The 69,093-nt window shown below is 34.4% G+C and overlaps 5 protein-coding genes, 1 non-coding gene and 1 pseudogene across 6 annotated transcripts; 2 read left to right on the top strand and 5 right to left on the bottom strand.

Annotated features, from left to right (window-relative positions):
• Positions 1 to 13,703: 13,703 nt before the first annotated feature.
• LOC130980425 (uncharacterized) lies at positions 13,704 to 14,750 on the bottom strand. Its single transcript, XM_057904109.1, has one exon. The coding sequence runs from the start codon at positions 14,748 to 14,750 to the stop codon at positions 13,704 to 13,706; it is 1,047 nt and encodes a 348-aa protein (XP_057760092.1).
• Positions 14,751 to 21,304: 6,554 nt separating this feature from the next.
• On the top strand, positions 21,305 to 21,412 carry LOC130983520 (small nucleolar RNA R71). The gene has a single exon (XR_009087505.1). It is a non-coding gene; the product is annotated as a small nucleolar RNA R71 (small nucleolar RNA).
• A 12,437-nt stretch (positions 21,413 to 33,849) lies between these two features.
• Positions 33,850 to 35,130, bottom strand: LOC130980424 (uncharacterized). Its single transcript, XM_057904108.1, has 2 exons — positions 34,336 to 35,130; positions 33,850 to 34,032 (listed from the first exon to the last, which is right to left on the bottom strand). Exons 1-2 carry the CDS (start codon positions 35,128 to 35,130, stop codon positions 33,850 to 33,852), a joined length of 978 nt encoding a protein of 325 aa, XP_057760091.1.
• Positions 35,131 to 35,685: 555 nt separating this feature from the next.
• On the bottom strand, positions 35,686 to 36,450 carry LOC130980423 (uncharacterized). Its single transcript, XM_057904106.1, has one exon. The coding sequence runs from the start codon at positions 36,448 to 36,450 to the stop codon at positions 35,686 to 35,688; it is 765 nt and encodes a 254-aa protein (XP_057760089.1).
• A 3,433-nt stretch (positions 36,451 to 39,883) lies between these two features.
• Positions 39,884 to 40,936, bottom strand: LOC130982516 (alkylbase DNA glycosidase-like protein mag2). Its single transcript, XM_057906554.1, has one exon. The coding sequence runs from the start codon at positions 40,877 to 40,879 to the stop codon at positions 40,031 to 40,033; it is 849 nt and encodes a 282-aa protein (XP_057762537.1). The 5' UTR covers positions 40,880 to 40,936; the 3' UTR covers positions 39,884 to 40,030.
• A 2,513-nt stretch (positions 40,937 to 43,449) lies between these two features.
• Positions 43,450 to 48,151, top strand: LOC130982218 (sugar transporter ERD6-like 4). Its single transcript, XM_057906117.1, has 18 exons — positions 43,450 to 43,902; positions 43,993 to 44,055; positions 44,135 to 44,224; positions 44,299 to 44,358; positions 44,435 to 44,500; positions 44,597 to 44,662; positions 44,776 to 44,851; positions 45,715 to 45,779; positions 45,909 to 46,001; positions 46,143 to 46,223; positions 46,297 to 46,381; positions 46,479 to 46,525; positions 46,614 to 46,676; positions 46,814 to 46,873; positions 46,969 to 47,034; positions 47,135 to 47,194; positions 47,540 to 47,654; positions 47,850 to 48,151. The coding sequence occupies exons 1-18, from the start codon at positions 43,690 to 43,692 to the stop codon at positions 47,960 to 47,962; spliced, it is 1,482 nt and encodes a 493-aa protein (XP_057762100.1). The 5' UTR covers positions 43,450 to 43,689; the 3' UTR covers positions 47,963 to 48,151.
• Positions 48,152 to 59,008: 10,857 nt separating this feature from the next.
• On the bottom strand, positions 59,009 to 60,214 carry LOC130980422 (probable L-type lectin-domain containing receptor kinase VII.2; annotated as a pseudogene).
• Positions 60,215 to 69,093: the final 8,879 nt, after the last annotated feature.

Below are 69,093 nucleotides of genomic sequence, written 5' to 3'. Positions count from 1 at the left end.
CCCCTGACCCGCCCCTCCTTCAGTTTTTAATTATTGCCCTTCTCTTCTCTTCTCTTCTCACACCCCATCACCCTTTCTAGCTTAATGTCAATGTGTGTCCTTAACCGGCATATTTAATTATGGACATACAAAAACGGAATAGACTCTTGTATGTCTCTTGCTTATTAGAATCTTTTAAATACAAAAAAGATTATGATAATATGAGCTGTTAGGACATGCAAGGCATAGTGGGAATCTATGTTTAAGAAGCTCTTAAAAAGGAATGTTTGATTAGCCTTGAGATAATTAATCATCATCAATCACTATTAGCATATATATAATACAAGAATGACAAGAGTAAAAGGGCTAATAAGTTTCTTTTCTAAGCAAGGATGTGAGGAAATTAAAGCCAAACTGAATGCTTACTGGGCCACTACATATCACTTGTCTTTCTTATGGTCTGTCAGATCTCTCTCTCTCTCTCTCTCTCTCTCTCTCTCTCTCTCTCTCTCTATTCAGATTATATGTACTCATATTTTCACAAAAAATCTATTTGATTCCAAGATATGTTATATGTATTAGCGGTGTTATTTTTTTTTCCCTTAGAAATTATGTATAAAAAATTGTTTATAATGTAATAATTCATGTTCCATTGATTTAAGCTTTTAGAATGATTAATATCATAATGAGTTTTTATAATAAAAAATTCTAGAACATAAGATCAACAAGTAATATATATATATATATATATATATATATATAAATTCACAATAAAAAAAAATCTTACTTCAAAAGTGGTGAAAAAAAATGAATTATTGATGTGTCTTTTTATTTTTGAGATGAGTGATAAAAGAAAAATAATTGGGTGTATTAGTAGTGATTTGTGTTTGTGCGCCTGCAGCAGGCAGCAATATCTGAAGCGCACTGTTGGGTTGGACCAATGAGTTAACTTTTAGTAGCTTCCTTGCTTTAATTTGGCGATGCAATTGATGATGCTATTTGCTACCATTATAGTTGATAGCATCTCTCCCTTCACATTTCTCTTTCAGGCATCAATTTGTGTTTATGTTTGTGCTTGTACTTGTACTCTTCTCTCTTTTACTTTCTATGGACTATATACTACACGCCACGGTCCTGGTGGCCACTATATAAAGGACAAACTCTACCATTTAACCTTGAAACTATCATGCTTTCATGTGATCTCATAATGCTATTGCTTAATTCATTTATCTTCACTCAAGCTATGCACAATTCCTTCTAATTCAACAAAATAAAACAATTATCTCTTGTATGTGCTGACTTCTCAGTGCATTCATGAAGAATCGCCAATTAAACAAGTTATCAAAATGTTACTAGATTGTGAATTCTAATATGCTTATGATTTTTGTGGCTACGGCAGTTAGAAATATTGTTAAAATTCAAGTTGTACTTTTGATTTTATATTTTAATAACATTTTTTTAGTAATATTTGTTAAAAAATATTATTTTAATTTTAACAATATTTTTTAAAACACCGTAGCGATGGTAGCATATGCGTATAAGAATGATATAAATATATATTATTTTTTAAGCAAAAAACAGTAGTATTATTATTTTTTAACCTTAAACCCTAACTGTTGCATGTGATTTTGTTTTCACTTTATATATATATATATATATATATATATATATATAGGGCAATTTACCAATTTAAAACAATTGGTTAAAAGCTTTACTAAATTACAACATTTGGAATTTGGTTACCATTTTGTGCAAAATCAATTTATATAGAAACCGTGGTAGGCAACCACGGATTCCAAATGTACATAAACCGTGGGAGGTAGGAAGGGTTAATGATCAAATCATGTTGTATGTAAACCGTGGTAGGCAGCCACGGTTTACGTGAAGAGAATGTAAAGCATAAACCGTGGTAGGCAGCCACGGTTTACGTGAGGAGAGAGCTATACATAAACCGTGGTAGGCAGCCACGGTTTATGAAGTGTATAATTCGTGCATAAAACCCACGGTTTATAAATAATTAGAATTTAAATTATAAAATTTGTATTAGTTTGTAATTTGAAATTTAAATAGACATAATTTAAATTAATAATTTATAAAATTGTATGTATTCGTATTATTGTACTCATATGATTTATTTTTACTATTGTATTCATATGAATATTTGTAACTAACTATAGCTAACTATAAGTTTACAAATATGATACTATAAATTTACAAATATGATACTATATAAATCAATGATATGTGTAAACTTATAGTTAGTTATTGTAATTGTGTAAAGTAAAGTACTTTATAAGGATATTTATTGAAACTAATATGTTAATTATTTATATACTTAATCTGGACACTATAATTTTGCATTAAGATAAAAAAAACTATTAAAATTATAATGGCTTATTATAATCAACTACTATTAATATTATTGCACATCATTCAGCCACTATATTTATAATTCAATGATTATAATGTAATTTGAAGTATTCCAAAGTCAAAATACATGATATAAGACATCCAACATAATTACATTGTGAACTTTACATATATATGTACTAATATCTCAAAAACTCAGTCAAAGATCAATAGGCATATTTAATGATTGTCACTGAAGTTATTAAATATAATTCAAAAATTAAATTATACCACTCAATGGTATTATCATATGATAATTTAAAATGTTGAGGATAAATAAAAATAAAAGATGAAATTAGATGATAATTAAATACATTCATATTATTTTCAAATTAAAAGAATATACTTATTTAAAATAATATAATTACGTTTATTTAAATTTAAAAAATTTTAATAAGAATATGTTTATTTAAAATATTAAAATTTTAAATTTTAAATAAACCTGCTTATATTAATTTTAAATTTTATTTAAAATAATACAAATATATTTATTTAAATTTAAAATTTAAAATAATAAGAGTACATTTATTTAAAAAATTTTAATTTAAAAATAATATAAGTGTATTTATTTATTAGTTAAAAATTAGCAACTGTTATTTTTTTAAATAGAATAAATATAATTAATCATATGAATACAATAGTAAAATAAATCATATGAGTACAATAATACGAATACATACAATTTTATAAATTATTAATTTAAATTATGTCTATTTAAATTTCAAATTACAAACTAATACAAATTTTATAATTTAAATTCTAATTATTTATAAACCGTGGGTTTTATGCACGAATTATACACTTCATAAACCGTGGCTGCCTACCACGGTTTATGTATAGCTCTCTCCTCACGTAAACCGTGGCTGCCTACCACGGTTTATGCTTTACATTCTCTTCACGTAAACCGTGGCTGCCTACCACGGTTTACATACAACATGATTTGATCATAAACCCTTCCTACCTCCCACGGTTTATGTACATTTGGAATCCGTAGTTACCTCCCACGGTTTCTATATAAATTGATTTTGCACAAAATGGTAACCAAATTCCAAATGTTGTAATTTGGTAAAGCTTTCAACCAATTGTTTTAAATTGGTAAATTGCCCTATATATATATATATGTATTTTAATATGTTTATATTTATAGTGGCTACGATCATTATGAAATGTTAAATTAAAATTATATTTTATATATTTTAATAATATTATATAAGAGTATGCATAAGTCGGGTAAAATTGAATTTGTCCTAACTCAGACTCGACTCTTATTTCTTTAACCCTAATCCGGTCCTGAACCTTATAAAACCTAAATATTTTCAGACCACAATTATACTCGGTCTAAACCAGGTGAAAACTGGATCTTTAAAGATTTAACAATAATTTATAAAAAAATTTATTTATAAAAAAATTTAGGACAATTTACCTAATTAAATAAATTGTGTGAATCGTTTACCTATATACACAAAACAAAAACTTTTTACGTGCATGTGCAATTTCATTTTTATATAAACCGTGAGAGCTAACCACGGTTTCTAGTTTTAACGTAAACCGTTGGAAGCTAGGAGGGTTTATGGTTGAAAGAGATCGGGCATAATCCGTGGCTACCTACCACGGATTAGGAAGAAAAAAAACTTAGGCATAAAATCGTAGTTGCATCCCACGTAAACCATTATTCCGACTCTCATTTTTGTTTATCACTTTGATCCATAACTACCATTGTGTTAACTTTTGAGTTATTAAAAATTTCCTAAGTAATTTTTTTTTCTTCTTTGATTTAGATATCTAGATGTATAATAGATCCTTATTATTTTTCAAACTTACTTATTAAGTCATATTTTATTGCTTTCAGACAAAATTTAAGATATCAAATATTCAGATTTTTTGTTAATCAAATTATAAAATTTGCCAACAATTATAAAAAAATAATATCAAATATTTTATATCTTTTTAAAAGAGTAATATTATATGAACACTACTATTTTAGCTACTATTAACATATACAATTGAATATAAAAATATTATATTATTGTTGAATATCTTCCCTATTCTTAACACTTATTTGTAATAATTCTTAATATTTCTCTAGATCTAATATGTTAACTTCTATGTCTCTAACTAATAAAATTATTAAGATTTTCTTAAAATTTTATTTAATTTCAAAACAAAATTATAATTTTTTATTTTTTATTTTTTTCTAATATTTTTAGGAAATTAATTTTTATATTTTTTTAAATTATAAATTTGAGATAAAAAATAAAAATTTTAATAAATAATAAATTATTAATAAATAAAAATAAAAATAAAAATAAAAATTTTATAACTTATTTATTTTTTAATGTATAGAATAATAAAATTTATTTAAGTATGATACTAAAATTATTATGTTGTTATTATATGTAATAATTAAGATAAAAATTTATAAATATTTATAAATTTATTTATTTTTTTAATCTTATTTAATTTGAAGCAGATATAAAAATTTAAATTTAAAGAACTATTTTTCTTGCATAATTTTAATTGCTAATTTTTTTAATTTTATATTTAATATGTTAAATCATATTTTGTTTCATTATTTTTTAAAAACTTTTCATTTTCATTTTTATTATTTTTTATTATTCTCCATACACATATTTTTATTATTTTTACTATTCTCCTGTTCACTTTATATATTGTTATAGATTGTTATTGTTAGTAGAATTATTCCTGTTGGTATTGTTGTTATTTCTATTGTGACAATAATCTCTTCATCAGCTTGAATCTCACTCACATATATAGAATTTCTCTTCTCATAAACCCTTGCAGCTAACAAAGGTTTATACCTACTTAAACTCGTTGCTGCTTACCATGTTTTATGTGCATTTGCCTTCCTTAATAAACCGTGATAGCTTGCCACGGTTTATGATACATTCCATTCACAAGTAAACCGTGCCTAGTAGCCACGGTTTACGTATTAAATTGAAACCGTGGTTGGCTTCCACGGTTTACATAAACATAAAAATGCACATGCACGTAAGAAGTTTCTGTTTTGTGTATATAGATAAATGATTCACTCAATTTATTTAATTAGGTAAATTGCCCAAAAATTTATTTATAATGCACTTATCTAGAAGAAACTTGTTACCAAGAAGTTGATATCTATATTTGAACTTGAATTTGTCTATAAATTCTAATTTGATACTTCTTTGATCTATTTTCTAATTCAATAAGTATGATTAAAAATAAAACAATAAGCTTATAATTAATATAACATAATATTGGAATTAATTTAAAATATATATACATTTTTTAGTTCTCGTACATGAGTCGGGTGAAATCGAGTTCGTCTTGATCCAGACTCAATCCTAAATAATGACCGGGTCTATTTTTAAAATTTAGACCCAATTATATACATGATGAAATTATACCAAATTAATCTCTAAAATATTTGAATCCAAACTAGAATGGACCATATACACCTCTAATATTATATAAAAAACATTATTAAATAATAAAAAATATTATTATAATTTTGATAATATTTTAAAAAATATCATAATTACCGTACCAAGGACCATATATAAGTATCAAGACGTAATAAACTATACAAGTATGCATGCAAAATGTGAACCACTATTTGAGTTTTAGATTATGGAAATATTATTTCATTGGATTGTTCATGCTATGTGATTCGTGAATCATTAACACTATGTTTGGTTTAAAGAAAAATAAAAAAAAATAAGTAGAAAATTTTATTTTTTTTGTTTGAATGCTAAAAAAAATTCAGTATGGGTCTGATTAAAAAAATTTATCTCCATTACAAGTAAGAAAATAAAAAAAAATATTGTCTTTTATGTATTTACAATATTATTCATAATTTTATTATTATTAATAATTATTAATATAAATTTAATTTTAATAGTTTTAATATATTATTATAATAGAGATTTATATTTAAATATTATATATATATTAGATAAATAATTTAACACAAATATATAAAATTATAATATTTTTTTATATTTATAAAATATAATAAAATATAAATAAATAAAAATATTTATATTTTACTTTATTATAAGAGTATTAATATAATTTTATATCATTATAATTTTTTTTTCATTTTTTTATTTAAACAAAAGAATATTTTTTTCTATTTATTTTTTTTATTTAAACAACACACAAATAATTTTATTTTTTTCTCTTTTTTTTTTCTTCTGATTTTATTTTTTATTTTTTATTTTTTATTTTTATTTCTAAACAAAACCTAAGTGTCTTCTTTTACCCTTTCATTTATTTGTTAGTTACTGTATGTGGTTTTGTCACTACTCGTGGGTTTTTCCGTGTTTTTGAGTTTGTATCTTAGATTTTTAGTAAAACTTTCGTTATTTTGTTCTGATCAATCTTGTTAGTTACTGTATGTGGTTTGATATACACTGGTTCAAATCAATCTTTTTTTTCCCCCTTTATATTACACGTGTTTACGTAACGAATCGTTTCAACTTTCAAATTTCATTATCGCTGTAAAGTAACGCAGTCAATTTAAATTGTAAAACTACGGTATGAAACATCATTGTCAATATTCAAAGAATAGGTAAGTAAAGTTAGAGCTGTCGGTTTAATTTATTGATTTTTCATAGTAGGTTAGATTTTTCTTTATATTTTAAATGGTTTTGATTCTAGTTTATAATACAAATTAAATGCATTTACTATGTATATATATGTACGGTAATATTTTGAAAAAAAAAACAAAATTTATTTTATTTAATATTTATTAATTATAAATAAAATAAATTTTAACTTTTTTTTATTATTTTTTTATTATTAAATATTTTTTATACACGTATAGCAATGTAATTCCCATATACGTTACTAAGTTACAATAAAATTTGATTAAGCTTAAAATGGAGAGTGAAACTTGTGAATTTCCAATGATTAGATTGGATACCTCTTATGAAAAGGAAGAAAGAACAAAAAAGTGGTCAATATCACAAATAGTCAAGTCCTTGTCACCTCAAATACATATGTAGAATAACGACACTATGTTATAACTTTTTTTTCTGGGAAAACTTGGTACTTATATTTCTTTTTATTTTTTTTTTTCTCTCTTAATCATCGATTCGATCATAAGTCACTATGATATCAGTGGTAGGGAAATAAAGTTGAGGATTTTATTCTTAAAAAAGAAATATATTATAGATATTTATAACGAATGTATATCTCTAACATTACTAGTCATTAACACTAACACAAACACAAAATAGTAAAATCAACTCAAACGTATAAGAATCATATCTGGCTATGTTCGTAAAATTTTATCCGGAGGAAAAAAATGAAAATAATATAAACGTCATTTCCGGAAAAGGGTATCCAACCACTTATTGTCTTATTGTGCAATTAATTCAAAAATAAAATTAGCAATGGGAAAGATTATAAAAATAAAAGGTCATCACTACTCCATGAGATAATCATGTATGTTAATTTACTGTAAGAAGATAACTTTTTACTCCATGTGCGATGCTGTCGTATTAAATACCTAACCATTGAATACCGTTCGATTATTGTTATGGTCAAACTTTCAAATTTCAACTCTTCGGGAGGAGTGGAGGACCAAAACCAAAGTCCAGAAAAAAGAGTCAAACACTGAGTTTATATATATAGCTACAGATTATGTTTGTATTTATATTCTACGCCTGCCCAACTAACATTCACAAATTTTTGCTTTTTATTTGTTACTACAATAAAACGGTCAATTTTATGAAAAATATTCTTATGATCAACTTGATTAGAAGTGGCAACATGTACTCTATCAAGATATTCAATTTGATCCTATTCAATTGAGTAGGATTGTCAATTTGTTTCGCAACGAATAGGATAGATTTTCGTGCGGGTCGAATAGGATGCGGGTTGAGTCTCAATCCTATCCGACTAAGTTGCACTACATGTTATACTTATATAAAAATATTGTTTTGTCAATTTTTAGTAAATCGATGGTGGTTCGATTCTAATGGTCTGGAAGCGAAACCAACTCATCTTTTACAGGTACCAGTTTTCTATAAGTGCATCAAAGCGTATTCGATTAGACGGTCATCAAAATGAAATATAAATCGAAGTTTGTAAAAGAATAAAAAAATAAAAAATAAAGTTTTCGAAAAGTAAATTAACTGAAATAGGAAAGATTGCATTAAAATTTAAAGAAAGCAGTAAAGTGCCTTCAACTGGGTCAAAGGCCTTTGACATGGAACTTAAAGGTGCTGAAATATAAATTCGCTTGAAAAATAAACTTGCTTGAAAGATAAAGTTTACTGAAAGATAAAGTTTACAGAAAATGTAAATGAAAAATAAAGACTTGTGAAAGGAACCCTACAGATAATTGACTCGACGCAAACTCAAAAAGTCTCTGGGATGAGAGAGTGCGTGAGTAATTTCTGAAGCAAAGTTCCAACCCCTATTCCCTAAGACTTTCTAGTATTTATAGTCTACTTCTATAACTGATAATTAATTACATGGTGCAGTCTTGTATGCGCTCCCTGGTAACCGTTCCCGCTCTTTGGCTAATAAACGTTTACTCATTAATTCTTCACGTGGTGAAAGCCCTCAACTTCTCCACTTATGTAACTATTCCATTCACTTACTCCGAGCGCCCATTCAATTTCTCCTTTGAATATCCATTCGACTAGGCCCACTCTATTTATTAATGTATCCGAAATCGAGATTGTGTCGAGTAACTCTCGACCTATACCTGCACATGCACTTTTAAACATTTCGATCTGATTCATTCCAGTCGAAATATTTTTCGACCAACAAATTGCCCCCCTTGAATTAATGTGTTTGTTTTCAAAATCACCTTGGAAAAACGAAACACTTTATCCAAATTCAATTTCAAATTCCAATCTCCCGAGTCAGTAATAATTACCATTTAACTTCCCATTAGTACTAACCCGTTCGACACGTCTCCCAGATTCATGCTTTCTCTCTCCACCACTTCGCCTTCTCCGCAAAGTTACCTCTTTTCACATTGAATTCCATCTGTGATAACAGCTACAGTAAAATCCCTTTAAATTTGACACTTTCTGTCTTCATTGAACTTTCTTGATCCTTTATTCTCTCGATTTCTCTTGATTCATCCTCTACACGACCACTATTCTTCAATCCCTAAACTTCACTCTTCTCTGTTCTGCAATGGCCGCTTCATCATCTCATGCTGCTGTTCAGGACAAAGGCAAAGGCCCTATGGTAACACCACCATCTTCTCCAGCCCTCCATGTGTTGAATCAAGTCAATGACGATGTCATTGACGATCTAGAACTCCAAATCAATGATACCAGAATCTTAATCCCATTCACAGTAGGTGGAGATGTTCATTGCTTCATTGGACCTGTTGAAACTCTAGAAGGGGCGAACAAAAAACTACCCTTCTTCCCTAGTGCTCAAGGAGAATATTTGTTGATCAATCAAACCCTCGATATCTCTTTCTTCGTCAATCAGAAACCCTTCAGAAATAACCCAAAGATTAACTCTCGGGGGGTTGACTTTACAGCCTGGCATCAACGCCTTGCCCCTACAAAGAGCGTTGCTTGGGGGGCTCTGGGGATTCAGGAACTCCTGAGACTTTCCCAATTTTCACCTTCAACGCTCCCTTGGATGATTGGAGCTGTAACTTATTTTTGGAATAGGACAACCAACAACTTCCTCCTCCCTTGTGGAATGATTGGTATGTCTCTTTTGGATGTAGCCACTATTACAGGACTTCTGATAAATCCTCCAGACTGTACCTCTGACATGCAACCCAGGCACCAATACAATATTATCTCCACCAATTTCTATAGTGATTTCATTGCTCATAACATGGGTGCAGAGGGCACTGCTGTTACAGATGACAAGCATGTAGCCTTTTTGTTTTATTGGCTAAATGTGATCGTTTTCTGTTCCCGAAGTGTTTAGATGTTGAAGTTTTTCCTTCCCTTGGCTGCTTTGCTTCATGAAAGAAATACTCTTAACTTGGCCATGCTTCTTCTAGAGCACATTTTCGAAGAGCTTGGTCAATTTGTACATTGTCTCCGAGACAATTGTATGATCAGTACAGGTGGCCCTCTTTGACTTCTCCAACTATGGCTTAATACCATTTTTGAAAAGTTTATGACAAAGCCTGAAGGTGGTGCTACTGACAAACAGCACATCGAAGGCTTCCGATTGGCTGATTATAAGCCAAATTTTCCAAATACACAATCAGATGAGGACCGATTTTGGACTGTTTTTTCTCTCTTCCATTTTTGTAAAGATTTTATAATGAAAACCTCAATTTCGCCCCCTTTTTGCGTTGAAATTGTGGTCCTGCATGGTTTGATCGCTTACTCTTTCCACATGACACTGAGAAAAATGAACTTGCGAATCGGAACTGGTCGAACTTGCTGGCTGTCCAAATAATTTCTACAGGGCTGCCCCAACACAAAAAGGAAAGGTTCAAAGTGACCCTGTACGCCCCTCATTTTATAGCCAAGCAACTGGTCTTTTCTCAAGCCATCCCAACTCCGCTGCCTCGAAACAATAACCCATTCTGTCACATCACTCTGACTTCACCAGAAGAACTCGATGCTTGCCTCTAAAAAAATCAACAACACAGGGAGCGTTTCAATTTCCTTGTTTATGATTATAGCTCATATATCACCAAGTCCTGCTTCGAATGGTGGACTGCTTACTACTCTAGGTACAGTCGTACTTTAGAGAAAATTCAGCAATCTGCTATTCGAATAGCCCCTGCTACTGAAGGTTTCCCCAAAAAATCCCAAAAAAGAAAAGTTGACACCTAGCCTCCTCTCGACAACCACAACACAAAAGTCGAAGGACTCCCACCAGGACTTCCAAAAGGGTAACTATTTCTACATATACTCATGAACTTTAAACTGAAATACTTCAAAAATCACATTTACTTAACAACTTTTGATTTTGATCTTTCCATCAGTTACGGTTGCAACCATCGAGTGAGAGCTCCGATGGAAGTGAGCAATCCATCCAGAACATCCTTGTTGCTTCCTCCCAATCAGATGATACAGCAGATCCTGGTCCCCAACTAATTCGAAGGCTAAGACTCATTCTGGTAACATTATCATTTCTACATATATTTTATTCGAGTTAGAATAAATCTTAACTTATCACTGTGTACCTTATATATCAACCCACTACTGCTGCTCAATCAATCACCTCACCCCCAGTACTGAATCAACCACTTCAACAACAACAACATGACCAGGGACAAACCACATCCCATAATTCAATCCAGGCCACAGAGTTTGTTCAGCCACTGCAGCGTGCTTTTCCACCTCCTCCTGGAACATAGGTGGTTAATTTAACAAAAGACCTTCCACAGCATTCTCCAACACAGAATCAAATTCTTGGACCAACCTCACCAAACAACCAGGCTACACTTTCTGCTGAAAATCAAGTGGCCCCAAACTCTGACTCTGTCTCTCGAGTTGCTGAGACTACCAATTTAGATTCGCCTCGATCCAGATTCTTAGAAACTCCCCAAGGACTCTCCAGTCCTCCCGAACAGGCTGAATTTCAAACTCTTTCTGGTCAAGGATCTGGAAATCTGGGTGTTTCTGCTGAACCTACCAGTGATACATTGGCCAACCTGATCTCCATCTTAAATCAAGCTATCCAAGAGGACAAAGTGCATGTACCTGCCCAGTGCTCCCCAGGCCTTCTACATCTAGTCCTTCATTCGAGTTGAGTGTTAACACTCGAGAGCAACTTCGGTCACTTTTTAAACTCTTGGATCATTCACCTGCTAATGGATCAATGATGCCGTTCTCAACCAGCTTTTATCTGATCTTTTGAACTCTGCCTTTGAATTTCCGGCTTCTACTCCGTATTCTGCCATAATCCAACATTCAAACAGCTTGCCAACAACAGCGTAGCTTTCCAAAATAAACTTCAAGAGATCGAAAATGAGGAAGCTAAGATCAAAACTGAAGTAGAAGGTTATGCTGCGGCCCTTCAACCGAAAAAAGCTTCCCGTGAAGAATTCGATCTGAGAATATGTCAGGCTATTTCTATTCAAACTTTTTATGACAAGGAAGAGATAAAATTTGAAACAAAATTGGTCCAGATCAATAAAAAGCTTGCCAAAATATGCAAGAGACGAGCTGATATAGCCATACCTCTGACTACTACTCAGCAAGAACAACAACAAATCATCCAAGAAATTGTTTCTATTGAGACCAAGCAAGAAGAATATGGAAAACAACATGACAAGGTCCAATACGAAAAGTTCAAGCATGCTGAGGCACTTTCAATTTTGGACAACAAAGTGGCAAAGCTACGCTCAGACTTGGCAAAACTCCTGGCACCTCATATCTCTTAAATTTCAGTATTTGTAATAATTTTATTTCCTTTCGGACTTATGCACCTTAACTTCAATTTGGCAAACAAAAATTTGCTTTAAGTATTTTCCATTATTTGAGTCAATTATATTTCCCAATTCGATATCTTTAATCTGATATGCATTTTCCGAATACAATCCTATCACTGGGAAAGGACCTTCCCAAATATGGGACCATTTGCCAAGAAATCTTGATTTCTTTTTCATTGGCAAAATAACCTTTAAAACCAACTCATCTATACTGAAATATTTTTCTCTTATTCGATGATTATAACTTCGAGCAACACTTTCTTTTTGTCAAATCATACTCTCAAGTGCCAGGATTCGCTCTGAATTTAATTCATTCAACTCATCAAACATTGCATTCCAATAATCATCGACTGGCAAATCATTTTATTTTGATACTCTCAAAGTATTCAAATTAATTTCTAGTGGTAGCACTACATCATGGCCATAAACCAATTTATAAGGTGTAGTACTTAAATGACCTTCTTGGTGAATTTTGATAAGCCCATAATACTTGGCTTAAAGTTTCATGCCACGTTCGGGGTCTACTCCCGATATGCTTCTTGATCAGACTTATCAGGATTTTATTTGCTGTCTCCACTTACCCATTAGCCTGTGCATAATAAGGAGTTGAGGTAACCATATTGATATTCCTTGAAGTTGCAAAATTTTTAATTCGCTGACCAGTAAACATAGTCCATTGATCAGTGCTCAATGTTTAAGGAATTTCGAATCGATGAATTATATGTTCCTCAATAAAGTCTATTATTTCATTTTGACCAACTTCTATCAGAGGAACCGCTTCAACCCGCTTTGTGAAGTAATCGATTGCTACCAAGATAAATTTATGCTATTTCGATGAAGGAGGGTAGATCAACCAAATCAAATCTAAAGCCCAACCTCTAAATGGCCATGGCTTTATTATCGAATGTAACTCAGGTGCTGGAATCTACTGTATCGGACCATGTTTCTGGCATTCCTGACATGCCTTTGCATAATTGATACTATCTTTTATCATAGACGGCCAATACACGTGATTGCGATATAAAACCCATTTCATCTTCTTCCCAGCCCGATGGGCACCACATATCTCTTTCTGGACTTTGCCCAAAGCAATAATTTGATCATCTTGACCTAAACATCTCAATAAACTTCCATCAATTCCTTTCTTATACAATTCATCAGCCATTATAACAAAACTCATCGCCTGCAAGTTTATCTTTCTTTCAACTGAGGTGCTGAGATTTTTTAAATACTCAGCAATAGGCTTTCTCCAATAATCATTTTTCCATTTATCTATGCATAAAGCCTCTCTTTCATTCACAGGCACTAATATTTGATGGATACTAGCCAATTTTTTAAGAGTTTCTGGACCGATTCTATATCTCGAAGTAATTTGGGCTAATTTATTAGCAATTTCATTATGGATTCTGGGGATGTGAACCAAAGAAACTTTTCGAAAGGAGGTTAAAAACTCCCAAGCAGTTGTTAAATACTTTTGCAACTTCTCATTATTGTATTTAAAGTCCTTCAATAAATGCTTTAAAACCAACTGAGAATCCCCTAGTATTTGAACTTCCAAAGCCCTTTTACTAATTAATATTTCGAGACCCAAAATCAAAGTTTCGTACTCTGCCACATTATTCGAGTAAGGATATTTTAATTCAAACAAGAATTCTGATAGAATTCCCTCTGGTAAGATAATAAGAATTCCAACCCTTGCACCATCTTTATGCTTCGATCCATCAAAATATAACTTCCAATAATCGACTTCAATGTCGATTACATTTACCCTCTGGTCATTCAGATCTTTCGAATTATCTACAAGAAAATCTGCAATGACCTGACCTTTCACAGCTTTGGCCGGGATATATTGTAAATCAAACTCTGTCAAAGTTAGCATCCATTTTCCTAAACGTCCTCGTAACATTGGGAAACTTAACATATATTTGATGAGATCAGCTTGTGCTATAACTTTCACCGATTTAGCCACCATATAACATTTTAGTTTCATAGAGGCATAATATAAAGACAAACACAATTTTTCTATCGGGAAATACCTTGTCTCGATATCAGTTAGCACCCGACTAAGGTAATAAACTGCCCATTCACGCCCATTCTCATCATCTTGGGCTAACATACACCCAATTGTGTTTATATATGTGGTGCACGAAATTGTGATCAATACTTTTTAATACACGAAATAATCCCTAGTAATGGCTCCAAAGACTTGGTGCTCAATACCATGGCATAAACACAACTTCGCACAACTAACCAGCAAGTGCACTGGGTCATCCAAGTAATAAACCTTACGCGAGTAAGGGTCGATCCCACGGAGATTGTTGCTATGAAGCAAGCTATGGTCACCTTGTAAATCTCAGTCAGGCAGACTCAAATGGGTATAGTGATAAACGAATAAGGCATAAAGATAAAGATAGAGATACTTATGTATATCATTGGTGAGAGCTTCAGATAAGTGTATGAAGATGCCTTCCCTTCCGTCTCTCTGCTTTCCTACAGTCTTCATCCAATCCTTCTTACTCCTTTCCATGGCAAGCTCATGTAGGGTTTCACCGTTGTCAGTGGCTACCTCCCATCCTCTCAGTGAAAATGTTCCCATGCTCTGTCACAGCATATGGCTAATCAGCTGTCGGTTCTCGGTCAGGCCGGAATAAAATCCATCGATCCTTTTGCGTCTGTCACTAACGCCCCGCCTGCTAGGAGTTTGAAGCACGTCACAGTCATTCAATCATTAAATCCTACTCAGAATACCACAGACAAGGTTAGACCTTCCGGATTCTCTTGAATGCCGCCATCAGTTCTCGCCTATACCACGAAGACTCTGATCTCACGGAATGGCTGGCTCGTTTGTCAGGCGAGCACTCGTTTGTCAGGCGATCAACCATGCATCGTGTATCAGGAATCCAAGAGATATTCACTAAGCCTCGGATGCTTGTAGAACAAGAGTGGTTGTCAGTCACCTTGTTCATGAGTGAGAATGATGATGAGTGTCACGGATCATCACATTTATCATGTTGAAGAACAAGTGATATCTTGGACAAAGAACAAGCGGAATTGAATAGAAGAACAATAGTAATTGCATTAATACTCGAGGTACAGCAGAGCTCCACACCTTAATCTATGGTGTGTAGAAACTCCACCGTTGAAAATACATAAGAACAAGGTCTAGGCATGGCCGTGAGGCCAGCCTCCCAATGATCTAAGAACTAGATGTCCAAAGATGATCAAAGGATCTAAAAATAATCCAAAGATGAAAATACAATAGTAAAAGGTCCTACTTATAGAAAACTAGTAGCCTAGGGTGTACAGAGATGAGTAAATGACATAAAAATCCACTTCCGGGCCCACTTGGTGTGTGCTTGGGCTGAGCAATGAAGCATTTTCGTGTAGAGACTCTTCTTGGAGTTAAACGCCAGCTTTTATGCCAGTTTGGGCGTTTAACTCCCATTTAGGTGCCAGTTCCGGCGTTTAACGCTGGAATTTCTTGAGGTGACTTTGAACGCCGGTTTGGGCCATCAAATCTTGGGCAAAGTATGGACTATCATATATTGCTGGAAAGCCCAGGATGTCTACTTTCCAACGCCGTTGAGAGCGCGCCAATTGGGCTTCTGTAGCTCCAGAAAATCCACTTCGAGTGCAGGGAGGTCAGAATCCAACAGCATCTGCAGTCCTTTTGAGTCTCTGGATCAGATTTTTGCTTAGATCCCTCAATTTCAGCCAGAAAATACCTGAAATCACAGAAAAACACACAAACTCATAGTAAAGTCCAGAAAAGTGAATTTTAGCTAAAAACTAATAAAAATATACTAAGAACTCAACTAAAACTACTAAAAACATACTAAAAATAATGCCAAAAAGCGTACAAATTATCCGCTCATCACAACACCAAACTTAAATTGTTGCTTGTCCTCAAGCAACTGAAGATCAAATAAGATAAAAAGAAGAGAATATGCAATGAACTCCAAAAACATCTATGAAGATCAGTATTAATTAGATGAGCGGGGCTTTTAGCTTTTTGCCTCTGAATAGTTTTGGCATCTCACTTTATCCTTTGGAACTCAGAATGATTGGCTTCTTTAGGAACTCAGAATCCAGATAGTGTTATTGATTCTCCTAGTTAAGTATGATGATTCTTGAACACAGCTACTTATTGAGTCTTGGCTGTGGCCCAAAGCACTCTGTCTTCCAGTATTACCACCGGATACATACATGCCACAGACACATAATTGGGTGAACCTTTTCAGATTGTGACTCAGCTTTGCTAAAGTCCCCAATTAGAGGTGTCCAGGGTTCTTAAGCACACTCTTATTGCCTTGGATCACAACTTTATTTCTTTCTTTTTCTTCCTTTTTCTCTTTCTTTTTCGTTTTTTTTTTTTGCTTGCTTTTTTTCTTCTCTTTTTTTTTGTATTCACTGCTTTTTCTTGCTTCAAGAATCATTTTTTTTATGATTTTTCAGATCCTCAGTAACATGTCTCCTTTTTCATCATTCTTTCAAGAGCCAACATTCATGAACCACAAATTCAAAAGACATATGCACTGTTCAAGCATACATTCAGAGAACAAAGGTGTTGCCACCACATCAAGATAATTAAACTGTTATAAAATTCAAAATTCATGCAATTCTTTTCTTTTTCAATTAAGAACAATCTCTAAGAAAGGTGAAGGATTCATAGGACATTCATAACTTTAAGGCATAGACACTAAGACACTAATGATCATAAGACACAAACATGGATAATATAAAGCACTAAAATTCGAAAAACAGAAAATTAAAGAACAAGGAGATTAAAGAACGGGTCCACCTCAGTGATGGCGGCTTGTTCTTCCTCTTGAAGGTCTTATGGAGTGCTTGAGCTCCTCAATGTCTCTTCCTTGTCTTTGTTGCTCCTCTCTCATGATTCTTTGATCTTCTCTAATTTCATGGAGGAGGATGGAATGCTCTTGGTGCTCCACCCTTAGTTGTCCCATGTTGGAACTCAATTCTCCTAGGGAGGTGTTCAGTTGCTCCCAATAGTTTTGTGGAGGAAAGTGCATCCCTTGAGGTATCTCAGGGGTCTCATGATGAGAGGGGTCTCTTGTTTGCTCCATCCTTTTCTTGGTGATGGGCTTGTCCTCATCAATGGGGATATCTCCTTCTATGTCAACTCCAACTGAATAACAGAGGTGACAAATGAGATGAGGAAAGGCTAGCCTTGCCAAGGTGGAAGACTTGTCCGCCACTTTATAGAGTTCTTGGGCTATAACCTCATGAACTTCCACTTCTTCTCCAATCATGATGCTATGAATCATGATGGCCCGGTCTAGAGTAACTTCAGACCGGTTGCTAGTAGGAATGATTGAGCGTTGGATGAACTCCAACCATCCTCTAGCCATGGGCTTGAGGTCATGCCTTCTCAATTGAACCGGCTTGCCTCTTGAATCTCTCTTCCATTGTGCGCCCTCTTCACATATGACTGTGAGGACTTGGTCCAACCTTTGATCAAAGTTGACCCTTCTAGTGTAAGGATGTTCATCTCCTTGCATCATGGGCAAGTTGAATGCTAACCTTACATTTTCCGGACTAAAATCCAAGTATTTCCCCCGAACCATAGTAAGATAATTCTTTGGATCCGGGTTCATACTTTGATCATGGTTCTTGGTGATCCATGCATTGGCATAGAACTCTTGAACCATCAAGATTTCGACTTGTTGAATGGGGTTGGTAAGCACTTCCCAACCTCTTCTTCGGATCTCATGGCGGATCTCCGGATATTCACCCTTTTTGAGTGAAAATGGGACCTCGGGGATCACCTTCTTTAAGGCCACAACTTCATAGAAGTGGTCTTGATGCACCCTTGAGATGAATCTATCCATCTCCCATGACTCGGAGGTGGAAGCTTTTGCCTTCCCTTTCCTCTTTCTAGAGGTTTCTCCGGCCTTGGATGCCATAAATGGTTATGAAAAACGAAAAAGCAACGCTTTTACCACACCAAACTTAAAAGGTTTGCTCGTCCTCGAGCAAAAGAAGAAAGAAGAGAGTAGAAGAAGAAGAAATGAGGGAGAAGGAGATGGCTTATGTATTCGGCCAAGGAGGGGGGAAGTGGTGTTTAGGTTTTGTGAAAATGAAGGAGTGAAGAAGGGTATTTATAGGAGAGAGGGGAGATGGGGTTCGGCCATATTGGGTGGGTTTGGGAGGGAAAGTGGTTTGAATTTGAAGGGTGAGGTTGGTGGGGTTTTATGAAGGATGGATGTGAGTGGTGAAGAGAAAGATGGGATTTGATAGGTGAAGGGATTTTGGGGAAGAGGTAATGAGGTGATTGGTGAATGGGTGAAGAAGAGAGAGAGAGTGGTGGGGTTGGTGGGGATCCTGTGGGGTCCACAGATCCTGTGGTGTCAAGGAAAAGTCATCCCTGCACCAATTGGCATCAAAAATCACGTTTTGAGCCATTTCTGGCGTTAAACGCCGGGCTAGTGCCCATTCCTGGCGTTTAACGCCAGGTTCTTGCCCTTTTCTGGCGTTTAACGCCAGTCTGGTGCCCCTTTCTGGCGTTAAACGCCCAGAATGGTGCCAGACTGGGCGTTAAACGCCCAGAATGGTGCCAGACTGGGCGTTAAACGCCCAACTGCTAGCCTCACTGGCGTTTAAACGCCAGTGAATTCTTCCTCCAGGGTGTGCTGTTTTTCTTCCTGTTTTTCATTCTGTTTTTGCTTTTTCAATGGATTTTGTGACTTCTTATGATCATCAACCTACAAAAAACATAAAATAACAAAAGAAAATATATAAAATATAATCATTGGGTTGCCTCCCAACAAGCGCTTCTTTAATGTCAATAGCTTGACAGAGGGCTCTCATGGAGCCTCACAGATACTCAGAGCAATGTTGGAACCTCCCAACACCAAACTTAGAGTTTGAATGTGGGGGTTCAACACCAATCTTAGAGTTTGGTTGTGGCCTCCCAACACCAAACTTAGAGTTTGACTGTGGGGGCTCTGTTTGTCTCTGATTTGAGAGAAGCTCTTCATGCTTCCTCTCCATGATGACAGAGGGATATCCTTGAGCCTTAAACACATAGGATTTTTCATTCACTTGAATGATCAGTTCACCTCCATCAACATCAATCACAGCCTTTGCTGTGGCTAGGAAGGGTCTGCCAAGGATGATGTTTTCATCCATGCACTTCCCAGTCTCTAGGACTATGAAATCAGTAGGGATGTAATGGTCTTCAACTTTTACCAAAACATTCTCTACAAGTCCATGAGCTTGTTTCTTTGAATTGTCTGCCATCTCTAGTGAGATTCTTGCAGCTTGTACCTCAAAGATCCCTAGCTTCTCCATTACAGAGAGAGGCATGAGGTTTACACTTGACCCTAAGTCACACAGAGCCTTCTTGAAGGTCATGGTGCCTATGGTACAAGGTATTGAAAACTTCCCAGGATCTTGTCTCTTTTGAGGTAATTTCTGCCTAGACAAGTCATCCAGTTCTTTGGTGAGCAAAGGAGGTTCATCCTCCCAAGTCTCATTTCCAAATAACTTGTCATTTAGCTTCATGATTGCTCCAAGGTATTTAGCAACTTGCTCTTCAGTGACATACTCATCCTCTTCAGAGGAAGAATACTCATCAGAGCTCATGAAGGGCAGAAGTAAGTCCAATGGAATCTCTATGGTCTCATTTTGAGCCTCAGATTCCCATGGTTCCTCATTGGGGAACTCAGAGGAGGTTGGTGCACGCCCATTGAGGTCTTCCTCAGTGGCGTCCACTTCCTCTCCCTCCTCTCCAGATTCGGCCATGGTTATGGCTTTGCACTCTCCTTTTGGATTTTCTTCTGTGTTGCTTGGGAGAGTAATAGGAGGGAGTTCAGTAATTCTCTTGCTCAGCTGTCCCACTTGTGCCTCCAAATTCCTAATGGAGGACCTTGTTTCAGTCATGAAACTTTGAGTGGTTTTGATTAGATCAGAGACCATGGTTGCTAAGTCAGAGGGGTTCTGCTTAGAATTCTCTGTCTGTTGCTGGGAAGATGATGGAAAAGGCTTGCCATTGCTAAACCTGTTTCTTCCACCATTATTGTTGTTGAAACCTTGTTGAGGTCTCTCTTGATTCTTCCATGAGAAATTTGGGTGATTTCTCCATGAAGAATTATAGGTGTTTCCATAGGGTTCTCCTAGGTAATTCACCTCTTCCATTGAAGGATTCTCAGGATCATAAGCTTCTTCCTCAGATGAAGCATCCTTAGTACTGCTTGGTGCATTTTGCATTCCAGACAGACTTTGAGAAATCAAATTGACTTGTTGAGTCAATATCTTGTTCTGAGCCAGAATGGCATTCAGAGTATCAATCTCAAGAACTCCTTTCTTCTGATTTGTCCCATTGTTCACAGGATTCCTTTCAGAAGTGTACATGAATTGGTTATTTGCAACCATTTCAATTAGCTCTTGAGCTTCTGTAGGCGTCTTCTTCAGATGAAGAGATCCTCCAGCAGAGCTATCCAAAGACATCTTGGATAGTTCAGAGAGACCATCATAGAAAATACCTATGATGCTCCATTCAGAAAGCATGTCAGAAGGACACTTTCTGATTAATTGTTTGTATCTTTCCCAAGCTTCATAGAGGGATTCTCCATCCTTCTGTCTGAAGGTTTGGACTTCCACTCTAAGCTTACTCAATTTTTGAGGTGGAAAGAACTTTGCCAAGAAGGCATTGACTAGCTTTTCCCAAGAGTCCAGGCTTTCTTTAGGTTGTGAGTCCAACCATGTCCTAGCTCTGTCTCTTACAGCAAAAGGGAATAGCATAAGTCTATAGACCTCAGGGTCTACCCCATTAGTCTTGACAGTGTCACAGATTTGCAAGAACTCAGCTAAGAACTGATAAGGATCTTCCAATGGAAGTCCATGGAACTTGCAATTCTGTTGCATTAGAGAAACTAATTGAGGCTTAAGCTCAAAGTTGTTTGCTCCAATGGCAGGGATAGAGATGCTTCTCCCATAGAAGTCGGGAGTAGGTGCAGTAAAGTCACCAAGCACCTTCCTTGCATTGTTGGCATTGTTGTTATTTTCGGCTGCCATGTGTTCTTCCTCTTTGAAGAATTCGGTTAGGTCCTCTACAGAGAGTTGTGCCTTAGCTTCTCTTAGCTTTTGCTTCAAGGTCCTTTCAGGTTCAGGGTCAGCTTCAACAAGAATGCCTTTGTCTCTGCTTCTGCTCATATGAAAAAGAAGAGAACAAGAAAATGTGGAATCCTCTATGTCACAGTATAGAGATTCCTTGAGGTGTCAGAGAAAAAAAAATAGAAGAAAGAAGAAGGAGAAAAATTCGAACTTTAATTAGATGGAGTTCGAATTGTGCATTAAGAAGGAGTGATACTCCATAAATAGAAGGATGTGAGAAGGAGGGAAGAGAATTTTCGAAAATTAAGTTAAAAAGTTTGAAAACATTTTGAAAAACACTAATTGATTTTCGAAAATAAGAGTGGGAAAGAAATCAAGTGATTTTTGAAAAAGATTTTGAAATTAGAAATTAAAAATATTTAATTGAAAACTAATTTGAAAAAGATGTGGTTAAGAAGATATGATTGGTTTAAAAAATGTGATTGAGAAGATATGATTTGAAAAACATTTTTTTAAAAAGATTTGATTTGAAAACAATTTTAAAAGATATGATTTTAAAAATTAATGACTTGCCTAACAAGAAAAGATATGATTCAAACATTAAACCTTTCTCAACAGAAAATGCAACATACTTGAAATGTTCAATCAAATCATTAATTGTTAGCAAGTATCTTAAAAAAAGAAAGAAATTGATTTTGAAAACATTTGATTGAAAAGATTTGATTTGAAAAAGATTTGATTTTGAAAAACTTTGAAAACTTGAAAAAAAAATTGATTTGAAAACAAAATCTTCCCCCTGGTGCCATCCTGGCGTTAAACGCCCAGAATGGTATCCATTCTGGCGTTTAACGCCCAAAATGCTACCTTTTTGGGCGTTAAACGCCCAACCAGGTACCCTGGCTGGCGTTTAAACGCCAGTCTGTCCTTCTTCACTGGGCGTTTTGAACGCCCAGCTTTTTCTGTGTAATTCCTCTGCTGCATGTTCTGAATCTTCAGTCCCCTGTACTATTGACTTGAAAATAGAACCAAGATCAAATAAACAAGGCATGCAAGACACCAAACTTAAGATTAGACACTAGACTCAAACAAGAAATATAAAGTATTTTTGGTTTTTATGATTTTGTAAATTTTTTTGTGCTTTTTTTCGAAAATTATATGGAAGAAGAAAATAAAGGTATCAAAATTCTTAATGAGAATTCCAGGAATCATGCAATATTAGTCTAAAGCTTTAGTCTAAAGGAATTAGACATAGCTAGCTAAGCTTCAGCAGGACATTGCATTCAAGAGCTAAATTGATGATGATCAATCAGCTTTGGTGATGATAAGAACATCACCTTGAAACACTAGAATTCATTCTTAAGAACTCTGAAGAAAAATAATACCTAATCTAAGCAACAAGATGAACCGTCAGTTGTCCATACACAAGAACAATCCCCGGCAACGGCGCCAAAAACTTGGTGCACGAAATTGTGATCAATACTTTTTAATACACGAAATAATCCCTAGTAATGGCTCCAAAGACTTGGTGCTCAATACCATGGCATAAACACAACTTCGCACAACTAACCAGCAAGTGCACTGGGTCGTCCAAGTAATAAACCTTACGCGAGTAAGGGTCGATCCCACGGAGATTGTTGCTATGAAGCAAGCTATGGTCACCTTGTAAATCTCAGTCAGGCAGACTCAAATGGGTATAGTGATAAACGAATAAGGCATAAAGATAAAGATAGAGATACTTATGTATATCATTGGTGAGAGCTTCAGATAAGTGTATGAAGATGCCTTCCCGTCCGTCTCTCTGCTTTCCTACAGTCTTCATCCAATCCTTCTTACTCCTTTCCATGGCAAGCTCATGTAGGGTTTCACCGTTGTCAGTGGCTACCTCCCATCCTCTCAGTGAAAATGTTCCCATGCTCTGTCACAGCATATGGCTAATCAGCTGTCGGTTCTCGGTCAGGCCGGAATAAAATCCATCGATCCTTTTGCGTCTGTCACTAACGCCCCGCCTGCTAGGAGTTTGAAGCACGTCACAGTCATTCAATCATTAAATCCTACTCAGAATACCACAGACAAGGTTAGACCTTCCGGATTCTCTTGAATGCCGCCATCAGTTCTCGCCTATACCACGAAGACTCTGATCTCACGGAATGGCTGGCTCGTTTGTCAGGCGAGCACTCGTTTGTCAGGCGATCAACCATGCATCGTGTATCAGGAATCCAAGAGATATTCACTAAACCTCGGATGCTTGTAGAACAAGAGTGGTTGTCAGTCACCTTGTTCATGAGTGAGAATGATGATGAGTGTCACGGATCATCACATTCATCATGTTGAAGAACAAGTGATATCTTGGACAAAGAACAAGCGGAATTGAATAGAAGAACAATAGTAATTGCATTAATACTCGAGGTACAGCAGAGCTCCACACCTTAATCTATGGTGTGTAGAAACTCCACCGTTGAAAATACATAAGAACAAGGTCTAGGCATGGCCGTGAGGCCAGCCTCCCAATGATCTAAGAACTAGATGTCCAAAGATGATCAAAGGATCCAAAATAATCCAAAGATGAAAATACAATAGTAAAAGGTCCTACTTATAGAAAACTAGTAGCCTAGGGTGTACAGAGATGAGTAAAAGACATAAAAATCCACTTCCGGGCCCACTTGGTGTGTGCTTGGGCTGAGCAATGAAGCATTTTCGTGTAGAGACTCTTCTTGGAGTTAAACGCCAGCTTTTATGCCAGTTTGGGCGTTTAACTCCCATTTAGGTGCCAGTTCCGGCGTTTAACGCTGGAATTTCTTGAGGTGACTTTGAACGCCGGTTTGGGCCATCAAATCTTGGGCAAAGTATGGACTATCATATATTGCTGGAAAGCCCAGGATGTCTACTTTCCAACGCCATTGAGAGCGCGCCAATTGGGCTTCTGTAGCTCCAGAAAATCCACTTCGAGTGCAGGGAGGTCAGAATCCAACAGCATCTGCAGTCCTTTTGAGTCTCTGGATCAGATTTTTGCTCAGATCCCTCAATTTCAGCCAGAAAATACCTGAAATCACAGAAAAACACACAAACTCATTGTAAAGTCCAGAAAAGTGAATTTTAGCTAAAAACTAATAAAAATATACTAAGAACTCAACTAAAACTACTAAAAACATACTAAAAACAATGCCAAAAAGCGTACAAATTATCCGCTCATCAATATGCTACAATGTATAACTTCAAAGGTTCATGTGGACGAACATTCGTCATAATTGGAGTCTTAGATAAATAAGCCTTAATCGAATCAAATGCTAGTTGATGCTCATTCGTCTATTCGAACTGTGAGTCATTCTTTAATTTCACTAAAGGTGCAAACACTCAAGTTTGATCAGAAAGATTCGAAATGAACCTTCAGAGGTAATTCACCTTTCCTAGGAAGGATTGCACTTCTTTTTTTGATTTGGGCGTAGATAATGCCAATATTGCATCTGCCTTATTTTTATTGACTGCAATTCCTTTTTTATGAACAACCAAACCTAGGAAGTTTCCAGCGACACCCCAAAAGCACATTTTAAAGGGTTCATTTTTAATCCATTCTTCCTCATGGTGACAAATTTTTTTCTTAAGTGATCAATGTGTTGACTCACTGAAATCGATTTGACCATAATGTCATCGATATATACCTCCATAAATTTTTCAATAAACTCATAGAATATAGCATTCATTGCTCATTGATAAGTTGCACTAGCATTTTTCAAACCAAAGGGCATAACTACCCATTCATAAGTACCTAACGCCCCAAGATAACGAAAGGCAGTTTTGGACACTTCATCTTCTACAATAAAGATTTGGTTATATCCTGAATAACCATCTATAAAACTTAAAATTTTGTTTTCCGCCGCAGAGTCGGTTAACATATCTGCAATCGGCATAAAGTACTCATCTTTTGGAGTAGCATTATTCAAATCTCGAAAATCAATGCATACTCTCAACTTTCCATTTTTCTTCATCACAAGAACAATATTCGAAACCCATTCCACATATCGTGCAGTTCGAATAAATTTCGCTTTAATCAAGCATTCTATTTCTTCTTTAATCTTTTGATTGATTTCTGGAGCAAAACAACGAGGGGTTTGCTTTACAAGTCAAGCATTTGGTTTCAATGCTAATCAGTGCTCTACAAGAGAATAATCGAAACCAGACATCTCATGATAGTTTCAAGCAAAACAATCTTTAAATTTATGTAAAAGATGAAAAAGATTAGTTCGAAAAGGATCGACAAGATCTTTACAATATATGTAATTCGAACAACATCAAGAGTCCCAAGATTAATTTCTTCCAAGGGATCTTGAGATTCAAACCCTTTGAAATGGTCATCATCTTTTACTGAATATTTTTCGAAACCCAAAGGTTCTAGGTCATAGATGCAATCAAAAGAAAAATCAACAGATTCATTGGGAATTGAATGCACTTGATCATTTACTAAATTAACATCAATTTGATTTTCAACACCATATATCTCTGCTACTACATCAGCAGTTCGGTTTGAAACATCATTTGGACTACATAAAGAAGAAATACTTATACTATGACTGAACTCGATTGAAGATATCGAGCTATTACAACTAATAGAAGAATTCGAATTCCTACATGATTTCACTTCATCAGAAGAACCACTTTTATTTTCTACATTAAGAGAATTACTTAAATAACTCTTTAAAATTACCTGGTAGTCTGAAACATCCTGGTCCTGATCCATTGAGCAATCCTTTATCCAGCCCTTAAGAGAGACAATCCCAGCCAGTTGGGCTCACATTCAATTGTGGGTAGCGTAGCTTCACCGTTAAACCCTCCGAAGACAAGTAATAGCCTTCACAATTGTAAGAGTTCAGCGTCCTATCAACGTCCAAAGGTTTCAATTTAGGACCATACATTTTGAAGTCAGCGTACAACTGTTCGACATACAGGTTAGAATATGCTTTAATGACTTCAAGTTTGCCATCTTCCATCCAAAGAAGGACATTTTGATGTACAGTCGAAGGTACAGCTCGACACCATGGATCCAATCTCGCCCTAATAAAGCATTATAGCTTGCTTTTGACGGTACTACCACGAACACAGTATTTTGTTCGAAGGACCTAACTTTTACACTCAAAGTAACTAGACCCTTTGTTGGGGTTGAAGCCCCACTAAAGTTCGTTACAGTAATATTTGTGGGGACCAAATCATCAGGATGCTTTCCCACCTTCATCAACATCCTTTATGGTAGGAGACTTATTGCTGCTCCCCCATCAATCAAAACTTTACTCACTTTGATCCCACTCAGAGTAGTGGTGATATGGAGTGGGCGAAGATGGGATTTTTTCCTCTCAGTAGGCCTCAGAAAGTAACCCAGTTCATCCTCATATCGGATGAAGGAAAAAGCCTCTTCGGCTTCCATATCATAGTCTTCCTCTGGGTCACCTTCATATTCCCCCAGAAACTTGGTCGGAATAATCGAAATCGTTCCAACCATATCATCATCCCCTTCTTCGAAGTACTCTTCATCAACATCAACTTCCTTACCTTTGTTGACTCCCGAAGATTGAGCTATTGCTTTGCCTTTCTCCATCTTCGCAGGAGATGGAATTTCCTTCGAGCACGTCTCTCCATCAGAAGGAAAGACAATTCGAGAATGACCGGAAGGCGTTGCCCCCTTGCTTACATCTGCTTGAGGCTTCTTGTTTTGATTAGGGTTCCTTCTTTCTCTCCCTCTTGGATACCCTCTGGCTCGACCACGGTAGTGAGAATATTGGTTTCGAGGAGGTCCACGATGTCCCCACTGTGGGTTACGATGATAAAGAGTATCCCGCTTCTGAAACTCCTAGTTCTGAATCCATTGAACACCTATAGCCTGGGAACGGCTCAAAGGTATAACTACATTTTGTTGAGGGGTCTTAGAATTCTGACCCTCTATATGCCGAATTGACTGTCTTTGGTACGCCTGCTCCTGTCTATGAGCCAATTCTTTCTTCATTCTTTCTTTCTCAAAAATTGCCGCTGCTTCAGCATCAAACACAGTATTACATCGTGGGTATAAAGACACATCACGATCTTTGATCTTCTGCTGTACCAAGAAATTGAGCAAGCCATCTTCTGCTCGAGGATACACAGATCGAACTTGTGACTCAAAATCATCAAGAGGCACATCAAAGTTGTAGGACATGCCAACCATGTTCACACTGAAACATGGTTCAACGAAGCTAACATCAGTATCAAAGGGACCAACATTAACCTTCATCTCCTTTTTTCCATCATCGAACTTCAACTGTCCCTCTATTATAGTTTCTTGAATTAAGTCCCTGAAACGAACACAACTGTTAATCAAATGATTGGTTGCTTGGTGAAATTTGCAATAAGGTTTCCTTTTTAAATCTTTCACCGAAAGTAAAGTTCTACCCTCAGGCAGAATTAACTGTTTATCTTTAAGTAACACATAAAAAATCTGATAAGATTTTGAAATATCAAAACTATACCTTTTTCCACTTTTCAACTTTGATTCATTTGACTTTTCATTACTAGGAAGCTTTTTAAGTAAGGAATAGACATATGGAGGGCCCCTCTTAAGTTCAGCCAAATCGATTTCTGTTTCAAAATCGAGTTCCTCCTTTGAGGACTCCATAGTCACATAATCAACTTTCTCTTTTCGAGTAAAAGGTTTACTCTTTGATCTTTGCTCACTCCTATATTTCTCCTTCTCTTTTTTCATAAGTTCAGTCTGACGGACCTTTTCAGCCAGATGTGCTAAATCAGGGATATGCACATTAAGCAATTTTCAGCGCATATAAAATCTTAGCCCCATAAATTCTATTTTCACCACTTTGCTCTCAGGTAATGAAACATAGCATCTACTTCTAGCGTTCTTGAAACGTATTATATAATCGTCAATGGTTTCACCATCTTCACGTTTCAAAGTCACTAGATCAGTAACTGCCACATTCATTTTTCCTCGATAGAATTGAGCATGAAAAGCAGTTTTCAACTGATTCTATGTCGTTATCGAATTTGGTCTAAGATTTGAAAACCAAGTAAACGCATTCTTCGTTAACGAAGAAGGAAAAAACTTCATTTTCAAATTTTCATCATTGGATACATTTCCAATCTCAACCAAATATTGAGCAACATGTTCAGTGGTTAATTCTCTAACTTTACCAACAAATTTTGTGATTATCTTTAGATTTTTTACCCCTCTTGACACTTCAGCCATTTGAATAACTTGAGGGAAAGCAGACACAAAATGAGGTTGATTCATAAAACTAACATTTAAACCGACCCAATTATGCACTTCTTCCACAATCCTGATGACTTGATAACGTCCACCGCCATGATTAGCACAAAATCTGCCTAGAAATTCATCAGCATTTTGACCACGGAGAACTACATGAGGATTTTCTCTATCAAAAATATTATTTTCAGTCTGAAACATATTTTCGAATCCTTTATTATCTCCCATGGCATTATGCCTTTCACCTTCCTCATAATCTACGATTCGAGCAATACGTTCGACTTGTCTAGCAAGACGTTCGAATTTCGATTCGTGATCAGCCATCATAGGATTTAGAATTGTGGTCATTTGTTGAGTCAATAAATTGACTAATTCATGATGACTTTTCTTTACTTGTTGTCGATATACTGCCATCGAATTAGCAGCATTCGAAGTAAAGCCCACATTATAATCACGAGAATACTCAAAATGTTGTTGTGGGTTTTGAGAATTATTCCCTCCATTTACACTTCCAAATCGAACAGGAGGAACAAAACTATCCACCGGTGGGGTATAACCGGGAAGAAGCCATAAGGAGGCCAACCGGTAGTTATTGGAGGTGGTGGCAAATTAACACGTGGATGAATGTTACGTCCAAATAATACAAAAACTTTTGTCACACTTCGATTTAAAACTGTCCCACCGGGCGTGCCAATTTGTTTGTCGATTTTTAGCAAATCGATGATAGTTCAATTCTAATTATTTGGGAACGAAACCAACTCCTCTTTTGCAGGTACCAGTTTTCTATAAGTGCATCAAAATCGTCTTCGATTAGACGGGCATCGAAATGAAGTATAAATCAAAATTTGTAAAAGAATAAAAGAAATGAAAAATGAAGTTTTTGAAAAGTAAATTAATTGAAATTGGAAAGATTGCGTTAAAATTTAAAGAAAGCGGTAAAGTGCCTTCGACTGGGTCAAAGAGCTTTGACATGGAACTTAAAGGTGCTAAAATATAAATTCGCTTGAAAAATAAACTTGCTTGAAAGATAAAGTTTACAGAAAATGTAAATGAAAAATAAAGACTTGTGGAAGAAATTCTACAGATAATTGACTCGAGGCAAACTTAGAAAGTCTCTGGGATGTGAGAGTGCGTGAGTAATTTCTGAAGAAAAGTTCCAACCCCTATTCCCTAAGACTTTCTAGTATTTATAGTCTACTTCTGTAACTGATGATTAATTACACGGTGCAGTTTTGTATGCACACTCCCTGGTAACTGTTTCTGCTCTTTGACTAATAAACGTTTACTCATTAATTTTTCACGTGGTGAAAGCCCTCAACTTAAGAATGTTGCATCTTTTTTATAACTTGCAGGTAGGATCAGGTACTCGCAAAGTAAGAATGAATAGAGTTAGGGTTAAAATATTCTCAACTCGCAGATAAAATAGGGTTAAGTTTATATAAAATTTTTAATCCACGGGTAGGATTAAGATTAATTCCAAACACTACCTTACTCTACCCATTGTCATCTCAATACTTGACATTAGTTTATTCATATGTGTCTTTGTTATTTACATCTCTGGGATAAAAACAGGTAAGATTAAGTACGATTTTACTTTAATAAGTTAGATATGTAATGTATTTAATTAGTCTATAATTTATTATAAATTTTATTTTAAATATTAAATTTGGTCTGTTATTAAAATTAGTCTGACCTGATGAAATTTAATAAAAAATCTGATATATATATATATATATAAATTTTTATTTAAAAAATATTTTAAAAAGTTATTTTAAAATTATATTTATAACAAAATATAATAAATTTAAAATTTTTAATAATTATTTTAATTATAAAAATATTTTTATATTTTAATAGATTAAAATAGATTTATTAATATTTTGTAAGTTTTTTTTTTTTGAATAAAAAGTTATTCTTTTCAAGAAGAACTCAAAACATCTAAATGGGCCAAATTAGTTACATGTTCAGGAGCTTCTTCCAACCATATAACATTTGGTTGGGTCAGAGCTAATTTGGCCAAAGCATGGGCTACCCTATTTCCCTCCCTTTTTACATGAGAAATGTGAACAAATCTAAATTTACCTAAAGCCTGTTTACAATTTGACACTAAACTTCCAAAATAATTCCTGTGAGTGTCATTCCCTTTTAAAGCTCTAATAACATCAATGTTATCTCCTTCTAAGGCTAAATCAAAAAAACAGCAATCCAAAGCCAAGTTAAGGCCCAAAAGACATGCTGTGACTTCTGCTTCAATTATAGATGTGGTTGAAAATGACCAAGTAGCTGCAACCATAATTTCTCTTTCTGAATTCCTAACAACTGCACCTCCTCCATTCGCTCCTTCATTTGAAATTGCTGCATCCACATTCAATTTGAAGATATTTGGCTCCGGCGGCACCCAACACATTAAACTTCGACTCCCTGGAGGTGGCTCTGCCGTGAAGTTCTCTGTCGGCCTTGACATGACTGTGAATTCATGGTATCTAAAAGTTGCTCTGTTCACTAATTCTTGTATGTCTATTTTCTTATCTTCAAAAATTAATTTGTTTCTTCCCCACCATATTACATGTAGGCATTCAAGAAAAAGGCCTCTTTCCCCCTTTCCGATTTGGTTTAGCGATTCTTCAATCCAAGCTCCAATTGGGTGATTCTGAGCTCTCTCTGTTCGGAGGTTGAAAGGGCTAGCAAACCAAAATCGTTGTGTCCAGGTACAGTCTCTGAATATGTGTTCTTCTGTCTCTTCCTTTCCCAACATCTTGGGCAGTGATGTGCATGTGATACCTCTTTTTTGAATATTGATTCTAGTTGGCAGAGATAATGTTAGCAGTCTCCATGTGAAATTAAGAGTGCGGTTCAGTGCTTTTGTGTTCCAAAGAAGTTTCCAAGGGAATCTGTTCCGGTGCTTCTGATTGCTGGACTGAGCATGGTTTTGTGGCTGAGAACAGATGAGGTGGTAAGCTTTCTTGACCTCATATTCGCCATTCTTTGATTCTTTCCAGTAGTAGCAGTCTTCTTGTTGGTTTTGGTCTAGAGGAATGTTAAGTATCTGTTCTGCTTCGAAATGAAAGAAATTCTGTTTGATGACGTCCTCTCTCCATCGAATAGTTTCCTGGTCAATAAGTTGTTCCACCCTGGTTTCTGAATTAAAACTTGAGCAGGTACTCCAAATTCTGAATCCGTTTTGATTTGGAAGCCATGGGTCTTCCTTTATTCTAATTGATCTGCCATTACCGATCCTCCACAAGCCTCCCAGATTTAGAACCCATTTAGCATTCCAAATACTTCTCCAAGTGTAGCTTGGCAAGTTTCCTATACCTGACTTGAGAAAAGATTTTTTGTTGTAGTATTTGGCTTTCAATGTCCTTGCTGCTAGTGAATTAGGAAATTTGATCAATCTCCATCCTTGTTTGGCCAAAAGTGCTTGATTAAAAGCTTCAAAGCTTCTAAATCCTAGCCCCCCTTCTTGCTTTGCCAAGCTTAATTTTAACCATCTAACCCAATGCACATTCCTTTCTCCATTTTTGTTCCCCCAGTAAAATTTACTAATCATGCTCTCTATGTGTTGACATAAGCTTTTGGGCATTTGGAAACATCCCATGATGTATGAGGGGATTGCTTGAGCGACTGATTTTATAAGAACTTCTTTCCCCACCTTGGAAAGGCTATTATCCTTCCATCCCTTCAGCTTCTTCCAAACTCTATCTTGGACAAAATCAAAGATTTGTTTCTTAGATCTTCCAACAAAGGTTGGAATCCCCAAGTACTTTGAATGGTTCTCCACTGCTTTAATCTGTAACCAATCTTGGATAAGCATCTGTCTGAGAGGAGGCACGTTTCGGCTAAAAGAGATTTCCGATTTATCCAAATTGATCTTTTGGTCTGAAGCTAATTGGTATGTCTGTAGAATTTCCTTCACTTCAATTATGTCTTGATCTGCTGCTCTTATGAAGAGAATGCTGTCATCCGCAAAAAAAAGGTGTGATATTTCGGGTGCATTCCTAGCTATCTTTATTCCTTGAATCGCTTTCCTTTCCTGAGCCTTGATAAGGAGACCCGAGAACACTTCCGCGCATAATATAAATAGGTATGGAGAAAGGGGATCCCCTTGCCTTATGCCTCTAGTGGGTTTGAAATCCTTGGAGGGACAGCCATTAATAAGTACTGAGAAAGACACCGAGCTTATGCATTTTTGGATTAGTTTCACCCACTTTTGTGGGAAACTCATAGACTTGATAACCGCCAAGAGAAAACTCCATTCAATCCGATCATATGCCTTAGCCATATCTAACTTTATGCCCACAAAACCCTTTGCTCCATTTACCTTTTTCCTCATATAGTGGAATATATCAAAAGCCACCAAGCCATTGTCCGTAATTAATCTACCTGGAGTAAAGGCGCTTTGGTACTCTCCCACAATCCCCGGAAGAATTTGCTTTAGTCTGTTTGCAATGACCTTCGTTGCTAGCTTGAAAACCACATTGCAAAGAGATATCGGCCTATATTCTCTAGTGTGCTTTGGGGTCTTTGTTTTGGGGATTAGACACAAAAAGGTGTTGTTCATCTCTTCAAAGTCTCCCTCCCTATTTAGACAGTTAAGGACCCACTTGGAAGTTTCCTCTCCCACAATATCCCATATTCTTTGGTAGAAGAGTGCCGGCATCCCATCCGGTCCGGGGGCTTTAGTTGGGTGCATGTGCCTTAAGGCTGTTCTGACTTCCTCTTGAGTGAAGTCCTCCTCCAAAATATTCAAAGCCTCCTACGAGACTCTGCCTCCCACCACTGCAGCCACTTGTTCTTCTTCCATTGTCCCTTCGGTCTTGAACAAATCCTCATAAAAGTTCACTATAATTTCCTCTATTTTCTCCTCATCTTCAAAAAGAATTCCTGCATCATCAGTGATCCTCTCTATACGATTTCTTTTGTTCCTTTGTGATGCTTTCTGGTGAAAGTATTTAGTATTTTTGTCCCCCGTTTTAAGCCACGTTGCTCTAGATCTTTGTGCCCACTTAATCTCTTCTTGGTACAACAAATCGTCTAACTCTCTTTGTGTCTCTTTTAGTCTCATAATGGTCGATTCAGATTGCGGGAGGGTTGTAAGATGTTCTATAGAATCCTGCTTCTCTTTGATCTTCTTTGGTAGTTGTCCAAAATTCTGTTTTCCCCATTGTTGTAGCCTTCTTCCACAATTTTCCAGCTTCCATTTTAAATGTTCTGCACTATCCGACCAGCTCTTGCATATTACTTCTTTACACTCTTGGTTTTGAAGCCACATTTCTTCAAATCTGAAGATATTTGGCCTCTTCCTCCTTCTTTTGTTCTCTTGACCTGTTACATCAATTAAGAGAGGACAGTGATCTGATTTGTACCTCTGCAAGTGTCTTACAATTGTCTCTGGAAAAGCTTCCTTCCAGTCAATTGTTGCGATTGCCCTGTCGAGTCTCTCTTGAATATTCATTTCTCCCGGTCGGTTGTTTGTCCATGTAAAAGAGTGTCCCACAAACCCCAAGTCTAGCAGCTGATTCATTTGTAGTACCTCTTGAAAACCTTTCATTTGGCTATAAGAAACTGACAATCCCCCTGTCTTCTCTTTCTGTTCTAGGATTTGGTTAAAATCTCCAAAAACCAACCATGGCATGTTTTGAGATTTACCAAGCGAGCTCAAGAGATCCCATGATTTTTGCTTGTTGGCTGCATCCGAATTCCCATAGAACCCCGTAACCCTCCACTGCTGTCCAGCTTCTGCTACTTTTACCCTCATATCTATATGGTTCAAGGACATTGATGATACTTCCAAAACAATAGAGCTATCCCACATAACTGCCAAACCGCCCGCTCTACTTCTTCCATCCCCTTCACAGTCAATTCCTGCAATATTTCCCATTCTTCCTCTATTCCTGATACGATTTAATTCGTCAGTCTTTCTCCTCGTCTCCATTAAGAATACGAGGTTGGGAGCTTGCTGTTTCAAGAGCTTGTTCAAAGCTCTCACTGCCCATGGGTTCCCAAGCCCACGGCAGTTCCAACTAATTATCTTCATGGGATTTGGCAGGGCTGCCCTGCAGCCTCTGCCTGTGTATTTTTGCTCCTTGCTTGGTAGCGTTTGCTGCTGCCTCCCATCTCCCTGTCTTCCATTTCTGTGTCTTCTTCTTTCCTCTTTTTATTTTGTTCTGGCACTTTAGTTTCCTGGCATGTTATTCTTAGTGGTGCTTCTCTTGCCATCCTCTTCCATTTCTTTTGATTTTTCTGAAGTTGAGATTTCTCCTTGTCCTCTATTTTCTCATTGTCCTTCTTTTGTTCTTTTATTTCCTTATCTACTTTCTTTCCTTTTTTTTTGTCTTCTTCCCCATGATCTGTAGCCTCTTTATTCGTCTCTTCGATGGTAATGGTTTCAACCTCTGCTGTTTGATGTGGTGCTTTCTCCCTGTTTGAAACTTTGCTTCCTTCCTTGTATTCTATGCATTGCTGGCTCTTTTCCTTCATAGTTAGCTTTGCCATTTTTTCCAACACCTCTCCTTTTTCTTGTTGCGTTCCTTTCTCAGTTTCTTTGTTTCCCATTTTGGTTGGCTTCTCTTGTTCTGTTGAATGCTCCACCTTATTGCCTATTATATCTGCTTTTAGCCATGCTCCTAGTCCTTTTTTTTGAACCACTGGTGTGCTCTTCTTCTGCTTCTGCTATCTCACAGTTTGCTACATCATGTCCGATCCTACCACAAAAGTAGCAAAATGTAGGCAGCCTTTCATATTTGAACTCCACCTTTGTTAAACCATCTTGCTTACTCCCCATGTTTAGGCCTTCTTTCAGTGGATCCTCTATCCTTATCATGACTGATGCTTTAAGAAAGTTTCCTTTTCCTGGACCCACTGAGAATACATTGCATTCCATGACTTCTCCCACCCTAGTAGCGATCTTTCTTCCTAGAGTTGTTGTTTTGCAATGCTCTGGCATGTTCCATATTTGAAGTTTAATTTCTGTTCTAGAAAAATCCATTTCTGCTGGGTTTACTCCTCTTTCCCATTTTTTGATCAGTAGCCATGAATTTCGAAACATCCATGGGTTTTCTTTCAGAACTTTTCTCATGTCTATTTCCTTATGAAAGAAAAACTGAAAAAGTTTTGGCCTGATCTCTACCATCTTAAAGCCCTCTGGCCTTCTCCAAATGTTGAACATAGCCGTTTGGACCCATGTTGGATTGATGTTTTTGTCTGTCACCAGCTTTCCTACTAGACTGTGATTGCATTTCTCTACACCTTCCTCTATGTCTTCTTCTTCGTATTCCAAGACTTCTTCTTCCTCTTCTGTTGTATTTGATCTTGTTCTTGTATTTTCCTCTTCGATTTCATGCCTTGTTTCTTCCATATTTCAGGAATGTTGGGACAACAGCACTGAGGCGACACTGTTCTACACTATGGCGCTAGATAAACACGATTTTAGTTGAAAGTAACGGAGTTGTGCACTACACTCGTCTAATAGACCGTCTGATTTATTTCCATCCCTATTCACATCACTAGATTATGTGTAACCGTTTGATCTAACGGTGTGCATGCTCTCTTATAACTATCTGGGAAGTAACAATGCTACAGAGTACAGACAAGTGTTTAGCAACGAGAACAATATCTCGTGAGAACATCAAAGTTTCTGTTTCCAAATACTACAATTTTATAAGTTATCCGATGATCCACCATCTTTTAGTGTATTCACATATTATTATTATTATTATTATTATTAATTGACTATTACTAAAATATTATTAGCTTGTTAGATGGAACGATTCCCTTCACTCAGCCAGTACTAAATAAAATTATTTTATAACTAAAAAAATTAATTAAAAATAATTAAAGTTTATTTTATTTAATATTTATTAATTATTATAATAATTAATAAATATTAAATAAGATAATTTCTGATAATTTTTATGTTTATCTAACATTATCGTTACTAAACTACCATATTAAGGAACAACCAATAATGATACATGCACACACCCACAACTAAGAACAAGGCACCATCGATCCTATACGTGGCTTATACCCAACCAAGTATATATATTCCTGTGGACTGGACTCCATTATTTTCTCTTTTTTTAATTTTTAATTAACTTTTGTGCACAACTTCTCGCTATGGTTTTTCAATATCTATATATATGTACAAGTTAGTTTATTCATGCAAATCCATGCCATTTCAACTAATTTCAAATTTTTTATACTTGTACTTTCATACAAAAGCAATATTCTCTTGTCTAATCAATTTAAAACCCTAAGTGTATGCTTGACGGTTTATTTGTAAATTTTACACATATAAAACCAACTAGCGATAGAAGTTATCAACTTATCATTTCATTTTTATTCCTAAGTCCTAGTAAGTAGCTATAAGACAAATCCTAAATAACACTCCAGCTAGCATTCTAGTAGATAAGATCGAACAGAAGACGTACGTATTAATTAGTAAAAATCTATCTTATGCAAATTGAATTCACGATCTTTATCTGCACTACTTTAAGGTGAGGTTTTTAGTGCTTCTAGAATCCGATAGGGGTGACTTTAAATATGCAGTATTAGCATTGTCGTACTGAGCTATATGATAAAAAAAAATATCAATCTGAAGAAAAACAAAAAATTTTTTCCAAAGAAAAAATGAGAGTCACGTTTTTTCTTTAAAATTTTTTCTTTTAAATTGGTAGTACCGATTTTTTGGAAAATCTCTTTTTCTCTTCCTTTTGATGGCACATAAATTTCTCTATTAAATTGATAATTCTAAATTTTTAAATAATTCTCAGTCATTAATCATTAATTTAACTGTTTCTAATTTTTTTTCTTTTTTTTTCTTCTATGAAATCATAATTAATGATTTCATTTAAATTGTATATAATAATTTTTATGTAAAACGTTACTAATTTTTATATTTATGTATTATATATTTAAATCCTCATTTTCTTGTATTACACTTATCTAACTTTCATGTTAATTAAAAATAAAAAGCAATTTTTGAAGGCAGAATCAAAGAGAAGGAAATTAAAAAATAGAAAGTTTAGGAATTAATATTTTTATCAAAATTTAGTTAGTATTTAACCAGTAAAAAAATGAGTAATTTTTTATTATTAGATAAAATTTTACACTATTAAAAATATTATTAATAGTTAATTAATGATTACAAATCACAAAATTTATTAACTTCCTAGAATCCTAGCATTTCTTGTTAAAAAGGTTAAAAACTTAGATACAGTCGACTTCACGTGAAGTTAATAGCTGAGAGTCGTTAGATGAAAATTTAGTTAAATCAGTCAAATCATCTAACAGCTCTCAGTTATAAACTTTACTTAAAATTGACTGCACCTGAATTTCCACTAATTAAAAAACATCTTAATCCAATGCAATGGTTAGGATTTTGGGAGTCACATCAGGCAGTGCACGCGGGCACGTGGGTAAATGCAAATAGATTGGTGGAGCTTATAAGCTTGAAATATTTAGATTGGTGGAGCTTATACACATTGAAACTTTATTTAAATTTTTTAAAAATTTATTGTTGATTAATAAATTACTACATATATAATATAAAATTTGAATAAGAAATGACAATTGATAGAATAGAATAAGTTTAGATTCTATTCTAACTTTATCTGTAAATTAAATTTTTTTTTAAATTCAATCTTATATTTTTTAACACTAATTCTATCTGTATCTTAAATTTTTTAATTTTATTCTGCCCACAAAAAAATTAAAATTTTTTAAATAAATATAAAATTTTATCATTTTATATTTCATATAAATTAATAAAATAAAAAATTAAAAATTAAATTTAAATTTAAATTAAAAATAATAAAATTTTAAAAAAATTTAACAAAAAATTATAAATAGCATAATTATTAATTTTTTAATAAAATTAAAATAATACAAATAAGAATAAATGTGTCATTTTTCTTTTAATTTTAAATGCTTACAACATTACTCTTTAAATAACAAGTATATTAAATTAGTAATTTAAATAATTAGTTTAGTAGTTATTTTAAATTTTTATTTATATAATATATTAAAAATACAGATAAGATATGATATACCCTAAATTCGTATTCTATTTTATTCGCAGCAGGTATATATTGTTTAAGTATATATTGTCTGTCCTAATTTAAACTCTTAATATTTATTAATGAACTAATAATTAGACGAACCCAACTTAATTTGCAGAACTTGAAATCTTATTACCGTATATATATCATCACCACTTAGCAATTTGGCTTTATATCTTTATTTCTGTAACCACTAGCCACTAATAGTGTCATTGGCTAAGCTTTGCAATAGGCTGCCCTAAAGTAAAGATTCTTTAATTTGTTATAACAATATTACGTCAAACTGTAACCTTAGATATTGCATCACATTCACATGCTATAATAGTGTTTGTACGGGGCAATGGCATTTATTCGGGTAACGCAGGAAGGACGTCCCACGTCCGTAATATACGAGGTTCATGCGTGCATTTAACCCTTAACTTGATCATTCTTGCTCATTGCCAGTTGTCTCTATTTCTTCTGCGCCTTTGCTTGTGTTACGTAAATACGTAAGACAAAGATAGATTAGCATTTTGCAGCATCAAGTTTATTGGCACGCATTATTATTGTTATCATTAAAGCAAGAGAACAAAACTTTAAAACATGAATGAATGATGCATCATCTTTTGTCGTCTATTGCTTTGTCTCATAGTGCTAAGCTCTACTCTATCTATCCCAAGATATAAAGTGCCCCATGTCATACCTTATGATCCTCACCTTTTGTCTTTTTCTTCCAAGTAGCACAGTGAGTGAAGAAAGATAATATGTTTCATTACTGGCACATAATAGAACAATAAAGCCTTCATTAGCTTCGTACACTTTAAGAAGGCCCAAGTAGTTTCATTAATGGACTACCTAATGAGGCCCAAAACAAAAAAGAGCAAAAAGTTGAATAAGTCAAAGTAGGGATGTTGGTGGTGGCAATGGCAATATTCCTTTTGCTTCAACAAGCCTATACATATACCAAGACCCAACAGACCTATAGGGCTTCCACTTCTCGCAAAGCTTCTCCATTTGCGAAGGCTGAGGCAATGACTTCAGCCCATACAACCGCTCCACACCTCTCCTAACAACAAGGTCTCCAACTGGCAGAACGTCGGGCCTGTGAAGTGTGAAGATCATGAACATGTGGACCGACCAAGGCCCAATTCCCTTCACCATCGTCAGCTTCTTGTAGAGAGTCTCGTCGTCCATTTCCAGTATGGACGAATCCGACAAGAGCCCATCGCGGTACTTGCTTGCCAGATCATGCAGGTAGGTGGCTTTGGGCCCTGATATCCCGACTCCGCGGAGCTGTTGGGCCGAGAGAGCCAGGACAGAGTCAGGCCCAACTGAGTGTGGGCCGCCACAGAGGGCGACGAAACGGTCCTCGATGGATTGGGAGGCCTTGTTGGAGAGCTGCTGGGAGATGATGCTCTTGACGAGGGAGAAGAAGGGAGAGCGGTGAGTATGGAAGTGCGGCGTCGGGAAGGCGTCGATGCAGGCGGCGAGGGTGACATCGGCGGCACGGAGGTGGTGAAGGGCGAGCTCCATTTCCCCTGTAAAAGTCAACGGTTTGGGAGTGGGTAGTGGTGGTGGTGTTGAATCTTCGGGAATGAGGGTTTCTTTGTTCTTGTTGTTGTTGGAGGAAGAGGGGAGTCTTGGGATCTTTTTGGCGCGAAATGGGAGTTTGGAAGAGGAAGCGGTTAGGGATTCTGATTTGGAGACGGAAATGCTTTCTTTGGTTTGAGATCGAGTTCGCTTCATTTTTTTTTTCAGAAACAATTGAGAAAAAGGAACAACAGAATGAGGATGAGTCAACCCTACCTTGCAACCAAAGGTCTTTCTATTTCTATTTATGGGGATAGGCTCTTGCTATTCTATGCACAAAGCAACTTTTCTTTGTCCTACTTTATTTTGTTAACTATTAACATTGATTTTTTTTTAATTAAAGATTAAAAAAATGTTTATTTTTTTAAGGTGAAATTACTTGCAAAATCATAATAGGGCGGGAATCAACAACTGGTCATTTCATTGTCTAGGAAATTCTTATATTTCCAACAGCTGCAATTTTTTAGTTTTATTGTGTTGATAGTAGAACTATATAAATATGTATTACGATTCAGTCTATTCTAGTAAAAGTATTTTATTTTTATAATTATCAACTCAAAAGTAGTGTACATGGACAGAGTTTGGCTTAACCCAAATCCAACCTAAAATATACGCAGCCTAATTTTTAGAGGAAATGGATTCTCTTCATTTTTTTTGTTATTGGAAAGAATAAAGTGTAATTTTTCACCTTTAATTTTATAGGTGGGATTAAAAATAAATGTGAGAGAGAATGCAATGAAAGGTGATACCATCCAGTTTTTTTTCACTGGATACCATCCAGTTTTTTTTCCACTGAAGAGGATTCACTCTCATTTTTAGATCCTAATCCAATTCTAGACCCGATAAAACCTACGCATCTTCGGGTCAGATAAAAATCGGGTAAAAATCGGATGAAAACCGAGATCTTTAGCATATAAAAATCACCTAATCTCCAACAATTATTTCACACTTCACATAGTAAAATTTGTTTAAAAAAATATAACAAGAACCAACTATTCTCTAAAATTAAAGCATAACCATATTCAATACTAATATTGTCTAATAACACCAAATATTTAAATTAATACAAATAACACAATATTATACATTAGTCTAAAGTCTTATGCATTTTAAACATAACACATTAACTTATAATCTTATAATGACTAATAACACAAAATATTAATGTTTACAATATTTAAATTCCACATAAGAATAGCTATCATCCATCACTAATAACACAAAATATTAATTGTGTATGATGACCGGGCCACCGGACCGAGTTCGGATGACCCGGACCCGACCCGAAATGATGACCGAATCTATTTTTGAGACCCTTATCCGACTTTAGACCCGATAAAATCACACTAAATTAGTCTCTAAAGTGTTCGGAGTCAAGCCGAATCTTCGGGCCGAACCGGGCCATGTGCACCCCTAGTAGCCATTGATAAAAAAAATTTATATCGATAAAACAGCTGATAAATAATTTAAAAATATGACAAAAAAATCAATAAATATTATATTTTTTTATAAATAACAATAACTTTTATATTTAGTAAACAATTTATCTATTAGATCTAATTTTTTATGACAGCATTTGAATAAATATTTAAAAAATACATAAAAAAATTCAAAACAACATTTTATATCTAGATTTTTTTTTAAAAAATGGTCATTCACAATAAAAATTTTTTTAAAAAAATTTCACTTGACAAAAAGTTATAAAATTTTAAAAATAAAAAGATTTTATTTTTATGATTTGCAAAAATGTGCATTAAAATTTAATATCAAAAAATATTTTTTAAAATATATATTTAATATCTAATTTTTTTATTATTTTTAAAAATTTTCAAAAACTTATTTTATCGTTAATATTTGTTTTGTCCGTTATGCGAATTTTTTAGCACCATTTTAATAATTTATTCTAGTATATAAATTGAATAGAAGTGAACTTGTGGAGAATCTTTTATTTAGATAATATAATATATAGAATGAATTTCTTGAAGTTATGATATCTCAAAATATTTATTTTAAAAATACAAGAATCATATTTTTTTTATTTGAGAAAAAAATTAAATATGGCTTTAAGTACATCTGAAGGGTTACATGAATTTCTCGTAACTTTACTTTTTTATTTAATTATGGATAAGATTAGAAGACTAACAAAATTTATTATTTATTATTAATAATTAAATAACAATATTTAAAAGTGTTTGTTACAAATATGTTATTAAGTTATTAAACTAAAAATATTAAAATTTATGGTGAGAAATATTGGTCAATATAAAATAAATTGTTGGCCCTTAATATTTTTCTGTTTAATTACTTTTTTAGACATATATTACTATGTGGGGTTTTAGAATGTAACGGTACATATAAAATCAAAGAATAAATTATTCATTCGTATAAAAAATATTTAAAAATATAAAATATATATTAAAAATAAATTAAATAATATATATTTATACATAAACATATGATATTTTTTTATTTTACACATATTTTGTTTTTGAGATGCAAAGTCGAATTAATAAGTGGTAAAATTGGATGGAATGGTAGTATGGTAGCAGATTGTTCTAGGTCCAAGTCAAATTAAGGACACTGAATATAAAAATGCAGTAGCTTTTAAATAATGTTATCCCATGTGTTTAATTAGGATACTTAATTATTCGTGGGTCCATAATTAATTGGATGGATCTAATCTTCACAAAGCCAGCAACTCCTCGTGACATATCACCAGAAAGATGGTTTGTCTCTTGTATTCATCTTGCATACATGATTTGATGATGGTGAAATGAAAATGACAAAGGCAACAACCATGTTAAGCTTTTTGTAGTTTGTGGTTATTTTTAATATAAAAACAAAACATGGTAGATGTGTGTCAATGTTTTGTTGTATGACTGTCACTTGTCAAATACCTTGATTGTTACAAACATCACATACAGCAGTTATAGATTGTTGATAGATCCAGTTTCCAGATTCTTAGTATGAGAGAGGCGAAAGAAGATAGCAGTAGTGGTGAGGATGGAAACAAGGAGCTTAGGAAGCCATTCCTGCACAATGGGAGTTGGTACAAGATGTTGGGTTCTAGACAGTCCAGCATCATAGGATCTTCAATTCAGGTGGTGCGAGATTCCTCTGTCTCCATTCTCTTCTGCGTCCTCATCGTTGCTCTGGGTCCGATTCAGTTTGGTTTCACGGTACATAAACATTCACCATCAAATTCTCCTCACTCTTTGGTATATATATATATATACACTCCGTAATCTTCTCCTTTTCGCATTGTACAGTGTGGATATTCTTCTCCCACTCAGGAAAGTATAATTAGTGATCTCAAGCTCTCACTTTCAGAGGTTTGGTTGGTTCTGTTTCCTTCTTAGATTTTATTTGGATCATAAACCGTTTTGCTTACTTGTGCTGTGATGGGGGCAGTTCTCTTTATTCGGATCATTATCCAATGTGGGGGCGATGGTGGGAGCTATAGTCAGTGGTCAAATGTCTGAATACATTGGTCGCAAAGGGGTAAGAAAGAATCATTCTTCGAGGTTGACTTTATACAGGAATGAATTGTGGTGCTTTTGGTATGTTGAATGCAGTCATTGATGATTGCTGCAATCCCAAATATAATAGGATGGCTCGCAATCTCTTTTGCCAAGGTAAGTGTTAATAAGCAACTAACAGATTGGGGTTTAATACTTTAATGGATGTATTAATTTGTTTTTACTGATATAGGACTCGTCTTTTCTGTTTATGGGGAGATTATTGGAAGGTTTTGGCGTTGGTATAATCTCTTACGTGGTAATCATGATGTCCCTTTCATCTTTTTTTTTTGTTTGGACTTTGATTTCTAAGTGAAATTAGTGTACTATGGTTTTCCTTTAACTTTGTGTTTAGGTTCCTGTTTATATAGCTGAGATATCACCTCAAAACATGAGAGGTACCCTTGGATCGGTCAATCAGGTACCACTTACTTTTGCTTCTCAAAAGTCAAAACTTCATCTCTTTTTTCTCACCTCTTACATTTATTATATATTATTATTTGAAATAAAAGTTGTAATATATTTGTTGATCAGCTCTCTATCACAATTGGAATAATGTTGGCATACCTCTTAGGCCTTTTTGTTAACTGGAGAGCACTTGCAGTTTTAGGTAAATTTCTAAAGTGAATTCTTTTTGACTTTCTCTAAAATAAAGGATAATTTATTACTTGTAACATATTTAGTTATTATTAGATAAAATGGGTTGGTTTATCATACTTAATATTAATTCTTAATTTAACCTAAATTATAATAACTTAACCAATTAACCAAAGTATAACCTTTTTTAAAAAATTTATAAGAATTATTAGAGAAGCTCCATTTTGTAATTATGAAGAGCGATTAAAATAGGTCAAATTTGTTATTCTTTGTGATTATGAATCGAAGATAATAATACAATAGTCGGTTAAAAGCTGAGTTTGGTTATTTTGCAACCAAAGCAAAATCTGTTCTAGTATTTTACATTTTTTATTCTTCCTCTTGCTCCCCTTAATAAATGTAGTTATCCAGTAAATTTTTAAATGTAAAGTCGTTTAAAGTTTAATTTCAACGGCAAAAAAATAGTGATGAGATTCCTAGAGTGAGAAATGCATTTAACTAACATCAGTTATAATTAGTTTATAAGTTCTTTAATGTGATCTTTGGTCATTATCACTTTTTTTTTTTGAACTAAATGTGCATGATATTGCCAAATAAAATCATAGGGAGCTTATGATTTATGTTTAATACTATAGCTATATTTTAGAAAAAAAATTCAATTATCATAACTTAGGTTAAATTAAGAGTTAATGTTAATTAGGATAAGCCAACTCATTTCATCCAACAATAATTAGACATATCATAAAAGTAATTTATCCTTTATTTTAGAGAATTTTGATAGAATTGACTAATTTCTAATTATTTGTCATAATTCCAATCATGCCAAAAACTATGCCTTGTAACAAATAGCATTTTTTGTTCCATTTTCAATTGCAGGAAGTTTGCCTTGTATAGTTTTAATACCTGGGTTATTTTTTATACCGGAATCTCCCCGATGGTTGGTATGGATCACATGTTGTCTGTTATACTAATTGAATTTTCGCAATCCTGAAAAAGGAAAGAAGAAGACAGTGTTATGCTCTAGATGAATTTATTTATTTATTTTCTTCTGGATTGTTGTGGGAATTTAGGCCAAGATGGGGATGACAGAAGAGTTTGAGACTTCTTTGCAAGTGTTGCGAGGATTTGACACAGATATATCTGTTGAAGTACACGAAATTAAGGTATTTTCTTACATCATAAGATTAAGATTCATGTGCATGCGTCACAATAATAAGAGCATTTTCAAGACATGGCTTTAGTCTTTTAGACTCGGTATACTTGAAGAACAAGAATAACTGCTGAACACACTTATATTTCTGTAGAGATCGGTGGCGTCGACCGGAAAGACATTTACAATCCGGTTTGCAGATCTCAAGATGAAAAGATATTGGTATCCTTTAATGGTATGCTGTGTTTGTTCCCTTGTTCTGTGTTTGTCCCTTCCCTGAATATTCAAAATCTTATATATACTTGCAGGTAGGGATTGGATTACTTGTACTCCAACAATTGAGTGGTACCAATGGGGTGTTGTTCTATTCAAGTACCATCTTTGCAAACGCAGGTTATGTATCTTTTCTATGTACCCATCATCTCTTATTAATTGTAGGCATGTTTCCTTCATTATATTGATAACTTTATTAAGTATTATTTTGTAATAGGAATTTCATCTAGCAATGCTGCTACAGTTGGACTTGGAGCTATTCAGGTTAGATACTAATTATTCATGTAAATATCAAATAAGAGATACAATTATCATAAATCATTACCAGCTTTTGAATTCTCATGTTCATCAGGTCATAGCTACTGGACTGACTACTTGGTTAGTCGACAAAAGTGGCCGGAGGCTGCTTCTAATAGTGAGTAATTAATTGATCCTTCAACATTTTCATACTCTTTATTGTATTATGATATGTGATTCTATATTTCTATTTCCTTTCTTTTCTTTTCTTTTCTTCAAGGATATATCTCACATCTTTTATGCTCTGATATGCAGATATCTTCATCTGTAATGACAATTAGCCTTCTTATTGTTTCTATAGCATTCTATCTGGAGGTTGGTACTAGTAACTATATAAGATTGTGATTCGATTTTCATCAGTTTATTGGGTATGTTTTTAACTAACTAGTTGATTTTATTGAGATTGTCAGGGGTTCACATCTGTGGATTCTCATCTATACAACATTTCGGGAATAGTTTCTGTTGTTGGGTTGGTGGTAAGCATGTTTTGTTGGCTACATTGAACATTTAAATTTATTTTCATTTGATATAATGTGTTTTAGTTTTTAGCGGCTTGATCAATCATTTTTTTTGTAGACTATGGTGATTGGTTACTCTCTAGGTGTTGGACCTATTCCTTGGCTTATAATGTCTGAGGTACATAGTAGCGGTAGCTTAGTAATAATGTAAAGAGAAAATACTCAATTAGGTCCTAAAGTTACACTTGAGTTTTAATTTAGTCTTTGAAATTTTAATTCTTTCAATTTAGTCTCTAAACTTTTCAATTGACTCTGTGAAAGAAATCACTGCAGGGACTAATGTGATTAAAATTTGAAAAATTTAAAAACTAAATTGAGACAATTGAAACTTTAAAAACTAAATTAAGGCTCGAGTGTAATTTCAGAGACCAAATTAAATATTTTTTCTAATGTAAATGATTTTATTTTAAAAAAATTGAGACAGAGAATGTCACATTAATATGTTTAATTATGATTCACTCAGATACTTCCGGTGAATATAAAGGGCCTTGCAGGGAGTATAGCTACTTTGACAAATTGGTTGACTTCCTGGATGATCACAATGACAGCAAACTTGCTTTTGACATGGAACAGTGCAGGTTTGTGACTTATACATGTTTTAAGGTGTAATTCTCGTATGTATCCGAGGCAGAATAATTTTCTTCATGCTAATTTATCATCACAAAATAATTAAAAAAAAGATATAATCAAAATAATAAATAAATCGTTGTAAAACAATATAGAGTATATATTTTATTAATTAAATTGCTAATTTTGTGGGTATTAACAAACAGGAACATTCGCAATCTACACTGTGGTAGCTGCTTTTACCGTTGCTTTTTCGGCAATATGGGTTCCTGAGACTAAGGGAAGAACTTTGGAAGAAATTCAGTTTTCTTTTAGATAGTTGGAATAACGTGTCTGGTTTCTTGTTATATCATTTGTTGGGCCACTCGGATGAACTTTCTATGAGAGAAATTTAAGAAAGAAAGTAAATGATAGAACACACGATGAGAAGACATCATATTCAACTCAAAATCTTAGAACATCAAGTTAATGAGTCTCGCATCTTATAAATTTTTAGTTTCTTTTTTGTTTTCTTCGACGTAAAATTAATTTATTATACTCTTCATACTGGTTGCTTAACCGTTTCTATATTTTCTACAAAATTATATGTGATATTTGTAATTTTCAACATAATTATATAGATCATAAAATGAGAAAACCATACTGGGACATTGTTTGAAAAGAGAATTTACTAAACATTAAAAGTACAAAGGAAATGTATTTAAGTAGATTGGAATCTTCCAAGACAATGTTTAAAGTGGTAGCTAGATGCATGAAATATGACCACTTTGGACAAGTTTAGAGGATTTCAATCCCATTTATTTGAACAAGTTTAGAGGATCTCAATGAAATTTATTTAACTGTTTAGCTTGTTCATGAGCCACTTTGATCTCTAAACATAGATAGAGCCAAAGATGGTTGTGAAATAGAAGATTAATTGGGAGTCAGGGATATGAGGAAAGAAAGAAAATGGTTGAGAGACGTATTGAATGCATAGGATCTCTCTCCATGTGAATCAAGTGATGACTTGCATTTTTTATATGCCTTCCAGTATGTCATGTCATGTACATGCATGTTACCATGTCTTCTCAATCACCAGCTAAATGAAGGAGGGTAAAACAGTGTATAAGATGTCTCCGGTACGGGTTGAGAGATGGATCGGAAACTTGCAGGTCGAAGCAGATGCCGGATTACTTGACTGGAGCGATGAGGGGGAAATACCTGAAAAACACTCCGACGCTCAAGTCAGAATGAATCTTAGAAGTAGAAGGTGTGAGGAATGAATGAATACCTGGAGGGACCTGGGTCCTCTATTTATAGGTGATGGTGAATATTTTATCTTATCTTATTTGGCTAAGATAAGGGAGACGTTTGAATTATCTTATCCTATCTTATTTTATTTGGTTAAGATAAGGGAGATATCTGAATTTGATTGTTAGTTAGAAGCTCTAGTGGGCCGGTTCCAGACCTTCTAGAAGGGCAAAGCGGGTCGGACCCGGATAACCGGGTTCGGAGACCGTTTCGAGTGTGGAATTCGTGGGCCGAATCCGTAACAATTGCCCCCGGAGTGAGAAAGCGAGCAAGGTCGGTCTCGTCGCTAGAGGATTCGTGTTTGCCGTTTATGGCTTTAGTAGATCTTTTTGGCCTGCTAGGAGAAGAGCCCGAGTCCTGATGGTTGATCAGGAGGCCGTGGGTATTTTCTTGGTTGCTTTGCAGTTCAGTGTGGGGGATCAATTTGAGCTATGGTTGGTCTGGGCGCCTTATCGCATGCCCGTTGTTCTTCTCAAAAGGGGAATTTTGTCAGTTATGCTTTTCCAAGGGTTTTGTTATCTCATCTTATCTTATCTGGCTAGGATAAGGGAGGTATTTGAATTTGAATGTTGGGTCAGGATATTGGAAGTTATTGATCCGTCTTTGGACGGTGAGGATGGCCTAATCTTGAAAATCCCGGGTTTGGTGACCGTTCTGAGGAAGACCCGGAGAACACGTCAAAGAACAGTTGCCCTCGGAGCATGAGAGCATGCTTGCTTGGTCTCAATGTTGAATTGTTTGGGGAGTTCAGCTCTCTGTAGTTTGGGAGGTTGTGAGGCGCTTGAAAAGGGAGTGACATCGTCTTGTGCCATTTGGCAGAGTGTTGATGAGTTCGGCTTTCCGTGAGTTGGAAGACCGTAACCTCATGCCTGTTTTGTGTGGCCTTTTTGGGCCGTTTATTATGAACTTGTTTTTGGCCTCTTACTGGGCCGCTTATTTTGCTTATATGGATATCCGTTTTGTTGGTCTCGGGGTGATCGATCTTCGAGTAGCCGTTTACATATTTGAATATCCGTTTTGTTATTTGGATATCCGTTTTATTGGTCTCGGGGTGATCGATCCCCAAGTAGCCGTTTATTTATTTGGATATCCGTTTTGTTGGCTTCAGAGTGATCAATCCCGGGGTAGCTGTTTACTTATTTTGATATTCGTCTGGTTATTTGGATATCCATTTTGTTGGTCTCGGGGTGATCGATCCCCGAGTAGCCATTTATTTATTTGGATATCCATTTTGTTGGCTTCAGGGTGATCGATCCCGAGGTAGCCGTTTACTTATTTGGATATCCGTTTTGTTATTTGGATATCCGTTTTGTTGGCTTCGGGATGATCGATTTCCGGGTAGCCGTTTACTTATTTGGATATCCATTTTGTTGGTCTCGGGATGATCGGTCTCTGGGTTGCGGTTTACTTATTTGGATATCTGTGCTGTTGGCCTCGGGGTGATCGATCCCCGGGACGCCATTTTTTGTTATTTGGATACCCGTTTTGTTATTTGGATATCCGTTTTGTTGGCCTAGGGGTGATCGATTCCCGGGTAGCCGTTTACTTATTTGGATATCCGTTTTGTTGGCCTCGGGATGATCGGTCCCTGGGTTGCCGTTTACTTATTTGGATATCCGTGCTGTGGGCCTCGGGGTGATTGGTCCCCGGGCCGCCATTTTTTGTTATTTGGATACCTGTTTTGTTATTTGGATATCCGTTTTGTTGGCCTAGGGGTGATCGATTCCTGAATAGCCGTTTACTTATTTGGATATCCATTTTGTTGGCCTAGGGGTAATCAATCCTCGGGAAACCGTGTTTAGTTCGTGCCATCGAATGGGGCAATGCTTTTGAAAAAATGAATTTCATTTGTGGTTTGGGCCTCGTTAAAACCTTCCGATGAGGGTAGTCAATAGTGCCCAGTAAGAAAATATACGATTGAATAACTTAAGCAATAAATGAAAGTGAAGAAGGCAAAATATAAAAGGTAAATAGATTGTCTTAAATGACCTCGATCTTGTTGCTTTGGAAGGATGTTTCTAGGTATAGTAGCACCGTAACTTGGTGGAATTTCAGGATCTTGGGAGCTTGGTCCCATTTAGTCTTTCGAGCCTGTAGGCTCCTTTTCCGATTACCGTCTTGATTTGGTAGGGACCCTCTTAGTTGGGCATGAGCTTCCCTTTTCCGGGAGTGGGTAGACTGATATTGTTTTGTCGTAAGACAAGGTCTCCTGGTCCGAAGTCTCGTCGTACCGTGCTGCCATTGTACCCTAGGCTTATTCTCTGTTTTAGGGCTAGCTCCCATTGGTGTGCTATACTCCTGACCTTGTTTGCAAGGCTCTACTCTGCATCTTTTTGTTTCCTCCCATGGTTCTGCGTGGACTTTGGCATGCATCGAGGTCGGCAAGGAAGATGCCTGCCGCGTCTCGAGATCTCTTGCGGAGGGCCAAGTTGGTGTTCTCACACTCTACTGCGACTTCCCGGTCCCCGTGTATTGTTTCGATAGTGCCATTATCGGCCTGAAACTTCCTGATTAGGATCTTGGTGAAGATGACAGCGGATAGGTTGTTGATCATCTTTTTTCCAAGGATGATGTTGTAGATAGTGGAGTCCTTGAGGGCCACAAACTCGGAGAGGATGGTCTTTCTCTGGCTTCTGGTTCTAATGGTTAGTGGTAACCCTATGGAATTGTCTGGTTTGAGAGAGTTGTCTCCGAGTCTGGTTACTCCGTTGCGGTATTTTTGGAGGTTGTCATTGCAGAGTCCGAGCTTATCGAAAGCTCCTCTGGAGAGGATGTTGGAATCTGCTCCCGTGTCCACCAGTATTCTTCTTACTAGCCCGGTTCCAATCTTTGCCGAGATGACGAAGGGGGCGTCTTCTGCCGAGGTGCCGTGCTGGCAATCCTCGGGGGAGAATGTTATCGCTCTATTGGTGGTGGCGGTTAGGGTTTGGTATTTGATTGCCAGGATCTTGAGATCTTTCTTCAGTTCTGATTTTGATTTTCCTGGGGTGTCTTTGCCTGTGATGAAGTTCACGTTAATGGTCGGATCTGTTTCAGGGCTTTCCCTGGGGGCTTGTCTCTGTGTCCTCGGGTTACGTCCTTCTCTTTCTGGTGATCTGTCTTTTTCTGTGCATCTTGGTTCCCTGATGATTTTGGCGAACTCGGAGAGTTTGCCGTCTCGTATGGCTTGCTCGAGGGCGTCTTTTAGGTCAAAAAAGTCTTGTGTCCTGTGTCCGTATTCTCGGTGGTAGTCGCAGTAAGTACAGGGTTTTGTTGCCGTCCGTTCTTTTCTTGAGTTGTCGGGCCCTCGGGAGAATACCTCGATCTGCTATTTGGTGGTATATCTCGGTGATCGAGGCCGTCAGAGGTGTGTAGTTAGAGAATTTTTTGATTCTGCGGGGTCGGTTTATGTTTGCTGGTTTGGGATGTTCTTTATGGTTTTCTCTTTGTGGGGGATTATGTTGAGGTGTCGTGCTGTCGTGTTGTGTGCTGCCGTGATGCCTTTTATATGTGGCTACGACTTGGCTTACTTCCTCATCGTTTATGTATTCCTTAGCAACGCTATGGGTCTCGTGTATAGTCCAAACCGGCTTGGTGGTGAGATGCTTTTGGAAATCCTCATTCATGAGCCCATTGGTCAGAAAGAGGCTTGCGACTGAGTCTGTGAGTCCGTCGACCTTTAGGCATTCGTCGTTGAATTTGTCCAGGTATTTCCTCGTGGACTCATCCTGTCTTTGGGGAACTTCTAACAAGCTGCTAGGGGTGTTTGGCTTTGGTGATTCTAGTGGTGAACTGGGCCATAAATTTCCTTGAGATATCGTGGAAGCTGGTTATGGACCCGTTTGGGAAGGCGTTGAACCATTTGATTGCAGGTCCAGCTAGGGTTACCGGGAAGGTTCTACATCGAACCGCATCAGCGGCCCCTTCCATGTTCATCCTAGCCTCGAAGGCCGTCAGGTGTTCCTGGGGATCTTTGGTTCCGTCATATCTTATGTATGTGGGCTTGTCGAAGCCCCTGGGGAGTTTTGCTCTTAGGATCTTCTCCGTCAAGGGGGTGGCCCCATTATCACATGCTCGCTTCTTGTGTGCTTGGCTTCCCGATGTCGTCGGTCATCCTCCGTGTCGCGTCGGTGTCCTGGGTCGCGGGAGATGCTACGATCGTGTCTTTTGCTGTGCTGCGACCTGTGGCGAGATCTTGACCTGGAGGTACCATCTCTTCCGCTTTTTGTGTGGTACCGTTCCTTGGTAGTAACTCGGCCTTCGAGGTTTTGCACCCTGAAGCACAGCTCTTGGATTATCTGGACCGCCTTCTCTCCCATGCCGTCGGGTGGCCGGGCTTTAGTGGGAGGACGGTTGTCCTCTCTTGGTTGTTGCTAGGTTGGGGTTGGTTGGCGATATGCCGCGCTTGTTATCTTCCCGTGGGTGGGAGGAGTGTTATCTTAGAGTTCATGAGTTGGGCTTTGTGGGTTTGAGTTGGAGTGTTGGCTGGAGCTCCTCGAGATTCTCCGTCATGCCACCACGATTTGGCAGTCTCCCGCATCAGAGGTTTGGAACCTAGTGTTAAAGGAGGTGACCTCGTGGGTTTGGAGGAAGAGCTTGAAGAGTTCGAAAGAAGAAGCAATCACGGTGGGAATGGAGCCGAAGTAGAGGGAGAAGATGAGGCCATGGTGCTTGGAAAGACGGATAAGGGAGTGGTGAATGAGAGGGTCCAAGAGGTGGAGGTGTCCCGCTAAAGGGAGGCGAGACTTTGGGCTTGGAGGATTTGGAATTTCACCATTAGGGCGAAGGTGCATAAAGAGTGTTATCACTAAGAAGCCGATTGCAAGTCGAAAAAACATTGTTCCTTTGGGATTTCGCCATTGGAGTAGGGCGAAGGTGTGTTATCGCTAAGAAGGTAATGCAAGTTAAGGAAACATTATTCCTTTTTGCTCTCAGTTACAAGCAAGAAATTAAGTGAGTAAGTTTGAGGATTGCTCTTCTGGGTTATCTGCCATGCCGTCACAATGCTGCAAGTTTCCCACAGACGGCGCCAATGTACAAAATGTCTTTGGTATGGATTGAGAGATGGATCAGAAACTTGCAGGTCGAAGCGGATGCCGGATTACTTGACTGGAGCGATGAGGGGGGAGGTACCTGCAAAGACACTCTGACGCTCAAGTCAGAATGGATCTAAGAGGTAGAAGGTGTGAGGAATGAATGAATACCTGGAGGAACCTGGGTCCTCTATTTATAGATGATGGTGAATATATTATCTTATCTTATTTGGTTAAGATAGGGAGACGTTTGAATTATTTTAACTTATCTTATTTGGTTGAGATAAGGGAGGTATCTGAATTTGATTGTTAGTTAGAAGCTCTAGTGGGTCGGTTCCAGACCTTCTAGAAGGAAAAAGCGGATTGGATCCGGATAACCGGATTCGGAGACCGTTTCGGGTGTGAAATCCGTGGGCCGGATCCGTAACAAACAGTAAAAGTATGCACAGACTGTATGCATATATGATTTTTACTCTTTCATGTTGTGCGCAAGCTCCTTTTTGAAGATCTTATCATTCTCACCCCACAGAAGATGAATTCGCTGCATGCAAAGGAAAGAGAACATGAAATTTATGGAAGGGCTAGGAGAATGAGAAACGAATAAGGAAGATTACCTAAAAAACCGGATGTTAATGTGTTTGTTACCAAGGTAACTGAAAAGATGCGTAAGCGGTTATAGAAAGGAGCCGACCTCTTCATATCCGACTTTACCAACTTGTACAAATAACAATAGTGACTCAAGAAGCAACTCAGCTGAATGTCTAACACTGACTTGAACAAACTCGACATCGAATAGGCCAATACGGACAATATTCATATCCCGATCCAATAATAAAATCAGGTCCAAAATAGACAAATCCAATGCATAAAAATTTTCTTTGTCTATCCACCTACATGGGGAGTGGATCCATTGGTCCTTACGCCCGACTTATGAGCAGAATCTTAATTAATCTTAACTGCAGCAATAGATCTGCCAACAATTTAAATATAAGAATTTAACAACTCTTAGATAAAAGAGAAAAATAATTTTTCACCAGAATAGGAAGGGGAGTAACAAGAGTGATGATAAAGTCATCATTTTCACTGTATAAATATCACCTTAGAATTCGTGTATCTCTAAATTTCAATATATTAAAAATTTGTCTAAAAATTTTACTAACTTTAAGTAGTAAGTATTGAAGTCTCTTGCAAATACCATTTTATTTTTACTCAAATCCAAATAACCAATTTCAGATAACTTTTTTTTTAAGGAATGCTAAGTGAATGATCACTTTATTTCACATATATAAAAAAAAATAGAAAATTCATAAAAAAATTAATTATTGTATTGTTTGCTTGATGTTTTGCTCGGATTGGTTGTAGGTGGGACTATAGGTGTGTTTGGTTTAATATTAAAACAAAAGACAAAATCTAGATTATTTTTTTTCGAGATTCGAAAATGATTATGAGTTTTAACTTCGTTCACCAAAAGTAACCGATTATAACTTTTTGCTTTCAATTGTTAAATTGGAGAAGTAATCGAAAAAAAATTATTTTTTTGGTCAATTTTATCATTCAATTTCATTTGTTAGAAGATATATCATGAACGATCATCAATCATCAAAATTCTTATATTTTTTTATAGTTATGCTTTATAAACAAATAATTTTTTTACTATCATTTTTAGTACTCTTCTTAAGTTAGACTATTTTTTTTATCAATTTTTTATTTACTTTTCTTGTTCATAGTATGGATATTTTTATTTAGAGTTTTTTTATGCATATTGTTGTAATTTTTTTTAATAAAATTTTTAATACTCAATATTTATATCAAATTTTTTAATTATTTTTATTAATACATATTTTGTATGCAACTTTGTTATTTTTTATAATATAAATTATTGATTTTATTAGAAAGACCAAATTAAAAAAAATACTAAAAAAGAATACTGAAACATTATGAGGAAGAGAGTACTAAATTTCAATACATAAATTAAAGGGTTAAAAAAATATTATTTTGAATGATATAAATTTATATTTATTTTAATAATTTTTATGTAAACATAATTTTGAATAAAAAAAAATGTTAGGAGGTCATGAAACTTTATTATTATTATTATTATTTATCATTATTTAACTATCAATTTAATATTTTTAATCTAGTTCTTTTAGTTTAGTAATCTAAAACATATTTTATCCCGTACTTTTAAATATTGATGACTAATTGATAGTCAAATACCATAAATTCTGATGCGCTTATTTTTTTAAATAATATAATACAAATAATATTTATTTTATTATAATCCATTTTAACACAAAATTATTAAACATAAATTACAATAACACTAGCTTATTTTTTATCAAAATTAAATTTATAAAATTAATTTAATGTAATTTTTTATTTACAAATTTTAATTCAAACACATACCATCAAATTGATGGTTGAGCAATATTGAGCAAGTCTACTGCTTCAAATAAAATATAATAATGTGCTGAATACCTTAAGTACAAACCTTGAGAAAGTCGTTAATGAAATCGATTAGAAAATAAAATGTTTTTGTGAATCTCTAAGGGGAGAAGGCCTTGACTCCATCAGCAGTGATGGTCGTTAACATCTCCGAACAGTTCATGATTCTATCGCCGCTGAGCCGTGGAAGAGAACTACTACGGACTTCTTGGGTTTGGAAACGAGGTTAGGACCAGAGATGGCATACGAAGGGATCCTACCACTACATTCACCATTTGATCTTCTAACTAGTACATAGAAAATACTAAAAGTAGCAAAATAGAACTTTTAAAAATGTCTAATTCAAAATAACTTTTTATAATAGAAAGAGTACAATAAAAAAAATCAGAAAATACAAAAAAAATATTTATATAGTGCTTGAAAATTTGATGTGTAGTTACTAAAAAAAATATAAAAAATTAATATTTAATTAAAAAAATATAAAATTTAATAAATTTAAAATATTTAAAATTTGTTATATAAAATAAATTGGACAAAAATTAGACTCCGATAATAAACACCATAAATTTAGTGAAGTTTTTTATTATAAAATAAAAAATATTTCTAAAAACAAATTATACTAACATTATTTTTTGGAATATGTATTTTTTTTTAATTTTATTGAGTTTTTATGAAGTTTTCTTAAATCTTAGGCGAACTCTTGAAAATTACCCGTCTAAGTCCAAAGCGATCTTTCTTCAAACGTACATTTTCTCATTCTATTTATTTTGTTTATAAAATAAATATTCATTATACTATAAAAATGTTAATGAGTACAATAAAATAATTATCCGTTAACATTAGTATATTGATATTCATTAACATATTTATTGATTAAATCTTTTATACAGATTTAATAAATTCACACATCAGTGTATATTAATACATTAATATTAATTAAATTTAAAATAAAAAATATTTATTATATTATAAAAATATTAATGAATACTCTAAAAAATATTAATCAGTAATTATTTTATTATATTTATTAATATATTTTATAATATAGTAAATATTTAAATATTGTGTAAAATAAAAAATAAGAATAAATAATGAAAAAAGTAGTTAACAATACTATGAAAAAATTTTATAATACACATTATTAGTTAACAATACACAGAGAATGAAAAATTTTTATTTTAGATATTCGAAGAAAATAAATATTTTTTTTTATATAAAAGATATTATATAGTGTGTATTTAGGAAGTTCGCCTATGACTTAAACAAATTTTATATAATTTTCAAAAGTTTGCCCACCACTTAGATGAACTTTAGAAAATAAAAAAAACGGATTCCAACAAATAATATTAGTTTAACTTATTTTTTAAAACAAAATTTTTTTATTTTATAATAAAAAGATCCAAAAATCGGCTCATGAAAATATGAGAGGAGAAAGAGAGTCATCCATCACTATATATAATTAGGTTTAATTATTTTCTTAGTTTTTATAGTTTTACAAAATTTTTAATTAGGTTCTTATATTTTTTTAATTGGATTTTTGTATTGTTTTTTTTCAATTAGATCCCTTTTGATAGTAATTGGCTTAATTGTATAGGAATTCAACTAAAAAAAATTGGTTCAAAGACTCAAATAAAAAAAATATAAGGACTCAATTAAAAAAATTGGTGCATAGACTCAATTAAAAGAAAAAGTATAGAAACCTAATTAAAAATTTCACAAAACTACAAAAACCAAGAACAGAATAATTAAACCATATAATTATATATACTTCCCACATTTTCCTTTCTAAAACTTTTTGTATATCATCATTCCATTACAAAATAAGAATATTATATACATTTTGTCTCCAAAATTTTTAATCAATATTAAATATATTCTTAACAGCTAAATTTTTTAAAAATTTAAAATTAATTCAACAATAATACATAACAACTATATTTAATTTATTATGTTGAAAATTATTTTTATAAAATTATTACGAAATTAATCTTAATTTTTAAAAAAAATTAACTATTAAAAATATATTTAATAAAAATAAAAAATTCTAAAATAAAATTAAAATTTAAAAATATTTTTAAAATTTTAATAAATTTTAAAAATAAAAAATATACTTTATTCATTTCACTAGTAGCCTACTCTATATAATATACCCATATGTTGCACGTGCATCTGTCTCGAATATGTCGTTACATTGCAATTTCAACCCCAACTAAAATTCATTTAATTGAGTGTTAGGAGAGCAACGTGGTCTATAAATTTTCAATTTTTATATATACAAATATAATAATTTGTGTCATCTACAATAAAATTAAAATTATAATTTTAAGATGTTTTGTTAAAATTAATTTAAGAGTAAAAGACAAATAGGTCCCTGACCTTTTAAAATGGAGACATTTTCGTTCCTCAAGATTGGAAAATACATTTCGATCCCCCACGTTTTAAAACAGCGGACAATTATACCCTTCCGTCCGTTTTGGGACAAAAACGGCAACGGAGCCAGCTGACATGGAGGGACAGTGAATGACTTGGCCGTTACACTTGATGAGGTGGATTGTGACGAATTCTTAGTGAACAAATTCGTTCCTTAAAGCCAAAACGACGCCGCAGTGAGCCTTATTTCATGAAAATGCAAGATGGAAGCCATGGCCGCTGCTCGAGGCTCTCCCGGTTCTTAGCAGTTCCGGTGCCATGTAGCCAACCGTTCCGATCACTCGAGAGGTGTTAGATATCTGCTCATGATGATGCATCCGGGCGAGTCCAAAATCCTCCAACCTTGCATTCATATCTTTCTCAAGTAATACATTGCTTGCTTTTATGTCCCTATGCAACACCTTAACTTCCCAACTCTCATGCAAATACAATACCCCCATAGCCACATCCTTCAGCATACCTCCAAATCCAATTATATTCTGTTCTGAAAATGCTTTAGTTGCAGCATAAATGTCTTCATAACTAATACGGTGTGGCCAATACTCTAATTTCCAGTCTTCAATATTTCCCTCTTCCTCCATTCTTTTGCTTCTTTTTCTTTTGAGCAAAACAACAAACACCATAGCTGCACTACCAATAACAAAGATAAAAATCCCAAAACTGATCCCTGAAACAAAACCAAATGAAGGCAAATTCGTAGTCACCAAACCATCGCCGATCGAAAAATTTGAGTTGCTAAAGCTCCATGCCAAAATCTTGTGACTCAACAAGTTGCCCTGTTGCCCCACAAAATCCCACAAACATTTCATCCAAAAAGACATCAGAAAGATTCACAAGTTCACTAATCAAAGGCCTATTAGGCCTTCTTTTCCCTGCAATAACCATTGCTACATTAACTCTAGAATCTGAATACTCAATCCACACTTGATAGTTCTCACCATTGTTAAGCTTCAATTCCTTAAACTTTTCATCATGTTTTCCACTGACCCAAAATCCAGCATCGTGTGAGGCCAAAGAAGTAAGAGAATTCACATCCAAACCCACATGGTTATCATTGATGTCATTGAATTATTGGTTCTTAAACACATCAAACTCAATCCCAAAAACACAGTTTTTGGGGTTACCATTGTTGGTCAAGTTGAAGAGGCCAAGGTGCTGAGCTGAGCTAACCCCGTTTGCTCCTTCAAAAGGTGAGAACAAGAACACAAAATCATGGCCAGAGAGAAGGTGCTTGAATGGTGCAATGGAGAAGATGAAGGAGGTTGAGAACGGAAGGAAGATTTTGTTGGGATCTTGGAAGGGTAGAAAGCACGGCCAATAGAGAAAGAGGCATGGTTGGTAAGGGTGAGAATTGAAGAGTGAGAGTGAGAGTGAGAGTAATCATCAATAGTGGCGTTTGCATAGAGTTAAGGGACTAATTTGTCCACTAAAAAATCGTCCCAATCCACTTCATTAAGTGTAACGGCCAGGTCATTTACTGCCCCTCCATGTCAGCTGGTTCCGTTGTCGTTTTTAGCCCAAAACGGACGGAAGGGTATAATTGTCCGCCGTTTTAAAACGTGGGGGATCGAAATGTATTTTCTAATCTTGAGGGACGAAAATGTCTCCGTTTTAAAAGGTCAGGGACCTATTTGTCTTTTACTCTTAATTTAAATTATAATCATTTGATTAATAAAAAAATAATATCTCATGTGTTGTTCATTTTTTTTAATATGATGTTAAGTATATTAATTCTAATGTAGTTATTAATCATTTTTATTAATCTACTCTAATGACCAGCACGTAATGGCACAACGATGACGAGCACGTGACGGCACAATAGGTTTGTTCTTTACGTCGTTGAGTAGTCGCTAAATTTGTTCACTATTTGGGTTTAAGGTTGTTTGTGGGTTTAGTTGTAATAGGTAGCAGTTAGATCCCAATTATAATGAGTTTCATGATCCTAGTCAGGAGAAGAGCGAAATTGCTAAATAGATTAATGAAACTATGAAATTATTTGAGGTAGTTAAACGGATGGGTTAAAGAGTTTTTTATTGTGATTGTGATTGGAGCTAGGTTAAATGGGTTGTGCTTGTATTTGTGTTTGTAATATCTATTTAGTTTAATTTTTATTTTTATTATATGTTATAGTTAAGTTTAAAATATTTATTTAATATACCATGTGTTAATACTAAAAGTATTTTTTAAAAAGATATATACGTAAAAAAAAGATATAATATGATTATAGATATAACATAAACAAATATATTAAATAAAAAGTTAAACCAATATGCTTACCAATACATTTGTTAAGTTTTTTAAATTGGAGAATAAGTATGTATTCGATTGCTTTGTGATCACGTAGATAATTGGGTAATTGGGTTGCAAATTGATAACCAGTGTGAACTTTATTTTTTCTTCATTTCTAAATAAAAGCAGGAATTAAGAAAAATAAGTAGTAATATATCATGAAAAAGATAAAAGATTTTGCATATAAATAGATAATTGTTACAAAATAAAATTTCGTTGTGAAATATTAAAATATTACATATTACAAATCATGGAGATCAACCACAAATGTAATAACCACTTCTTTATGTTTTTGACCATGATATAAGCTCTTTTTTTTTATCAAGAGTCTGATAACATCTAATTGAAAAAAATTGAATTAAAAGTATCAAATTAAGGACAAATAAATGAATAATATAATAAATTACTTATAAAGTAAAAATTTTTATCAATTTATTTTATATTAAACAATAAAACTAACAATATATTAATAAAAGGGTATACTTTTGAAAAAGTCACAATACCATTTTAAACATTTGCATAAATTAAATGTTAAAATTTATATTATCGATAAAATGATGCTATTATATAATTTCTTGGCAAAAATTAAAATAATAAAATAATTTTTTGTAGGTTAATACAAATTAACTACGTACCAAATAAGTTAGACTGTTTATTTATTTGTTTCAATATATTAGCATGTGTAAGAAAATTGAAATGATCGTTAGAAATTTTACGATCATCAACCGTATTTACTATATGTGACTTCTTCTTAAAAGTTATTCTACACACGTGTGCAGTTCGAAGATAAATTCTGCTTGATTCCTCGATTACAAAATTTGAGAAGCATAGACCATCCTCTCGATCAGTTCATTATCAAACATCTTTACCAAATAACTCTTGATTGAACAATGAATTTTATCACACTGTAAAATAAATTAAATATAAAAAACATTAGCACTTATAAAGCTATTAAAAATATTTATAAACTAGACCTAACATCACTTGAAGGAATCATAAAAAATAATCAATTAGTCTTATCATCCATCAGAACTATTTCTATATATGTTAGTTGTCTTACTCTTGTCAAATTTAGATGAAACTTTCTATAATTTTATAATTCTTGTTTTTATTTTTCAAATTTTTTCATCACATAATCAACCACAAATAATACTATTGATAGAATCATAACTAGTAGCCATTAAATATGAAAAATAAAAAATAGAAGATGAACTATGTCTGAATTATGAATTCTCTAAATAATATATAATTGTAAAAATCCCTATTATTACTCGGTATATATATATTGTATACGACAATAATTAGGCAATATTTCTAAATACTTGCTACAATTAGGGAAAAATTATGCTATTATATTTTATTAACCTTTATAATTAATTCAATGAAAATATTTGCTTAGTATATATATTATCTAAATAGTTAAAGAAGAGAAAAAAGATATAATACTAAATAAATAAATAATTGTTAAATAATATATAGTAAAAGAATGATATAATCTTTAATGTATTCATTATATAAAATAAATAAGTTAAACTTATTATCAAAATTTAAATACAAATAAGAATATTATTGGATGTGTAAAACTTTTAATAAATATTATTGTTGATTTATTCGTACCCAATTATTATATTTTATTATTTATTTACATTAATTTTACATAGTTGATTAAAATAATTGTCATATCAAAAATAATATTTATTATTTGCAGTGGGGGCGAGTTAGTGCGTTTATCTAGGGAGACGCAAATAAATTATAATTGAAAAAGTCTAGGGGGCCAGCAGTTTTATTGAATTTTGGCCAGCATGTAACCAGCAGAGAAAGGTGAGCCATTGGATGAAATTCCACACCAATCTCACACCATCAAATCATCATTGATGGCTAGTTGATGGCTAACAATCACAAAAATTACTGGCCCCCTAGCATTGCTCATTATAATTACCATCTTGAGCAAGTGAGGCAAACCACAACCCTTGCTATTACCTAGGAAGCTCAAAATCATCTCAACCTGGAGCAAGTGGGGAGTACCACACTCTTGTATATACCCAGGGAGCTCAAACCATCTCAACCTAGAGTAAGTGGTACAAACCACACTCTTGCATCTATTCGGAGAGCCTCAACCAACCACCCTTATGTTCTCATATGTCCAAGAGGAACAAAGGAGGGGATCCTAACCTCTCACCATTTTACTGGAAGCAATTTTACAATACCAGGAGAAACAAAGAAGGGGATCTTCACCTTCCACAATCTCTCTGGGGTCGCACTTTCGAAAAAGAGTGCTCAAGATGAAACAGTCGCATTTATAATCAAATCATACCTAATATATATTTATAATTAACGTATAGTTCTTCAAACTTATCTCCACTATGCTCCAACATATTCTCTTTAATCCACTCAATACACTCCACGAAACCACACTAGTTAATCTACCCACAGTGCTTTACAGTCCTAAGTCATCGGCTCTAAATTCATAACAGAAACTACCCCATTTTCTTCACTCCTTACCCTCTCTCTCGTCCCAAGGCTTAAACACTAGCTATCGTACCTTAAACAGGTGTTACAAAAATTTACAAACTTTCTGAAAAGGTCAAACAATTAAAAACAGAATTTTGTATGAAAAACAAAGCTTGTGCGTACGTATCATTGCTGTGCGTACGCTCGCAATAGAACGAATTTTCAACGTGTACGTATACATCATAGTGTGTGTACGCACAACTTGTAAAAATTTCAAGGTGTGCGCACGTGCATACGCACAAGTCTCATTACACGCTCTGCCCTGCGTGTGCGAACGATAGTGTGTGTGGCACACAAACCAAAATTTCTGGTTTCTGCAATATCACAGAGTTCAATTTTTTATACCTAACTTCCGATATTCATAACTTTCTCTACAAAAAATAATTTCCATCATCTTTAAGCTATTTTAAAGCTCTTACAATCATCTTCAATTTAAAACAAAGGTCACTCACTTCCAAACTCCGAGGACTAAGTTATCACCCGCCAAAATTAGCCAAATTTTACTTTTTACCCAAAAATTCTACTCACCCAAAATCAATCATTTTCCCAAATCTTTTCTTTTGAAAACAACACCAATCCTAATTTCAACCTTTACAAAACCTTCCTTTTCTTAAATCACATTATTTTAAAACTTCCCATTTCAAAATCCTCATTCGATTAAAACCATGATTACCTAAGCCTCACTCTCACCTCATCATAAATCCTTACTCCACATACCAAATCCAAATCCCAACAAATGTACCTACATACATCATTCATATCTCATTCCTTATACCATTTCAAACTTTTATAAATGTATACTCACATACACAAATCATACAAACATTTCAAATTCAACAACGGTATTAGTCACCACCAAAACTTATTCTTAATCATTCACAAACATGCCAATTTACACACCTTAATTCTCAATCATCATACAAACTCTAATTTCAATCCAATTCCTCATATAAGTCCAATTTCAACACTCATGTCAATACACATAATACATATTCTAATCACATATCAAGCTAAGCAGTCATCAACCATACCAATTCAATAATATCTTAAAGTCTATTAGCCTAAGTTTCACATAACATTATATGTTATCTACAAGAAATCAAAATTGTACATTGGCCGATTTTTTTCAAGCTCAAAATACCACAATTCAAGCTTCCAAGACTCCAAAATCACACCCAATGAGTTCCAGTCACTAAAGCTTTATTCCAAGTACTTCAATTCACCGATTCAACTCCAATTCAACATAAATTTCATCTAATTCATACAATTCACCAAAGTTAGTACTAGGGTTCACAAAAGTGACAACCACAAGGATTTAGAGAATCCTTATCGTACCCATTGATGATTGGGATAAAACCCAATAATTATCCAAGGTTAAGATGCACCTAAACCACCAAAATTATCAAAATCTCTCAATATCCACAACCAAAACGCTAAAACAGAAAGGAATGGAGGATTGGACATGAAATTTAGAAGTCCTTACCATTTTGATTGGATAGAATTGAAGAGCTCGACGAGACGAATGCAGCCATTGGAGTTTCGGATCAAAAGTTACAAGCAATTGAAATCGATGTGAATAGTAACATAGGTTATGTTCTTCCATTCCCTCTCTCACCGTGGAATCCCACTTTTCTCATGAAATCAGAAGTGTTTGTGGCTGCAAGTGTGGAGGAAGGCTTATATGGGTTGGACTTTAGACCCAATATGAACCCGGTTCAATCGGTTTATTTCGTTGGTCTAATTTTGTGTCAAAATCTTTAAAATTAGTGTTTAAATTCATATTTTAAATATTTTTACTTCTTCAAGTTATAAAATTTGATTTTCAATTTCTTTGGTTCATAATTAATTATTTATTAATTTGCCGAATTTTAGAGTAAAGACTTGGGTTTCTATTTTTCTTTGGAAGAAAGAAGCTTCAAACTTGTTCTGCTTTATGTGGGGAGAAGGAAGGAGATGGGAGAAGGAGATCTAGGGCTGGGAGAAGCAGCTTCACGCGTGCTTTCTTTCTCTTTTTTTTTTCAATAAGCGAAACAACATCGTTAGGAAAAATTTAAATTTTTTAGTCGAACCTTTTGGTTACGTTTTTTAGAGGGGATGTTTCAAAAACATAATGATAAAAAAATATTTTGCCACGTTTTATTAAAAGCGTGTCTGTTTCTCTCTATGGCCACCCTTTTGAAGCATGGTAAAAAAAAGCGTGGCTAAATCTCTAAAGAATTACCATTTTCAAAAAATCGTGGTCATTGATCCCTTTCGACACATTTTTGAAGTGTGACAATAAAAAGTGTAACCAAATTTTTAATTAATCACCACCCTCAAAAAGTATGGTCATTGATTTCTTTTAAAGCGTGACAAAAAAAGTTATGATAACAGATCTTTTTTCTTATAGTGCCAACTGGTTTCTTGGGCTTGGGAATGAGGTTGTTAGAGTTAGAGATGGTGTATGAACTATGAAGGAACCCAAAATCTCATGTATGTTCCAGGGTGTATCTCCATTGTGTAGGGCCTCACCCCAAATGTGATCTTCATGAGCCATTGCAAAAATGAACAGTATGCGGCCATCACGTTCACCATCTGATCGTCTAATAACCAATACATATATAGGAAATTCAAGAATGCATGTTACTATGAAGCTTCCACAACTGTACAATGCTATTAGCAGAATCTAGGAAAATAACTTTTACCCACTTCCTCTAATTTCTATCTCTCCTTGTATGTCACCAACTCAACGCAAAATCAATGTAATGCTTGAGCTTTTCATCCCCTACTATATGCATATATTGCACCTGCATTTATCCCGTATACGTGGCACATCCTTCCATTACAACTTCAACTTAGGGGTGGCAGGAGTATCCGAACTTGCAGGTATCCGATCTTCTCCTATTTAGTCGGATAATAACATGTCTCCGGTGTGGGATGGGTTTTCATTAGAGCGGGTGCACTAACGGAATGAAGTCGAATAAGAGTGGAACGGATATCCACAGAAACAGATTAAAATACTGTAGTTTATTATCTGTAGATAGTAATAGAACGGATAATGTATATAAGTAAAAAAACAGCAGAACAGAATTAAATAGGACAAAAATTCGTCCCTACTTATTTCACTGTCACCCCTACAGTTCAACTCCAACTAAAATTCAATTGAGCGACTGCTAAGAGAACAATGTGGTAAAAAGGAATAAAAATAATTCAAAAATTAATTCTTTTATTTTTGTTTTTCCTTGTCAATTATCAAATGTTAAAAATACTTCAATAAAACATATCTCAACAATTAATAGCAATGCTAAGAATTAAAATAACACTATTAAAATGTTCGTTTTTCTAATATTTCATTTTTTTATTACATGGCAATAAAATTTAAATTTAAAATCTTGTACATATTATTTAAGCTCCTTACTATTAAACGACAGAAAATGCTAGGTAGAATTTATTATTTTTTACTATTAATTTAATTTTTTTAATTTAATAACATATTTTTAATCTATATTTTTAAACACTCATAGCTAATTGTTGGTTCTTTAGCATTTTTTTAAACAATTTAATAACTTAGTTAATAAAAATACTAGAAAACCAATAAAGTTTATTGTTGGCCAAAAACAATAAATTCTGCTGATCTTCTAGCGTTTCTCTTAAATAATTTAGCAACTTAGTTTATTTTAATGACAAATGTTATAAAACCAACAAAAATTATTATTTTTAGCCAACGTTTTTAGTCATCAACCCAATTTTTTTTGTCTAGCAATCCAGGAACACTTTTAGTCTAATTTTTTACCGTATCTCTCAATCCGATAAGTCAATTACTAATGTCGCAAAACTGAACTTTATTTAAGGTTTATCGCTAGTCAATGGATAATTGTTGCATGTATAAGGCATGATTAAAACTCCTAATACTTATTTAAACAAATTAATAAACTAACTACTAGACTAACTGAAGTTGGTTACTCTCATTTTTTTTTTTTTTTTGATTAGGTAGATTGAAAAATTCCTAATCTTAGGCATTGCAAACTCACACACACTACGCACATACACATTTAAGGGTTCTATCCATTACTTAATCATTGTCAAAGTTTGAATTCGAATGCAGCATATTAAGAGACATCATATAGTGACACTCAACTAAAGTTCCAGCTACCCCTTAAGTTATTTATCCTCTAACTCGATAAGTCAAGAACTAATTCGTCGCGGATCAGAACTTCATTTAAGGATTAATTGCTGTGTGCATAAGGCGGGATTCAAACCTTCGATAATCGGTATTTACTTAAACAAACTAATGAGTTAATCACTGAACCAATCCAATTTAGTTGCCTCTCAAGCTATTTACTAGTGGCCTGGGAGCTAATTGACTCGCTTAACCTTAGCCCACATAGGGCGAATCCACAAACCTTGGGATTGCACACTAAAAGTTTTGTTTTTTTTTATCCTTTGCTTCTTAAATAAATGAGTCAGCTGATAGTCCAAAAGAGCTAGTCGTGACCCATCAATAAATTAACTAAAAGCTCTCTATTTTTTTTTTTTTAATGAGTCAGTGTTAACTGAAACACCTAAAATTAACTCCTGCTGTGTAATGTATCGGCCCAGTCCATTCCAACTAAAAAGAAAAGTCATAATAGATCACAACTATTTACTACATACATGAATTTGCAGTATATTTCTATTCTGGAGAACTGGTGCCACATCATCATAGAGTGAACTGATGTGTATGTACTAGTACCAAAATTACAACCCTTAGTTGATCTGGGATATTGATGGTTGGTTTGAGATCTTCTCACGCCCTAGTTCCTGCTAAATTGCCTCACTATACCAAATTACTAGATAAAAATTGATTGGATGCAGACGATATGGTTTTATAATTCAAAAGACGCATTCTTATCGGCAAAAAATATATTGTCAATAAGATTTTTTTTTTTGGTCAGAAAGTAATATTTTAAATGCACTTGATAGGAATTTTTGAAAGAAATGCAACAATAATAATAATGAAAATAGGACAGTCGTACTATATCAAATGCGGATTTTTAAGAATTATTTTTAAACTACTTTATTTTTTAAGTCATAAAAATATAATACATTTTCTCATAAGTGTTGCTAACTTTGTGATTGACAGTAATTTGATGCTAAAATAAATGGTGAATTTTATAGTGTTTATAATTTGATATCTAATTTTTATTTAATTTATTTTTTGTGATAAATATTAAGAATTTAAATTTTTAAAATTTTGAATTTTATTTTAGATGGTAAAATATGATTTTTTATTATTTATTTTATAAAATTTGGATTCTTCATATTTTAAATTTTTTTTAAAGTGAGATCTTTTATTATTGAATATTTTTTTCTTATGTTTTTTTTTGTCCTATTTATGAAATAAATAGTAATAGATCATATTTAAACCTTTAAAGTAAAATTTAAAATTTAGAGGATTCAAATCCTATTTTATAGGTGGAATAAAGAAAAAATACGAGAGAGAAATCATTGGAGA

The sequence above is a fragment of the Arachis stenosperma genome, chromosome 5, assembly GCF_014773155.1.
Source record: "Arachis stenosperma cultivar V10309 chromosome 5, arast.V10309.gnm1.PFL2, whole genome shotgun sequence".
NCBI classification, from domain to species: Eukaryota; Viridiplantae; Streptophyta; class Magnoliopsida; order Fabales; family Fabaceae; genus Arachis; species Arachis stenosperma.
This window is presented reverse-complemented; position numbering and strand designations above follow the sequence as displayed.

Excerpts from the sequence above, each read along its gene's own strand:
- LOC130980425 (XM_057904109.1), bottom strand. The coding sequence starts at position 14,750 with ATGGTGGCTAAATCGGTGAAAGTTATAGCACAAGCTGATCTCATCAAA.
- LOC130980424 (XM_057904108.1), bottom strand. The coding sequence starts at position 35,130 with ATGAAGATAATTAGTTGGAACTGCCGTGGGCTTGGGAACCCATGGGCA. Across the intron at positions 34,033-34,335 it reads AAAACCAAGAGTGTAAAGAA|AAAGCATCACAAAGGAACAA; the intron begins GTAATATGCAAG and ends TACTTTCACCAG.
- LOC130980423 (XM_057904106.1), bottom strand. The coding sequence starts at position 36,450 with ATGGAAGAAACAAGGCATGAAATCGAAGAGGAAAATACAAGAACAAGA.
- LOC130982516 (XM_057906554.1), bottom strand. The coding sequence starts at position 40,879 with ATGAAGCGAACTCGATCTCAAACCAAAGAAAGCATTTCCGTCTCCAAA.
- LOC130982218 (XM_057906117.1), top strand. The coding sequence starts at position 43,690 with ATGAGAGAGGCGAAAGAAGATAGCAGTAGTGGTGAGGATGGAAACAAG. Across the intron at positions 47,195-47,539 it reads CTTGGCTTATAATGTCTGAG|ATACTTCCGGTGAATATAAA; the intron begins GTACATAGTAGC and ends TGATTCACTCAG. Across the intron at positions 47,655-47,849 it reads TTTGACATGGAACAGTGCAG|GAACATTCGCAATCTACACT; the intron begins GTTTGTGACTTA and ends ATTAACAAACAG.